A 72089-nucleotide genomic window follows, 5' to 3' on the forward strand; every position below is an offset into this window, starting at 1 on the left:
AGAATGAGTTTGGAAAGGAAGTCCTTTGAAGTCAACTTTGAAACTTAGCATTCTAAAGGCATGAGGCCTAGTTGCTCTTCAACAAGTTTAGCATTCTAAAGGCATGAGGCCTAGTTGCTCTTGAACTCCTTTAAGCATAGGTAAGTCCTAATTCTAAGTCCTTTCTCCTTTTTGCATTGGGTTCACACAAAACAAAAGCAAAACCAACACAAGACAATAATATATATATATATATATATATATATATATATATATATATATATATATATATATATATATATATATATATATATATATATATATATATATATATATATATATATATACAATAATGAGCTCAAATGAGCAAAAGGAAAATGGCATAAACATAAAATATGTGCTCAAGTGAGCAAAATGAAAAGTGCAATATGAAATAAATGAGAAAGAAGTAAATTGCATTAAAGTAAATTGCAAGAAATTAAATGCTCAAATTAAAGTTAGTGACTAGTGTAGTTATGTTAGTTTATCATAAGACAATTTAGCGCTATGTTAAACAATCGTAAGTGGACTAATGTAGTAGTCACACCTATCTGAGGCCGGTCAATAAAACTATAGGAAAATAAACACAAGTTAGAGACCATGACTAGTAAGCCAAGCTCCTAAAACTTGCCATGCCAAAATAAAAGAGAAAGGCCTTGTATGGACTTTAGGTGTTTTGCTTGACCAAGAAGCAACCTATCTTGGACACTAAGCAACTCACTTGATCTTAGATCAAGTTGAGTTTTGTTGATTCTAAGTGTTGGCAGCAATTTTGGTAAAACAAAGAGTGTTCACAAGATGTTATGTGTGATGTCTTAACATGAGATATCCTATGTACCTGCTGGAGTTCAAGAACATGTGCATGCAGGATTGTTTCAGAATGCCACATACAATGACAAGGCTTCTGATATTGGATGTACCTGCTGGAGCTTAAATGAAAGACATGTTCATGCAGGATTGTTTCAGATGACATACACAATGTCATGACATCTGATATGGTTGTACCTGCTGGAAGTTATAAAAGGAATTATTGGATTATGCAGGATTTTTCCAGGATGTCAGACCCGATGTCATGACATCCTGTACATAGAATATTCAGTATGAATGTCTGGTGTTTTGTGATTGCACAATTAATGGCAATCTTTGGATGATTGAAGATATGGCTAGCTGGCACATTCAATCATGGATTACAACCAGATTTACTTATTTTCCAAGGAGATCTATACAGCTGTTATAAAAAGATTTGATTGGAAAATAGATTTAGGGTTTTCAAGATGTCCAAGCCCAACTGAGAGCTTCTATAAAAAGGGACTTAGAAAACCTGTTTGAACATACAACCAAGACTGAGCGAAATACAGAGAGAGAGTTAGGGTTTGTGTCTGTTTAGTCGTAAGACTTATAGGTCATTCAAGTCATCCATTGATGATTGAATTGGACTGATTTGTGGTTGTAATTTTTCACTCTAAAGTTGTTAAGTAAGAGTGTGTGTCCTCTTGATCAAAGTTGTGAAGCAAGATCAAGAGTGTGTCTTCTTGATTGAAACTGTGAAGTAAAATCAAGAGTGTGTAATTGAAAAGTATTTTCTTTTCTCAAGGGATTGTTGTTTAAAATCACTGGTGTGTGATTGTAGGGAAGTGAGTGGGTTCTCATATCTAAGAGTGCTTAGGTAGAAATTGCACGGGTAGAGATTAGGTGATAAAGACTGTAACTTGTTGAAGTGTACGGAGAGTCTTTGAACTAATTCTATTTTAGTGAATTTCCTTCCTGGCTTGGTAGCCCCCAGACGTAGGTGAGTTGCACCGAACTGGGTTAACAATTGCTTGTGTTATTCGCTTTACCATTCTGTTTTGTTTATCCATTGTTTATTACCAGATATTAGTGTCGTGACATTACCTTCGACATCTTATATCTGATACCAGAATTTCAATTGGTATCAGAGCAGGCATCCTGCTCTAGTTCTGGGTGAGATCTAGGGGCAATACTTTCTGGTACAATGGAAAGAGATGGAGGATTTGTTCATAGGCCACCAATTTTGGATGGTTCTAACTATGATTATTGGAAACCTCGAATGGTAGCGTTTCTAAAATCCCTTGATAACAAGGCTTGGAAAGCTGTGTTAACAGGTTGGGTACATCCTGTCATTACTAAAGAAGGAGAAGCCACCACTAAGAAGCCTGAAGAACAATGGTCCAAGGAGGAGGATGATCTTGCTCTTGGAAACTCTAAAGCCTTGAATGCAATATTCAATGGGGTAGAGAAGAATATTTTCAGGCTGGTGAACAACTGTGAAGTGGCCAAAGAGGCTTGGGACATTCTCAAGACCACTCATGAAGGCACCTCTAGGGTAAAGATGTCTAGACTTCAGCTGCTCACCTCCAAGTTTGAAAACTTAAGGATGAAAGAAGATGAAAACATTCATGAATTTCACATGAGTATCCTTGAAATTGCTAATGCTTCAGGAGCTCTGGGAGAGAAGATGACAGATGAAAAACTAGTAAGGAAAATACTCAGGTCACTTCCTAAGAGATTTGCAATGAAGGTGACTACCATTGAAGAATCTCAAGACATTTCCAACATGAGGGTAGATGAGCTAATTGGTTCCCTCCAAACCTTTGAGTTGGGACTAAATGATGGTTTTGAAAGGAAAACAAAGAGCATGGCCTTTATGTCAAACACAGAAGAGGATAAGAGTCAGGAGGATGATGAAGATCTGGTCAATGAAGTAGCAATGTTGGGAAGGCAGTTCAATAAACTGTTGAAAAAGATGGATGTAAGATCAAGGGCAAATGTTAAGAACATCTCATCTGACATCAGTAAATCCAACAATGCTGGAAGAAGAGCAAGACCAGATGAGAAGTTCAAAGAAGGAAAAGAGGTTCAGTGCTATGAATGTGATGGTGTAAGACCCCAATTTTGTCCCTAAGATCCCTCATGGCATCATATCATAACATTGCATTGCCTCAAGGATCATTAGACACCTTGCTTCCTTCCCTGTGGGTGGGATCTTTCTTGAGAGTGGTTCTTGAACCCCAAGCATTGCTTGCATTTGTATACCATTGCTTTTCTTTTAATCACTAACCAAAAATGTACAAAAATATGTCATTAACCTTTGTTACTTGCAGCTTAAGCAGTCAACAGGTCAAGGCATCAGGTGAATTCATGGTACAAAAAGCAGATGGTATTTTCTTAAGATATGGATCATTTGACCACTTTATGGAACTTATGTGAGCTATAGGTTCATTTTGGACCAATTCCCCAAGTGGTTGAAGCTCCAGTTCATCAGAACAATTTCAGGTCATCTAAGGACCAATACAATCAACTAAAAAGTCAAATGTGGATTTTGAGTGTGGAAATTGAGTTTCTTCATCCCATTCATGTCCAAATCATGCTTATTCATCATGTCAAAGATCAAGGTTGAAGAATTTGAGGTCAAGTCAAAAGTTTCCAAAAATGGAAAGTGACCTATAATTTCAACTTTCCAAAAATGGCAAGTTTTTGATCCAACTTCAACTCAACTTTACAACATCAAAGAAGCTTCAAATGGAATTTTGTCCAACATGAAAGTTGAAGATCTCTCTCTCCCATTTCGAAAAAGTCCAAGATCATGAGCATCTGATGAATGGTTGAGGAGATATGATCCAATCATTGCCAAGTGTGCATGGAACTTCAAATTGCCATATCTTTTGATCCATAACTCCAAATTTGGTGGTTCTTTTTGCATTTTGCTTCTCATGACACGAGCTTTTCAAAAAATTCACCACATTGCATGAATTGTTATCACATGATCATTTGCTACTCCATGCCTTTTTTGGAGGGAAATTGCAAAATTCAAAAAAGGTGCATCATGGGAACTTTCTACCATTGCCATTGGGTTTAAAAAATGATTTTGAGTGTAATTAATCAAGGAAATGGTACTGTTCACGTGGGATTAGTCCATGCACCATGCATTTTTGAAATTTTGCAAAACACCTTATTTTAATTAACCAAGTTAAGTATGGATTAGCAAGGTGATTAAGAGAGCATATAAATACTCTAATCTAACAGAATTTGAAGGAGGTTAATCATTTTTCACCATTTCAAGATCCAAATTCTCTCTCCCTCCAAAATTTTCTTCCAATCATAATTCAAATTTTCTTCAAATAACATTGCAATTTTATTTCATATTCTGGTTCTCTGGTGTGAATTGAGTGCAGATCAAGTGTTAGATTGTTGAATTCGAGCAAGAGTTGTGCATAGCAAGCTCAAGAACATTGCCATGGCAGCTGAGATTTGAGCTAGATCTACACTGTTTCAAGCTTCAATTTCTTCATCAAACATCATTACAAGTGTTATAGAGTGGATTTGGATCATTCAAAGCTTTGGATCGTGCAGTTTCAAGAATCTGCTCTTCAAGAGGTCAAGTTTCGAATCTCATAATTTTGTAATTCATTGCCATATTCTTGTAGATCTCATGTTGCTGATGATTCTGGTGAAAATTTCATGAAAAATAGTGCATTATTGGATGAGATATGTGTGATTCAAGTTTTGTGCACCAAACTTCTTTTGTTCGATTCTCTTTGATCATGATGAATTAAGCTTAGTTATGAGTTGATCCGTGATGTACATTGCATGAACTTTGTTTTGATATAATTTTTGTTGATTTCTGGAAAAATTATGGAAACTGGTATGAAGTTCTTCACTGTTCATCTTCGTCTTCATGAGGAAGACGAAGTAGCGTCGGATTTGTGACGGTTTAGCGTCCATTTTGCTTGGCTAGGGTTTGCAGATGAAACGGCACCGTTTTGGTGTTGGTGCGCTTCCTTTTGAAAATCAACATGGTTCGATCCCTGGCGTGTGTAGGTGTTTAATTGGCTGCATTATATGGTAAAACACTAGCTGGACTCTAATGTCTTGACTGATGTCATGACATGGTGTGTATGTGTGACTGCATTATAGGTTAGGATATCTAACTGTACTCTGATGTCTTGACTGATGTCATGACACACTTGAGTAGTTACTGCAGGATTAGCTAATACAGGATTTATTGAATGTCAAACTGGAGACTGTGACATTCATCCCTGTCAGCAGCTACTGAGGAATAGAACAACTGGTGTTCTGTTAGAGCTCAGTATTCATTTGCAGTCTGGTTATCAAGGAAGAACCAGATCTGGCATAAGGCCTAATGTATGAATGTCAAACTGGATGTTATGACATTCATCTTGGACAGTATATACTGAACATTAGACAGAGTGGTGTTCTGCTATACTTCAGCATGTTACTTAGTCTGTTCTTCAAGAGAATAACAGAACTAACTTAAGGCCAACTGTGTAAATGTTAAATTGGACACTTTGACATTTATTAATGTAAGCTGTTACTGTAGTATGGTCATTTTGATCATGTACAGGTCAGCAAAATTGTACAGTCTGTTTTCTGGAAAAACAGACTCAGCATATGGACCTTGATGTCAAGCTGAATGTCGTGACATTCATTCCTGACAGCATATGCTATATTGTAGGTTGTTCAGTTTTCTGTTTCAGCTTTTCTTGGGCTATTCTTCAGGAAGTCAACAGCTTAGAGAAAAACCAGGAAATCAACAACCAAGTTACATTTAATGAACCTAACAAATAGCCTATTTGTTAGTAACCTAGATATTGAATTTATGGGAACTCGCGTGACCTTAAATTCAGGAGATTACAAGTGCAAAAGCCCAGGTACTGCAATATAAAAAGGAAGGCGTTCCTTCATTCAGTTTCGGGGATTTTGAGGCGTGAAGATTTTGTGTGTCCATCATACTTCACTGCTGTATTTTTGTGAGTCTTATATTAGACGTATCTTGTAAGCCAAGCCATTATCAAGTAGATGATTGTTGTGGCATAGGGTGTTCATTGAGTTGTAAGTGTTGTGTCGCTCAAAGCTTTTAAGCGTGAGTGCTGTGTATCTTGATTAAAGCTGTGAAGCACAATCAAGAGTTGTTTGAAGTGTGACTTCAACTTGTCTTTAATATTGATTAAAGGTAGTAATCACTGAGGTGATTGAGGGGGAGTGAGTAGGAACTCTGATCTTAGTGTAAGATTGAAATTGCATTGGGTAGGGATTAAGTGATAAGTTGTAAACGGGTGAGTTTAGCTTTGAATTGATACTACTAATAGTGGATTTCCTCCCTGGCTTGGTAGCCCCCAGATGTAGGTCATGTTGGACTGAACTGGGTAAACAATTACTTGTGTTATTTACTGCACTTATGTTTAAGTTCTGCATAATTCCTGTCTGTGCAGAATTAGATGTCATAATAACCCGTGTGACATCCAAAGTCTGATAACTAGAATTTCAGCGTGCAACATTTTTCAAATTGCTTCAGCATTTTATGTTTTCCCTCCATTTTCCATGCTATATGATTCACTTTGATTTTTATTTTTTATGTCAACTTTAAAAATTCATATAAAATTGAAAAATGCTCCAAAAAATGCCTGGTTTTTTTGCTACTTGATCCTCTTTTTGTCTAGTTTTTAATGATGATAATTGCTGAAGTTGTGCATGGCTGGATTTTGAATGGTGTTAGACTCTTTGATCATATGTGCTTGTGTGACCTTGCCTTGCTCTTTCTATTGTGAAATGCTTGGTTTTAATCCAATGGACATGAAATTTTGCATGATGATTCTTGACATGTTAATGGATGTTTGTGGCTTGGTTTGGTATTTTTCCCATTTGTCATTTCTGCTTTATGCACATGTTTGCATGGTGTGACAATTTGTGTCACACATTTGGTTGTTCAACTTGTGCAACTTAATTTCCATGCCAAATGATCTTTGATGCTTCTGATTTTTTGTATGATGATCATGTGGGATGTGCTGAATGCTCCTGAATTTTTCCAGAATTATTTGAATCATTTCTGTTTTGATTTGGAATTTTTATTCATGATGTCCAAATATGAGCTTTGAAATTGCCTTTGACTTCCTTTGATCATGAAATGCCTTTGCTTGATGATTTTAATGTGATCCTTTTTAGGACATGTTAATATGTGTTTGAAGTTGCATTGTGTTGAATTTCAGCTCCTGTTTTGGATTTTTTCTTCACCTTTGACCCTAGGCTTTGACCTAGTGGTTTGTACTTACATGTGAGCTTTGAATTTCAGGTTCAAGCATCCAAATTCCATGGTTAATGTTGCTTCATCATTTGAATGTTGATATTTGCTTTTGATTGCTAACATTTTCTGTTTTGTAGGTTGATGATAAGTCACTTGAGTTTGCCCTATGGCTTATGTGTTGTACATTGGGATTGTCTGTTTGTTATTGACTGTTGTCTGTTTGTCTGGGTATTGTACTGATTTGTTTAGTTGTTTCCACAGGTACTTAAGTTGCTTTAAGTTCATTTGAACTTTGCTTTGCTTTTGCTTGTGGTTGGCATACCACTTAGGTATAACCCCTAATCTTCATGTAGTCTGGAAGACCTGTCATGTTATTTTGGCAGGCACCTGTCTGAAGCCCTCCTTAAGAGGCCATGTTTTTGTCTGTTTAATTTTGTGCCAAGCAGGTTAAGTCCTCTAAAGAGGCAATTGGCAGATAGAAGGGATGTGCAATCCATCCCCTGCTATTCAGTTGTGTCGTTCACTTTGCTCACACCATGTGTTGATGCATTTTGAATAAAAACCCAAAATCTTGTCCATAGAGTCAGTCATTTGTGGAGAAGAGTTCCTACATTTTGAACTCCCACACTTTCTATTGTTTCAAGCTCTCCCAGGCCAGGGATAAGAGCTATGAGGCATAACCCTCATTTCCATTTCATCTGCTTCACCCTAACTCTCAATGTTAGGGTTAAGAGCTCAAAACACCCATTTCCAGTTGGCTTGTTTGTCGAGGTTGATGTGACCCCTTGACTAAAGCCTAACCTTGCTTGAGCCCATTGATTGTGTATAGTGTGTGATAATTGACTGCTTGTTTTCTTGTTTGTCTATATGTGCATAATTAATTGTTGGTGCCTCTGTGCATTGTTTTCATCTTTGAGCATTAATTGTACATCATTTCATGATCATCGTTCATACTTGGTGACATTTTGTTTTGTCCATTGAGGAGTCAATTGTAAGTCCATTTATTGGCAGTTGTTTCCTATGATCTGGTAGGAGTTGGGACTAAGACCATTGATTGGCATCCCATTTCCTTGGAGTCGAGTGTAAGACCATTTATTGGCAACTTGTTTCCTTTTGCTTATTGCATTTGTTTTCTTTGTTTTGTGAGATTGGTGTAAGTCCATTGATTGGCATCTGGTATCCATGTTCTCTTTGCCTTGTGAGATTGGTGTAAGTCCATTGATTGGCATCCGGTATCCATCTTTGTTTTGTGAGACTAATGTAAGTCCATTGATTGGCATATGGTATCCATTTATATTGGTTTTTTCTGTTACATTGTTTACCTGTTATTTGTTTGTTGCCTTTTCCAAAGGAATCACTTAGATCATCTACATATGATCTCGAGAGGTGAACACCTAAGAAGTTTGCATCCCTTAACACCCACCCTTTTGTTCCTTTATAACCTCTATTTGCATGTTAACTCAAACCAGAAAACTTTGTGCAAATATTTTCATTTCTTTTCAAATTAGAAACCTAGGCCTTAGGCCTTTGATTTTTCAAACTTCATTTTCATAATACTTCTTTTGAATTGAATTCTAATCATACTTTGACCATCTTTTGTGAATAATTCTAATTGATTAATTCCATTCATTCAATTGTTTTGTGGCGCAAGTCCACTTCTTGATAAGTTTTCATACATTAGCCATAAGTTTGATTTATTCTAGTGGTTGATGTGAATCTTACCTTTTGTCCTTAGTGATTGAATTGTAAGACTTCCTTGCTTATTATAGGGCATGGTCCCTCACTAGCAAGTTGAAGCTTTTCTCACATGGTGGACTTGTGGTTGTATAGGTTGAGTTTTCTCCCGTGGATAACGAAAGACCTTAGGGCTTTTGTTTTAAAATCAATTCACCCATGTTTTGGAAATCTTTTAGCCGAACTACGAGGTTTTGATCCTGTAAAGGTACGTAGGCAATGGATCTTTCCATCCAAACACAAAAATAATAAAAATTGTATATTCTTTCCTCATCCTCCCAATCAATGTTTGCACAATAAATATTTTCATAAACAATATCTTTTTCAACAAGTTGTGAAAAGGGTTCCCTAGGAGTACCTAGGATGCTTTGGGTGCCTAACACCTTCCCTTTGCATAATTACCCCCTTACTCAGATCTCTGACCTTTCATTAGTTTTCTATGCGTAAAACTTCTTAGGCTTTTGTTCGCTTTTTAGCCATTCCTTTGGATAAATAAAAGTGCGGTGGCGACTCTATCTTTGTATGCTTTGCTTTTGATTTAGTCAATAAATCATAAAATGACGAATACACCGCTACAAATGGGTATGGACACATCAGGACTGAATGTGGAACCTACCTCAAGAAACAAAAGATGAGTTTTGCTGCCACTTGGTCTGATGAGAGTGAAACAGAGGAGGCTGCAAATCTTGTGACAGCAATGACAGGACGATAGGGATCTGATGAAGACTCAAGTGATGATGAAGTAACCTTTGAAGAATTGGCCTCTACCTACAGAAAGTTGTGTCACAAAAGTGTAGAGCTGTGCAAACAGGTTGAAAGCCAGAAGAAGGAAATAACTCAACTTGAGAATGAGAAGACAAAATACTTGGAAACCATCTCCAAGTTACAAACAGAAGCAGTGGTTCTGAATGCCAAGCTAGACAAAAATCCACAAGCTGAAAATCAGAAGATAGCACAGCTGGAAAGTGAGAAGGCAGACCATGCAAAAACCATCTCTAAATTGAAGACTGAAGTCATGTTTCAAAATTCTAAATTAGAAGAGATGACCAAGTATGTAAGAATGTTAAGCAATGGGTCTGATTCCTTAGACAAGATCCTTCAAACTGGACAAATAACAGGACACAAATCTGGCATTGGGTATAATAAATCAAAACCTGGGAGCAGTGACACTGGTGTCAAACCTCAAGCCAAACTTAAGTGCATTCAAAAACCTGTGATGTCACAACATATGTCACATCACCAGAGGAGAAAATAGTTGAAAGGGAAACACCAAAGATGGAGATGCCATTACTGTGGGAAATTTGGTCATCTAAAGCTTTTCTGCTATAAACTGTATAGCTATCCTAGGCCTGCTCATCATCAGGATCACTATCAATTCAGACCCAAACAGCACATGCCTATCATCAAAAAGCAATGGGTCCCTAAGACTAATGTCACAAGTCTGATAACTCACATTCCCCTCAGAATCTCAGCCAAAGAAGAGTGGTACTTTGATAGTGGATGTTCCAGACACATGACTAGAAACCAAGACCTGCTAACTGATCTGCACCACCATACCATAAGTCATGTAACCTTTGGAGATGGAGCAAAAGGTGAAATCAAGGGAACAGGTAAGCTTGATTGCCTTGGAGTACCTAAACTTGACAAGGTTCTACTAGTTAAGGGCTTAACTGCAAACCTAATAAGCATCAGCCAACTATGTGATCAAGGTCTGAATGTTAACTTCACCAAAACTGAATGTCTAATCTCTGACATAAATAGTGAAGTAATTATGAAAGGAATCAGGACCAAAGACAATTGTTACATATGGAGCTCTCAATTCGATTATCCCTTGAAGTATTGGTTGAGTACAGATGCTGTCAAGAGTGATGAAAAACAAGGCAGGGGGAAATGTCATGCAAAGATGTCACACCAGAAGCTCAGAGGAGAAAAGGTTATGATGGCTCAAAAAACTGAGAGGTTAGATCAAACACGTGGACATATGACCAGTCACAGGGAGAATGGAACTATTGGGACTAAGCCACAAGGGACTCTATGCAAAAAGGCCAAGGACAATATGGAGAAGATTTGGATGACACCTGTGAAAGTTATAGAAGATGATAGCAGTTGGGCTCAACTGGGTTGGATGAAACAATTACTGATTGCATACAATGTCACACACGATGCCATAACATTGTATTATGACTTCCTGAATGTTGAAACTAGGTCCCAAAATCAGATTCAGCACAGATGGACAAAGTATTATTCTTGCTATTATCACTCCATTAGAAAATTTGTGGAAGACAAATTCAGAAGTCTAAAGCTTGGACTGGAACTAGCAGACAAGCTTGCAAGGAATTTGGGTAAAATTGAATATGAGGGGGGGAAATTAGGGATTTGGACTCTTGTGAAATTATGGCAGTTAAAGTGGAAAAATAAAGAAAATAAAAATAATGTCTGCCCTTTTAAAAGAAAGAGCCACATTAATGATAAATCATTCTTTGGCATTAAAAATAGTATCTATTCCCTTAGCACACGCTACCTAAACGCAGGAATCTCCCTCTCCATTCATCTTCTCAGAAAAGCTCAGCTAGGGCAAAGAAACTTTTCTCAAAAGTCCTACAACATGTCTCAACATTCATCATCATCTAGTTCACATTCATCATCTTCTCACCATGGAAAAACTCCCTCAATGGAGTTTGTAGATGAAGATGTGATGGACGTCACTCCACTCTGCATGATACCAGGCGACACCCCATGTCCCTCTTCCAAAGCTGGAGATAAGCAAGGTAATACCTCTGGTAACTCCTCTCTCCCAAAAGACATGCATTATGCTGATCGTGCAATAAGGAACCTAGTCACTAGGATTCTAAGAGAAGGGCATAAAGTCAAAGGGGTTTCTACCCCTCTGTCTAGAAGGGAACCCTCTCCTGAGGAGGAACCTCATGCTGATAAAGATGATGAATCATCTAAATCAGAAAAAGAAGGTGTTGCTGAAGGGCTATGCTCTCTAGGTAAAACCTTACCTAGCAAGAAACCAGCAAATATGTCTCAGGAGAATGTCATTGACCTAGAGGAAGAAAGATCTGAAAAGGAGGATGATCCTTTGGTTAATCTTGTAAAACCTAGTGTTACTGAGAAACTGAGAACTAGGCAAGGGAAAAGTGTGGCAAGAATGAGAACAGGAAGAGTGAAAAAGACTGCTGGTATAGGACCCTCAAAAGCTTGGAGCAAAGTTGAGGTTAGGAAAAGGAAAGAAAGAGATAGCTCTGACTCTGAGGAAGATGTCAAAGACGATGTCCCAGACATCTCCCCTGCAAAAAGGCAGGCAGTTCAGAAGTCTCCTGGAAAGGCTGATGCTGTGCACCTAGACAATATCTCCTTTCATTTGGAAGATGGGGCAGCAAAATGGAAATATGTCATTCAGAGGAGAGTAGCTATTGAAAGAGAGCTTGGACAAGAAGCTGTAGAGGTAAAGGAGGTAATTGAGTTGATCAAAAATGTTGGACTCATGAAGACTGTGGTAACTCTACCCTAATGCTACGAGGGGTTGGTAAAAGAGTTTATTGTTAATATCCCTGAGGATATTCATGAAAAGAGCAGCAGGGAGTTCTGTAAGGTGTTTGTAAGGGGAAAATGTGTGAAATTCTCACCAAGTGTCATCAACAAGTTCCTAGGAAGAGGAACAGATGGAGGAGTAGACCTAGAGACTACAGACAATGAGGTCTGTAGGGTTATCACAGCTGGCCAAGTTAAGGAATGGCCTAGTAGGAATCACTTATCAGCTGGAAAGCTCAGTGTTAAATATGCCATCTTGCACAAGATTGGCTCAGCTAATCGGATTCCTACTAATCATGTCTCTACTATCTCCATTAACCTTGGAAGAATCATTCATGCAATTGGAACAAGGGTTAATTATGATTTTGGCAAGTTCATATTTGATCAAACCATTAGACATGCTTCTACAAATGCTGTGAAGTTACCCATTGCCTTCCCCTCCCTTATTTGTGGCATTATCCTGAGCCAACAACCAGGCATTCTGAGTACAAGTAACATTCCAAGTAGGAGAAAATCCTTTATGTCCATTCATTATAAGCTGTTTGAGGGAAGTCATGTCAATGATGTCATGACATCTGCCAAAAGGGAGTCTACATCTCAAGGGGGCCTGGTTGATCAACTAAAAGAAACCTGCAGGGAATTGGAAAATGGTATAAGGGTGGCCAAGGCTAGAAAAGAAGCTTTAGAAGTTCTTATCTGTAGCTTGGAGAAGGAAGAAGTAGAGAAGGCTGGGAAGGACTCAAATACAAGACCAAAATCCCAATCCAATGGAAGTTCTAGAAGCTCAGAAGACTCTGAAGGTGTTGGTAAAGATATAAGTGAAGATGAAGATGATTCTTCTTCTTCTGATTAATGGTTCCTGCCTGAATTGAAGACTGGGAAGTGTGGTGGAAGTTGGGCTGCTGTTTGGAAGGCTGTTGTCTTGATTGCTTTTTTATGTATTTTGTGGCAGTCCTTATTGATGCCTGTTATGTAATATTTAGGGCTCTTAATGAGTTCCTTGAATTTGTTCATTATCTCAGCTTTCAGCTATGTATAATGATGATGTGTACTTCCTGAATATTTTGTTTTAACATGCTTAATGTTATAACATCTGGTCTAACAGTCTCTGCTAGGCTAATAGACATTTATTTTGTCTAATTGGTCACCTTTGGTCAATTTTGACTAAAAAGGGGGAGAAATGCTTGATATGGAAGTTGTTGTGGAAGTTGTATGTGGCTGGACAGAAGGACAGCTATTATTGAAAGAAGTGCACAGGTGCTACAACAGAATGTTGTTCTGTTTACAGATGTCAAACAGGATGTCTGATATGATGCACATGTGTTGATGTTGAAGCAGATGTCAGTATGACATTCTGGCTAGTACAGGTGTTGGAGTTACAGTAGCTGTTATTTGATGAATGCACAGATTTAGGGGGAGAAGAAGTACCCTGGTGCATTGTGCATTTGTGTGTCTTACTAGTTGCATCCATAACTAGTAATTCTGTTGTTTGTTGCACAGATTTAGGGGGAGGAGAAGTACCCTTGTGCATGAGTGTATTACTAGTAGCCATAGCTAGTAATTGTTTTACTTCTGCTGCTGATTAAACTACTGTTATGTTGTTTAACTGCTGATAGTTTACCTTGTGAACAAAAAGGACTGATATATGTTTTAGCCAAAATTTGCCAAAGGGGGAGTTTGTTGATTCTAAGTGTTGGCAGCAATTTTGGTAAAACAAAGAGTGTTCACAAGATGTTACGTGTGATGTCTTAACATGAGATATCCTATGTACCTGCTGGAGTTCAAGAACATGTGCATGCAGGATTGTTTCAGAATGCCACATACAATGACAAGGCTTCTGATATTGGATGTACCTGCTGGAGCTTAAATGAAAGACATGTTCATGCAGGATTGTTTCAGATGACATACACAATGTCATGACATCTGATATGGCTGTACCTACTGGAAGTTATAAAAGGAATTATTGGATTATGCAGGATTTTTCCAAGATGTCAGACCCGACGTCATGACATCCTGTACAAAGAATATTCAGTATGAATGTCTGGTGTTTTGTGATTGCACAATTAATGGCAATCTTTGGATGATTGAAGATATGGCTAGCTGGCGCATTCAATCATGGATTACAACCAGATTTACTTATTTTCCAAGGAGATCTATAAAGCTGTTATAAAAAGATTTGATTGGAAAATAGATTTAGGGTTTTCAAGATGTCCAAGCCCAGCTGAGAGCTTCTATAAAAAGGGACTTAGAAAACCTGTTTGAACACACAACCAAGACTGAGCGAAATACAGAGAGAGAGCTAGGGTTTGTGTCTGTTTAGTCGTAAGACTTGTAGGTCATTCAAGTCATCCATTGATGACTGAATTGGACTGATTTGTGGTTGTAATTTGTCACTCTAAAGTTGTTAAGCAAGAGTGTGTGTCCTCTTGTCACGAACTAGGTTAACAATTGCTTGTGTTATTCGCTTTACCATTCTGTTTTGTTTATCCATTGTTTATTACCAGATATTAGTGTCGTGACATTACCTTCGACATCTTATATCTGATACAAGAATTTCAAGTTTGATTTGGATCAAAGAAGGTTAAACCCCTCATTTGTCAAGATCAACCATAAGACATTAACTCATTGGCCAAAAATAAAAAGAAATGAGATGAAGATGAAATGAATGGAAAGAGAATTCAAATGTCAAACACAATTGGTCAAAATTGAATCAAATCATCATCAACCAATGCTAAACAGAAGAGAAATGAAGGTTACAAGTCAACAAGTCAAACATATTTTTTTGGTATTTTTAAATTAAAAAATAAATGCAAAAATAAAATGGACAAAATATGGTCAAACCTCAAATTTAATTCAAATCAACTTGAACAAGTCCAATTAAATTCTCATAGGTCTAGCATGGTCAAACAAGCTTTGACAATTTTTCTCAATAATTTTTGAAATCGGAAACTATTTTAAAACAATTAAAAATAATGAAGAATAACACAAATGAATTAAAATCTCAAATCAATTAAGAAATTGATGAGCCTATTTTTCATTGACTTATCATGATCTATATGTGTTAAGAAAATATTTTTGATTTTTTCAAATATCAAAAAGTAATTAAAATGAATTAAAAACTATTAAAAACCAAATAATTCACAAAAAATATTAAATTAAGTCACAAAAATAATTAAAAATCAAAATATGAAACTAGATTTTTCAAGAAATTTTTTGGCATTGGTCTCATATTTTTGTGACTTCAAATAAGATATTTATGAATTTTTGAAAATAAAAATGAATTAAATGGAATTAAAACAGAAATAATGAAAATAGAAAAAAACCAGCGCCCTTAGATAGTTCATTAATTGATGTGGCACTGATCTCATGGTTCAGAGGCGCGGTCACATGGTGATCCTTGGTCAAGCGCGCAACACATGGAATTAAAATAAGTCAAAACAATGAAAGGCCATGATTATAACATTTCAGTGAGATCCAAGGGTTCCAAGGCTTCCACGTGGCGATGGTGATGGAAACCACCATCTTCTCCGGCCAGACAACTAATTCCGGTCACCACGCGCAGGAAATCAAACCTTAATGAAAATGAAAAAACAAGGTATCAAAATGAAGCTGAGGTGATGTATATCACCCCTGTAACCATGGATTCTACTCAAAGTTCCTATTTAAAGAGAAACATGAGCTTGAAGATCATGGTGCTTGATCTGAAATGGCATGATTTGCAAAATTGAGACCACCACTGGCATGCCTCATGCTTGAGGACTTCAAAAAACAACAAAAACCAAAGCAATTCACATTGTATAGCAAGATCCAGATCAAGAAAGTTTGGTGATATACCTCTGAAATGGAGCTTCAAACAGCACGAATTATCCAAGCTCTTGATCCAATTTTGATCTGGAAATGTAATGATGATGCAAGGCTAAGGAATTGAGATGTGAAGATCAACTAATGATGTTGAAATTCAAGCTTGAAAATGAAATAGAAAAATGAAATTCCTTTAGGTGAGGATTTTGTTTTCAATCCAGCAGCGTTTCAGATCTCCTTGTGGTTGGTAATTGAAGCTCAAGGCACCTCTATTTATAGTTGTATGTGATGCAATGCAATGTTTGGCTCGTGTGCATGAAATTTGGATCTTCCATGCATGGGCCTGTACAGGCGCATGTGAGGCCCAAAAATGAATGGAAATCCATGCTGAGATCAAGTATAAGTGAACTGGACATGCACAAGGCTTGGCATTTACTTGCACATGAAGTTTCAAAGTGAAATGCACAAATGAACATAAACATTAAGCTCTTCGAAACTCACTCATGAAAAGTCAAAAAAAATTAATGTGAGTAATGGTTGGAAATCCCTTGAAATGAGAAACAAAAGTCATGTTGGGCAAAAATTCATTTGGAATTTGGAAATTTATGAAAACTGGCTGTGAAGTTTGGGGTACAAAACATGTCTAGGTCCCCTTTGAAATATTTTACCAAAAGCAAGCATCTTCAAGCCCTTATATTTCATTGATGCAAGCCTCAAATGGAAACCCCTCCAAGATAAAAGTTGTATATATTTTCAAGATAATAAATTTAGACTCAAATGTTGCATCATTTGGAGTTTTTATGAGAAAGTTATGGGCACTTGAAGTTGGGGATTTTTCAAATTCAATGGCGTTGCTCCAAAGTGACCTATAATGTTTTGTATTATCACATGTGTTTATTTTAGGATTATGAAATTTTGTCCAACATAACATTTGAATTAGACATCTTAACATTTCCAATGCATTTGGTCTCACCTCAAAATCATAAAAATTAAGGAAGTTAGGTCCTTAGGAAGTTGACCTAAAATTAGGGTTTTAGTCAAAATGACCTATAATGTTTTTAAATTAATGACGACCTTAAAAGTTTCAAATGCATTTTGTATGAACATGAACGTTGTTCATATGGGTCTTAAGAACATGATTTCTCTTGGGGTCATCTTCATTTGACCAACACATCACAATTGTGTCTCATTGATCTTCAGTTCAGTCAGATGACTTGACTGGTCAACTTCTCAAAGCCAAACTTCAAATCTTGATGAATGAATGATTGGGGATACTCAGATAGGCTCATATATGCATAAAATAATTAATAAAAGAACTTCCCTTGATTGAATTTGATCATAGGTTGAGGTTTCTTCATGAGCAAGGCACAGTCAATGCACAGTTGAATTAGGGTTTCCTTGGGAAACAATCCTCAAACCCTTTGGGTTATCTTGATCAAATTGAAAAATTGAGATACTTGGGAGACATATATGATGATTAGGAACTTTGTGGACCATTGCCATGCTTGTTCTCATCTTCATCTAGCCACTTCATTGAGCTTAGGAGCTTCCTAGGAGCATGGGAGTATATGATCACTTGAGCTTCAAAACAAAAAGAGTTAGTGACATATTTTTGTGATTTTGGTTAGTAAACAAATAAGAAAAGCAATAATATACAATATAAGCATGCTTGGTGGTTTCAAACCACTCACACAAGTCCCACCCTTAGGGTTAAGGAGCCACACATGCTATGATCCTTGAGGCAATGCATTAAGCAAATGATATGATGCCATGAGGGATCTTAGGGTCAAAATTAGGGTCTTACAGATGCCCTTATTTAAGGTCATTCTAGCCGGAGATATGAAGTTTAAAATCTTTGTCTCGACGAGGTAGAATGGGCTTAAATAATAACAAAGAGACGAATTTTGGTCCCTAAGAGACCTCGTGATGCAAATGTATGTATGCAAAAATAAAATCTTCATGGTGAATAATTACCACGAAGGAAAAGAAATCAGGAGAAACTGAAAAAAAATCCGTAGGTAACACGCTCACTAGGGAGACAGAGACTCTAGGGGGGAAATAAGATGAAAATGCGTGAGCAGGTCACGACTTGAAAACTTGTCGGGAGACACAAAGGGATTCCACGAAAATAAATCAATGGAAAGACTCGAGCTGACGCAAAGATGCATGTATTGGGGAATATGCCAATACAGCAAAACTATCCGCAAAGGATACTTCGGATAAAAATCCGGACTCAGACGGGGACGTCCATAAAGGACTCAGCTGAGAAAAAAAACAACGAGATATTACCGGTTTCTGGGTAATAAACTCAAAGAGAGGCATGTTATCAAAACACCGGTTATTGGGTGAGAGAACAACACGCTTAGGGAGAAAGAATATCTAAGACCGATATAAGGGTGAGAGATATCAATCATCCAAAACATCTGAGGAGGACCCAAAAGGCACATCTCAACTTAGGAAACTCTGACTCCACAGGGGACACAAAGTCATAATAGGGAGCAGAAGGATGGAACACCAGGGATACCAGTTACTAGGCATATAATAGGTGACCAACCAGGCGTGAATTGGGAACAACTCCAAGACACTCATCATCCGAAAGGAGGGCTAAAAAAGCAAACTCGACTTACAGGATGGGCATTCGATTCCACAGGGAAATACAAATCATACTCAACTGGGGAAGAAAAAAAAAGACTTCGACTGAAGAGCGCATGAGATATATTATCTATTACCGTCAAAACATAGATAACATACTCGCATGGAAGATTATCCACAACCGGTTACTGGGTTAATGAAGGATAAATCGACTAGGAAGAAAGGACATCGGGATACCGGTTACTGGGTATAAAATGATGACCAGTCAAAAGGAGAAACAATCATTACCAAACGAGGGTAAAATGAAAGATGACTCGCGGGGGATAAATTACTTGACAAAAGCAATCATCCAAGAGATATATCACCGGTTATTGGGTGGTATACTCAAAAACGAAGGAATATTAATACCGGTTACTGGGTAAAGATAACCAACAAATAGGGGATTACATCTACCGGTTACTAGGTAGAAAACCATAGAAAAAGGACTTACAACTACCGGTTACTGGGTAGAAGGCCACAACAATCCACTGGGGAAAAGGTGAACAATAGTTGGTTACTGAGCAATTGAACAACTAAACCACAGGGAACTGCAGGGAAATAACAATAAGGGAGTCAATCTATGAACAAACTAGAAAGACACAATCAAACAAGACTCAACCCGATGAGGATATAACTCAGGGGAGTAATTCCATCCCAATACACGACTGGGGAGGATACTGAAATAATAATCATCCACGAGGGCATAACTCAGTGGGGAAGGAAAGAAAGAAAGATAGACACTTTCTTCCTACGGGGATGACTCTATGTGGAGAGATCGGACTCAAACATCTGCTTAGGGAAGAATATTTCACCAATAGCAGGAGATAACAAGCAAAGATATATGGCAAAGTATGCAACATGAATATCTAAATGCTATGATTATGCATGTATATGCGTGATTTATGTATGATTAATGCTGACAGACAAACATATCTAGCACAAATAGGTTCGAGAGCCACGAACGGACATCCGGCATAACATCTCAAAAGAGAAAGGCCAGGCCCGCAGGAAAAATCAGTTCTGGTGGGGGATGCATCAAATACCAGGAGACACCAATCAATGTTGGGGATAGGCAAAGTCACAAATTCCAACTGTCGGGGATCTTCCAACAATTCTCGGGAACAGGCGACTGGATACCAATAAGATTTGTTTTAGAAAAAAAACTCTACTGGAGAATTTATCAAGGAATGATGTGAAACTCCATGGGGAACAACCACCAAACAGATACGCATCAATCAAAACACTCCCTTCTAATTGCTGGAGACATCTCCGCTAAAGGGAGAAAGAACAGTTGCTCCACTAAGGAAGGAAATAACACATCTTCCTCATCACCGTCCAATACTGGAAGAGATCTTCAACCACTGAGGGGATACAAATTATCAAGCTCGGATTAGGCAACTCCATTGGGGATGGACTATGAGCAAACCTACTGGGGATAAATTGCTAGTACTCCCAAAGGAACTGTCCTGGCTGAGGGAAACGAAAACGAATCCTTCATCAACAAGTGCCATGCTGGGGATGGAAAGGGACTCAAGCCCTTCACCAACTGCTCTAGACAAACTTCCTGCTGAGGAAACAACTTATCTGGAAAGGCAACTATGCAGGGAACACATGCTTACTCCGCATAGGACTTCTACTCATATTGGGGAAAGACAAACTTCCTCGTGAATAGATAACATATCAACTTTTATCAATCTACAAGGGATTTTAGGTCAGTCCACACAAGGGATGACAACCATATAACTGATAAAACACAAATGCTAGCGTCAAACTTTTTGGGAAGCTGATGATGCATCACTCTTTTCTGCGCTCGCTGGCGAGACAACTTGAAAGCTGATAAAGAGGATGTAAGAATGCCAGAAAATGAACAAATGTCCTACCCTTTTGGGAATCGTACTATCCTTGGGAGAGCACTGAAGACACTCCAACTATCCTTTTAGTCATTGTGAATGTTCACTTTGTTTAAAACAGTTTATAAAAACTTTATTCGTTTAAAACAATGATATTTATCAATTAAAACATGCAAACATTTTTTAAACAGAAACAAATAAGAGTGACAAGAATTGGATAAAGGCTCAAATTTATTTAATGGAATGGTATCCCGCAAATGGCAAGACTCCATGGACCTTTACAAATTTGAAATTGGTGATATATATTGGAAAAAGGGCTACATTGAACATAATGACCATTTCTCCACCAACTCTGATTCCAATGTATTTGAAACTTCAGTTGACGATGACTGAGCGAGAATCTTTTATAGATGACAGTTGAAGAACAAAGTCTTGTCAGGATGCAGTTACTTGCCAAATCCCTAATTTTTTGCCTAGATTTCCCCAGGGTGAGGTACTCAATCTAGCGGGATATTTTTTTTTCATGTCTCTAACTTTTGCCTGGACCGCCCTTTTGGGTTTTCAATCCACTGAGACGCTCATTTTTGCCTAAGTCGCCCTTTCGGGTTTTCAACTTAGCGAGCTATTCTGTTTTTATTTTTAGGCGAAGTATTTCTTGACTGCATTTGAATTCACAGGACGAGTGAAATCCTCCCCGTCCATAGTTGTAAGTATCAAAGCATCGCCTGAAAAGGCTCTCTTAACTACATATGGAACTTCATAGTTTGGAGTCCACTTGCCCCTGGAATCGGGCGCGAAAGACAAGACTTTCTTGAGCACGAGGTCACCTTCTCGTAACACACGAGGCTTGACCTTCTTATTAAAGGCTTTCTTCATCCTTTGCTGATATAACTGGCCATGGCACATGGCAGTTAATCTCTTCTCTTCAATTAAATTCAACTGGTCATAACGACTATGGACCCATTCAACCTCAGTCAACTTGGCTTCCATCAAGACTCTCATTGATGGGATCTCAACCTCCGCGGGGAGCACAGCCTCCATGCCATATACAAGAGAAAATGGGGTTGCCCTTGTTGAAGTGCGAACAGATGTACGATAACCATGAAAAACAAATGGCAACATCTCATGCCAATCTTTGTATGTAACAACCATCTTCTAAATAATTTTCTTGATGTTCTTGTTAGCAGCTTCAACAACCTCATTCATCTTGGGTCTATATGGAGAAGAATTGTGATGTGCAATCTTGAATTCGCTACACAACTCTTTCAGCATCTTATTATTCAAGTTAGATCCATTATCAGTAATGATCTTTTCTGGTACACCATACCGACATATGAGTTGATTCTTGATAAACTTCACAACCATCTGCCTGGTCACATTTGCATATGATGCCGCTTTAACCCACTTGGTGAAGTAATCAATAGCTACGAGAATAAAATGGTGTTCGTTTTACGCCTTTGGCTCAATCATGCCAATCATGTCAATTCCCTACATGGAGAAAGGCCATGGTGAGGAAATAACATTCAGAAGTGTCGGGGGAATATGAATCTTATCCGCATAAATCTGACACTTGTGGCATTTCTTTACATATTTGCAGCAGTCAGACTCCATTGTCAGCCAATAGTAGCCTGCTCTCAACATCTTCTTTGCCAGGGCATGTCCATTGGAATGAGTACCAAATGAACCTTCATGGACTTCAGTCATTAACAAGTTTGCTTCGTTACTATCCATGCATCTGAGCAGAACCATATCAAAGTTCCTCTTATAAAGCACATCACCATTAAGGTAGAAACTGCCAGATAATCTCCTCAAAGTCTTCTTATCTTTAACAGATGCCCCAGGTGGGTAACTCTGATTCTGAAGAAAACACTTGATATCATAGTACCATGGTTTATCATCTTTCACTTCTTCAACTGCAAATACGTGAGCTTGTCTATCCAAGCGCATCACAGTGATATTGGGGACTTCATTCCAATATTTCACCATAATCATTGAAGCAAGCGTAGCAAGAGCATCTGCCATCCGATTCTCATCTCGAGGAATATGATGGAAGTCAACCTCAGTAAAGAAAGTTGAAATCCTCCTCGCATAATCTCTGTATGGGATGAGGCCAGGCTGATTCGTCTCCCATTCACCCTTAATCTGATTAACAACAAGGGCCGAATCACCATAAACATCAAGATGTTTGATCCTAAGATCAATACACTCTTCCAATCCCATAATACAGGCCTCATACTCACCATATTATTCGTGCATTTGAAAGTTAGTCTTGCTGTAAAAGGAAAATATGTGCCTTGAGGAGTAATAATCACTGCCCCAATACCATTTCCATACTGATTAATAGCACCATCGAACACCATACCCCATCGGGAACCAGGCTTTGGCCCTTCATCGAGCGTAGGCTCATCGCAGTCTTTCATCTTCAAATACAGAATTTCCTCATCCGGGAAGTCATACTGAACAGACTGATAATCTTCAATTGGTTGATGTGCAAAGTGGTCAGCCAAGATACTACCTTTAATTGCTTTTTGAGCTTGATACTCTATATCATACTCAAATAACAACATCTGCCAACGGGCAACCCTCCTAGTTAAGGCAGACTTCTCAAAGATATACTTGATTGGATCCATTTTGGAGATCAACCAAGTCGTATGATTCAGCATATACTGGCGTAAGCGCTTAGCGGCCCAAGCCAAAGCACAACATGTCTTCTCAAGCATTGAGTATCGAGACTCACAATCAGTAAACTTCTTACTCAAGTAGTATATTGCATATTCTTTCTTCCCTGATTCATCTTACTGACCCAATACACAACCCATGGAATCATCAAGCATAGTCAAGTACATAATCAACGGTCTCCCTTCAACAGGCGGAGACAGAATCGGAGGCTCGGACAGATACTCTTTGATACTGTCAAAGGCCTTCTGGAAATTCTCGGTCCAATCATGACGCTGATCTTTCTGGAGGAGCTTGAATATAGGGGCACATGTGGTAGTCATGTGGGAGATAAATCTCGAAATGTAATTTAAGCGGCCAAGAAAACCTCGGACTTGCCTCTCAGTTTTGGGCGCAGGCATCTCTTGTATTGCTTTGACCTTGGCAGGATCAACTCAAATACCTCTTTCGCTGACAATAAAGCCCAATAACTTGCCGGAACGGACTCCAAATGTACACTTGTTCGGGTTCAGGCGGAGTTTGTACTTCCTCAAACGCTGGAAAAGCTTCAACAAGTGCTCCACATGTTCAACTTCCATTCTCGACTTTGCAATCATATCATCAACATATACCTCGATCTCTTTATGCATCATATCATGAAACAAGGTAGTCATAGCTCGTTGATACGTGGCTCCGGCGTTCTTCAAACCGAAGGGCATCACTCGATAACAGACTGTTCCCTAAGGTGTGATGAATGTTGTCTTTTCCATATCCTCAGGTGCCATTTTAATCTGGTTATAACCGGAAAATCCGTCCATAAATGAGAAGACATTGAATTTAGCTGTATTATCTATCAACATATCAATGTGTGGTAGAGAGAAATCATCTTTTGGACTAACTTTATTCAAGTCACGGTAATCCACACACATTCGGAGTTTTCCATATTTCTTAGGCACAGACACAATATTGGCCACCCATTGAGGATATGTAGAAGTCACCAGAAACCCCGCATCAATTTGCTTCTGAACTTCTTCTTTAATCTTCACCGCCATATCAAGATGAGTTCTTCGGAGCTTCTGCTTTATAGGCACACACTCAAGCTTCAACGGCAAGAAATGTTGCACGATATCAGTATCTAGACGAGGTATGTCTTCATACGACCAGGAAAAGACGTTGACATATTCTCGTAGCAACTCAATCAACCCCTTCTTAATAGACTCTTCCAGGAATGCCCCAATCTTCACTTCACGGACGCAGTCTTCAGACCCCAAGTTGACTGTTTCCAGATTCTCAAGATGCGGCTGAATGATCTTCTCCTCGTGCTCAAGCAGACGGGTAATCTCATCAGGAATCTCTTCAACATCATCTTCTTCTGCCTCAAATATAGGGAACTCAAAGTTGGGAGATGGTGTTGGATCATTATGTTCAATGGGTTTGATCAACCTGGATAATGATTTTGAGTATAAAAGAGATTTTAGAATTCAAGCAAGGCAAATCATTATGCAGATGAAAAGATGATTTTATTCTCTTTTTAGGGTTTTATGGTGATCACCAATTTCATGCAAAAAAGCAAAAAGGGAAAATAATTTGGAAAAACAAACATTTAACATGTGATTTTTGAATGAATATCATTGTATTAATCAAATATGCCAACAATGTCTTCACTTCTCCTTTTGGCATGGGAGAAGGATTTTTAATCAAAATGAACATATTACGTTGACTTGTGGATAACTGTTGGAACATTAACAGCGACCCAATTATTGCAGATTCCGCCAGGTATGACAAAGTTGCCAAGGTCTTCCTCTTCATCATCTTCAACAATGGCAGCAGCTTCCTGATCTTCAACTGTGTGGATAAAACCTCCACTCTGGAACAGCCCACGCTCATTGGAAACACCAGAAGAGTACCATATGCCAGCTCGGAATTTGTTATCCTCCAACTTGATCATTTTCCCCAAACCAGTAGTCGCACCATGCTCAATGGCCAACTTCGCGTCGTTGTAGGAGACAAATGAAGAAAGTCCTTTCCTTGAAGGCTCAACAATAGACAAGGCTTGGAACGGAGTCCCAACCTCATCCTCAACATCAATATAGGAAAAGGAAGATAAATGACTAACCAAGAGAGCCTTCTCTCCCCCTATCACCACCAACTTCTTGTTCTTTAAAAACTTCAATTTTTGGTGTAGGGTGGATGTCACGGCGCCTGCCTCGTGAATCCATGTTCTTCCAAGCAAACAACTATAAGACGGATGAATATCCATAACCTGGAAAGTAATCTGGAAATCACTAGGTCCAATCTTGATCGGGAGTTCTAATTCACCGATCACAGTTTTGCGCGATCCATCAAACGCCTTCACAACCACTCCACTCTGCCTCATAGGAGGCCCCTGGTATGAAAGTTTAGCCATAGTGGATTTTGGAAACACATTAAGTGATGATCCTGTGTCCACCAACACATTGGACAAGGCATCATCCTTACAGTTCATTGAAATGTGTAAAGCCAAATTGTGGTCTTTTCCCTCCTCGGGAAGATCAGCATCACAGAAGCTCAAATTGTTGCAAGCGGTTATGTTTGCAACAATGCTATCAAATTGTTCAATTGTGACATCATGGTCCACGTATGCCACGTCCAACACCCTCTGCAAAGCATCGCGGTGTGGCTCAGAATTCATCAACAAAGACAACATAGATATCTTTGGTGGAATTTGTAACAGTTGATCAATAACATTGTATTCACTCCTTTTGATGAGCCTCAACATCTCATCATTATCCTCTTTTAAAATGCTAGACTGGCCAACCAGGACAGGAGTGTTATTATTCTTAACAACAGCAAGGTCAACAACAGGAACAAGATTGTTTGAAGAAGAAGTCCCCACGGGAGAGGCAGGATTAACAACAGTTATTCTCACGACATCTTCGTGGGATTTTGGTTGCGCCGAGAAAACACGACCGCTACGGGTCACACCACTGATATCAGAAATGCTCACTACGGAAGTTGAGGGCAACGACATCTCCTTTCCATCTTCTAGCATAACCGCGTTGTATCATTAGGGAACAACTTTGACTGATGAATACGGGACAGGACCCGCTGGCTTGATCACAAGAGTTGGTGATACCTTCTTCTTGCTGCCATCATACTTGACGACAACAGGCTCAAGAAGTTTAAATACCGGGGTGATAACATTGACTTCGTCCTAACTACGATTCTGAAGTATTTCAATCATTCCTTAATCAATCATCTCTTGGATGTCCTTTCTTACTTGTCGGCATCCTCTCTCATTGATAGCGCACACCTGGCACCTATCATGGTCATGCTCGTAATGACTGTGTTCACACAACAACTTATGCATCTCGACCAAAGATTGCCTTATATCATTGACATACAGGACTTTATACTTGTCAGGGCATCCCTGGACCATGTTAACAGCTGCTTTCCCATGCTCGGGCAATGGGTTCTTCTTAACATTAGGACCTACGTCCTCAAAAAACAATATACCACTTCTCACAAGGTCTTGCACCTTGGTCTTCAATGGCTAGCAATTCTCCATGTCATGTCCGGGAGCACCGGAATGATACACACAGTGAAGCTCTGGCTTATACCACCACTGAGGGTTGGTCAGTACAGCAGGAGGATCTCGCGGAGTTATCAGCTTTCTATCGATCAAAGAAGGATAGAGCTCAGCGTATGTCATTGGAATCGGATCAAAAGTGACCATCTTCCTCTCGTAGTTGTCGGTGATGGTGTTGTTATTGTTTCGAGGTTGGTAGGCCTGTTGTTGTTGATGATGTTGTTGTTGTTGTTGATGGTGAACTTCTCGAAAAGTAGGTGCTATATGAGCCACTTGGTGTTGGTTGACGGCAGGGCGCACGTCCTTCCTCCTTACAGAGGGCCTTCTTTTAGTATGAGAGGACACAACATGTGTCTCTCCCTCCTCCTTCTTAGCAAAACCCCCATACCTCTTTGCTGAGGAACCATCATCCCTAGACAAACGTCCTTCATGGACCCCTTCTTCCAGTCTCATTCCCATATTCACCATTTCGGTGAAGTTTGAGGGAGCACTAGCAATCATTCTTTCATAATAGAAAGAGCTCAAAGTCTTCAAAAAGATCTTTGTCATCTCCTTCTCTTCCAGGAGTGGCACTATCTGAGCTACCAACTCTCGCCATCTCTGGGCGTACTCCTTGAAGGTCTCCTTGTCCTTCTGCGACATTGCCCTTAGTTGGTCCCTATCCGGAGCCATATCCACATTATATTTATATTGCTTGACGAAATCCTCGCCAAGATCATTGAAAGAGAGGATGCTAGAACTCTCCAACCCCATATACCACCGGAGCGCAGCACCAGACAGGCTATCCTGAAAGTAGTGGATAAGCAGTTGATCGTTGTTAGTCTGTGTTGACATCTTGCGAGCATACATCACAAGATGGCTAAGAGGGCAAGTGTTTCCCTTGTATTTCTCAAAGTCAGGTACTTTGAATTTAACAGGGATCTTCACGTTGGGCACTAGGCACAACTCAGCAGCACTTTTACCAAAGAGGTCCTTACCCCTCAGAGTCTTCAGTTCCTTGCGCAGCTCAAGGAATTGGTCTTTCATCTTGTCCATCTTTTCATAAACGTCTGAGCCCTCGGATGGCTCGGAATGATAGATAGTGTCTTCAACACGGGGTAAGGTGTGCACAACGGGAGGTGGCACAGATAGGACCGGGCTAGATGCCAGCAAAGAAGTGAGAGTAGGAGCGAAGCCCTCTGGCACAAAATTAGCAGGCATTCCCCAAGGGAACCCGGCTGGCATAGATGGCGCGAAGTGGGATGTTGTAGCAGGAACATTGGAGGTAGCTATCTCTTATATAACAGTCCTCATGGGAGGAGTTACAGGATTTGGTGAAGCTTGGCTCTGGGCGGCTAGCACTGACTCCATCATGGGAGTCAAACTAGCGATCTCTTCCTTCAATTCCCGGTTCTCTTGCTCTAAATGCTCCATTATCCTTGGATGATTGGCTCTGGTGTTATACCGGTGCGTCAACTTGTCTTCAAAATAAATGAAGAGCAAAGAGTTAGACCACTGATCAAGAGCTCAGAACAAAACCTGCTTATGCATCTGATGCATGCAATGTTTGTGCATATGGTTTGTTTTTAATCAGAGGAACTTTATAGAGATCTATTTGCAAATATTTGAAAATATTAATCTTTTAAGACATATAGGGAATACTTATAGCAATAATATTTGGAAACATTTTACACCAAAGAAGTAATACAGTTTTGGTAACCAAATACAATACAAGAGAAAAGGAGAATGAACATCCTATGGAGCCCTAGAAATGATCATCCAAAGCTCTTGAGACCGGAAGATAAGTTGCACGGAGCCTCTTCACTTCTCTCTCATAAGCTGCCTCCATGTCGGCCTTCTCCTTGGCGAGTCGATCATACTTCCTCTTCCAAAACCTGGATGACTGAGGAAGAAGAGAAGTAACCACGTCATCAGGCTCATCAATAACCTGATGCTCTAGAAATTCTATCACTGCATCCTTATCTTTGAGCTGCTGAAGTAATTCCTCTCGCTCACGAACCCAAGCACGCGACCGGTCTTTATCTCTCAACTCCTTTACTCCTTGGTTAGGGAGGGTTGAAGGCCCAACCATAACCATAGGGGTAAGTCTTGGATAATCATAAGGCATGCGGTACTCAAGAGCTCTCTTCCTCGCCCAAGCGGTGTAGGGTTCCAAAGCAATGCAATTCTTCAGACCAAGCTCCTTCCTTCCCTTCTTATGAACTTTGCGCCAGGCGCGAACCATTCTGCCCTTCAAGTTCTGGGGATCTTTACCCTCTTGAAAGAATATATTTTCCAACAAAATGTTATTATCTTTATCCTTAAAGGGGAACCCAAGATGTCGGCGAGCTAAAACGGGGTTGTAGTTAATTCCACCACATGTACCAAGAAGAGGCACATTGGAGAACTCACCACAAGAGTCAATAATCTGAACACCATCATACACACGATTATACCAAAAGATATCATCATTAGTGAGAGACATAAGTCTCGTGGACCACCGTAGACATCCCTTGTTTTCCTTGAAGGCGAGCGTCTGAGGCAAGTGCGAAATAAACCACTTGTACAACAGAGGCAGACAGCACACAATGGAACCACCACCCTTTGCATTCCTCATATGCAAAGAGAAATAAGTGTCACCCAATAGAGGCGGAACGGGATTAAGAGAAGAGAAAATCCTAATAGCGTTCACATCCACAAAATTGTCGATATTGGGAAATAACACTAGCCCATAGATGAGAAGTACAAATATTGCTTCAAAGGCGTCCTCACTCATGGCCTTCTCAAACATAGTAGCTTAAGCAATAAGAAAATCAAATGGGAGACCTTGAATTCCAACTTTGGTAGTCATATGAGCAACAATGTCAGATACATCTATGTGAAGCATGTCAGCAATCTCTTGAGAAGACGGAATCTTCTCTAAGCCACTGAATGGCAACTGATCCAAAATAGGTATACCCACATGATAGGCATACTCCTCAAGTGTAGGCAAGAGCTGGAAATCCGGAAAAGTGAAGCACCAATACAAAGGATCGTAGAACTGCACCAACACATTCATCAAACCTTCATCCACCTTGGTAGAAAGAATAGACAGGAGCTTCCCATGGCGAGCTTTGAACTCCAAAGGCTCTAATACATAAGATGTCAAACTCCTTACCTCTTTCAAATCGGGTTGTCTGAAACTGTACTTCTTCGTATTCCTTCTTTGCTTATCCATGTCTGAAAATTTGCAAATAGACCTCTTAAGTTCCTTGAAAATTCTTTATTGTTAATGATATGGATGCATATGAATGCATGGATGCAACAATCACACTCAAGGATCAAGCAAGTCACACCATACAAAGGTCACGAGATGGCTCACGTTATCATCAATATCAATCATCCATTTTGGTGGATTATGGTTTACACCTTATCAAAACCCAAGTTCCATTGATATTGAGAATATACGAGAACGGATCAACCACGAATCAAGGGTTTGTTGTAAGTCACGAGCATGGAGTCTCGGTTAAGAACCACCCAAAGGGAGTGTACTATGGTTAAACCTGACAATCATGTTCTAAAAAGGGTCCCCATAGTCTTCATCTCATCTTTCGGATATTATCGGATAAAACGACTACTCGTATTCTAAAAATATTCTCAAAAGAGACTCTTATGAGTGTAGTATTGCGTAACAATCGTATCAAATCTTACACTTGAACGACCTTCGCACTACATCCTAAACTAGGCCGAGATGGGTTAGGTATCTAAGGTCCTTGGCTTCTAAGGTTTATATTGGAAAGAGTAATGCCTAACCACGACTACTCGTGTGACATTATTGATCCTAACAAGACCTCTACCAAGTGAATGGGCTTGCAAGTCAACTTGCTAAGGAATAACTCCACACAGGTCAACAAGATTATGCCATTCTCCTATCATAAGTGCACTCGAGTTCGGGTATAGAACTCATCTCACAAGAAACCACCAAGCATACAAGAAATGAATATATCAAGCAACTCATACATTACAAGCAATACAGTCATCCCAAATTTGCACAGAAATATGTCACCAATAAATATAAACATACAACACATACAAACAAAAAGTAGGTTAAACCCACTAGGAAGTTAAATATCCCCATTAGAGTCGCCACTTTCCTGTAGCGGGGTATTCGTTACCTTATGGTTTACTGACTAAACCAAAAGTAAACATACAATCTGAGTCGCCACTGCACTTTTATTTGTCCAAAGGAAAGGCTAAAAAACGAACAAAAGCCAAGTAAGAAGTTTTATCAAATCAAAAACTAATAAAAATGTCAGAGATCTAGGTAAAGGGGTTGGTTATGAAATGGGAAGGTTTTACGCACTCAAAACATCCGTAGTACTCTAAGGGAACCTCTTTTTGCAAATATGTGTTGTAGTTTGGTATTTGTGAAAATATGTGCAAAAGATTGGAGGTATGAAAAAAGAATAGATTATATTTATGATTTTGTTGTTTGAATGGATGAACCCATTGCCTACGTACCATCACAAAGGTAGGATCAAAACCTCGTAGTTCGGGGTAAAAATCACAAAGATTGGTGAATTGATTTGATCAAAAGCCTTAAGGTCTTTTGTTATCAAAGGGAGAAAACTCAACCTAAACCAACAATCCACCATGTGAGGAGAGCTTCAACATTCTAGTGAGGGGTTAACCCTATAATAAGTATGGAAGACTTATAGTCCAATCACTAAGGATGAGGTGAGATTTACATCAACCACTATGATAACTCAAACCTATGACTAAGATTTATGAAAAAGGTTTAACCAAGGTGGCCATTGGAACCACACAAAAAACAACTTGAAGTGAATTGTATTTACAAGTCAGATTTATTTACAAAATGAGGTTAAAGTTGGATTAAGGTTTATTCACAATGAGTATTAATGAAAAGATTTTGAAAAGTCAAAGGCATAAGGCCTAGGTTTCTAGTTTGAAATAAAGTCAAAGTTTGTACAAAAAGAGTTTGGCTTGGGTTAGAGTGAGGAGAAGAAGAGAAGGGTTAGTCCTAAGGCATACAAAGATAAGAAAAAGAGATAAAACCCTTGGAATTCTTTTTCTTGAAATCATAAAGATGATTCAAGAATCTCCTTTCCTTAGGACTTAGCAAACAACAAGCAATCACACAAATTAGATTCAAGCTCCTAGGATCTCCATTTGGCTTTTCTCTCTTAACTTGGCTACTCATGACAATGGTCCTCCTAACTATCTCAAGATGGAATCCCTATCACACAAGAGCAAACATCAAAAAGTTCACAATACAATAAGAGGAATGGACAAAGAATGAGTTTGGAAAGGAAGTCCTTTGAAGTCAACTTTGAAACTTAGCATTCTAAAGGCATGAGGCCTAGTTGCTCTTCAACAAGTTTAGCATTCTAAAGGCATGAGGCCTAGTTGCTCTTGAACTCCTTTAAGCATAGATAAGTCCTAATTCTAAGTTCTTTCTCCTTTTTGCATTGGGTTCACACAAAACAAAAGCAAAACTAACACAAGACAATAATATATTTATATACAATAATGAGCTCAAATGAGCAAAAGGAAAATGGCATAAAAATAAAATATGTGCTCAAGTGAGCAAAATGAAAAGGGCAATATTAAATAAATGAGAAAGAAGTAAATTGCATTAAAGTAAATTGCAAGAAAGTAAATGCTCAAATTAAAGTTAGTGACTAGTGTAGTTATGTTAGTTTGTCATAAGACAATTTAGCGCTATGTTAAGCAATCGTAAGTGGACTAATGTAGTAGTCACACCTATCTGAGGCTGGTCAATAAAACTATAGGCAAATAAACACAAGTTAGAGACCATGACTAGTAAGCCAAGGTCCTAAAACTTGCCATGCCAAAAGAAAAGAGAAAGGCCTTGTATGGACTTTAGGTGTTTTGCTTGACCAAGAAGCAACCTATCTTGGACACAAAGCAACTCACTTGATCTTGGATCAAGTTGAGTTTGATTTGGATCAAAGAAGGTTAAACCCCTCATTTGTCAAGACCAACCATAAGACATTAACTCATTGGCCAAAAATAAAAAGAAATGAGATGAAGATGAAATGAATGGAAAGAGAATTCAAATGTCAAACACAATTGGTCAAAAATGAATCAAATCATCATCAACCAATGATAAACAGAAGAGAAATGAAGGTTACAAGTCAACAAGTCAAACATATTTTTTTGGTATTTTTGAATTAAAAAATAAATTCAAAAATAAAATGGACAAAATATGGTCAAACCTCAAATTTAATTCAAATCAACTTGAACAAGTCCAATTAAATTCTCATAGGTCTGACATGGTCAAACAAGGTTTGACAATTTTTCTCAATAATTTTTGAAATCAAAAACTATTTTAAGACAATTAAATAAATGAAAAATAACACAAATGAATTAAAATCTCAAATAAAACTCAAATCAATTAAGAAATTGATGAGACTATTTTTCATTGACTTATCATGATCCATATGTGTTAAGAAAATATTTTTGATTTTTTCAAATATCAAAAAGTAATTAAAATGAATTAAAAACTATTAAAAACCAAATAATTCACAAAAAAAAATATTAAATGAAGTCACAAAAATAATTAAAAATCAAAATATGAAACTAGATTTTTCAAGAAAAAATTGTTGGCATTGGTCTCATATTTTTGTGACTTCAAATAAGATATTTATGAATTTTTGAAAATAAAAATGAATTAAATGGAATTAAAACAGAAATAATGAAAATAGAAAAAACCAGCGCCCTTAGATAGTTCATTAATTGATGTGGCGTTGATCTCATGGTTCAGAGGCGCGGTCACATGGGGATCCTAGGTCAAGCGCGCAACACATGGAATTAAAATAAGTCAAAACAATGAAAGGCAAGGATTATAACATTTCAGTGAGATCCAAGGGTTCCAAGGCTTCCACATGGGGATGGTGATGGAAACCACCATCTTCTCCGGCCAGACAACTAATTCTGGTCACCACGTGCAGGAACTCAAACCTTAATGAAAATGAAAAAGCAAGGTATCAAAATGAAGCTGAGGTGATGTACATCACCCCTGTAACCATGGATTCTACTCAAAGTTCCTATTTAAAGAGAAACCTGAGCTTGAAGATCATGGTGCTTGATCTGAAATGGCACGATTTGCAAAATTGAGACCACCACTGGCCGGCCTCATGCTTGAGGACTTCAGAAAACAACAAAAACCAAATCAATTCACATTGTATAGCAAGATCCAGATCAAGAAAGTTTGGTGATATACCTCAAAAATGGAGCTTCAAACAGCACGAATTGTCCAAGCTCTTGATCCAATTTTGATCTGGAAATGTAATGATGATGCAAGGCTAAGGAATTGAGTTGTGAAGATCAACTAATGATGTTGAAATTCAAGCTTGAAAATGAAATAGAAAACTGAAATTCCTTTAGGTGAGGGTTTGGTTTTCAATCCAGCAGCATTTCAAATCTCCTCGTGGTTGGTAATTGAAGCTCAAGGCACCTCTATTTATAGTTGTATGTGATGCAATGCAATGTTTGGCTCGTGTGCATGAAATTTGGATCTTCCATGCATGGGCCTGTACAGGCGCATGTGAGGCCCAAAAATGAATGGAAATCCATGCTGAGATCAAGTATAAGTGAACTGGACGTGCACAAGGCTTGGCATTTGCTTGCACGTGAAGTTTCAAAGTGAAATGCACAAATGAACATAAACATTAAGCTCTTCGAAACTCACTCATGAAAAGTAAAAAAAAAAATAATGTGAGTAATGGTTAGAAAGCCCTTGAAATGAGGAATAAAAGTCATGTTGGGAAAAAATTCATTTGGAGTTTGGAAATTTATGAAAACTGGCTGAGAAGTTTGGGGTACAAAACATGTCTAGGTCCCCTTTGAAATATTTTACCAAAAACAAGCATCTTCAAGCCCTTCTGTTTCATTGATGAAAGCCTCAAATGGAAACCCCTCTAACATCAAAGTTGTATATATTTTCAAGATAATAAATTTAGACTCAAATTGTACATCATTTGGATTTTTTATGAGAAAGTTATGGGCACTTAAAGTTGGGCATTTTTCAAATTCAATGGCTTTGGTCCAAAGTGACCTATAATGTTTTGTATTATCACATGTGTTTATTTTAGGATTATAAAATTTTGTCCAACATAAAATTTGAATTAGACATCTTAAAGTTTCCAATTCATTTTGTCTCACCTAAAAATCATAAAAATTAAGGAAGTTAGGTCCTTGGGAAGTTGACCCAAATTTAGGGTTTCAATCAAAATGACCTATAATATTTTGAAATGAATGACGACCTTCCAAGTTTCAAATGGATTGTGTATGAACATGAAAGTTGTTCATATGGTTCTTAAGAACATTTTTCCTCTTGGGTTTATCTTCATTTGACAAACACATCACAAGTTGTGTCTCAGTGATCTTCAGTTCAGTCAGATGACTTGACTGGTCAACTTCTCAAAGCCAAACTTCAAATCTTGATGAATGAATGATTGAGGATACTCACATAGGCTCATATATGCATAAAATAATTAATGAAATAACTTCCCTTGATTGAATTTGATCATAGGTTGAGGTTGCTTCATGAGCAAGGCACAGTCAATGCACATTTGAGTTAGGGTTTCCTTGGGAAACAATCCTCAAGCCCTTTGGGTTATCTTGATCAAATTGGCAAATTGAAATACTCGGGAGACATATATGATGATTAGGAACTCTGTGGACCATTGTCATGCTTGTTCTCATCTTCATCTAGCCACTTTATTGAGCTTAGGAGCTTCCTAGGAGCATGGGAGAATATGATCACTTGAGCTTCAAAACAAAAAGAGTTAGTGACATATTTTTGTGCTTTTGGTTAGTAAACAGATAAGAAAAGCAATAATATACAATACAAGCATGCTTGGTGGTTTCAAACCACTCATACAAGTCCCACCCCTAGGGTTAATGAGCCACACATGCGATGATCCTTAAGGCAATGCATTGAGCAAATGATATGATGCCATGAGGGATCTTAGGGTCAAAATTAGGGTCTTACAGGAACTTGTGGAGGGTTTCTTGGTTGGAGTAGGTTGTTGAGAACCAAATATGGTTATAGTTCAGCATACGTCATAGGAATCGGGTCAAAAGAGACCTTCTTCCTCTCAAAGTTTTGTTGATGGTGATTGTTGGTATTGTTGTTGTTGTAGGTGTTTGTTCGTTGTTGTGGTTGTTGTTGTTGACGTTGTTGTTGTTGAATTGGTATTGATTGATTGTTCGAAAATATTGGAATTACTGAGGATACTTGATGATGGTGTTGACGGGATGGTCGATTCTTTCTGATCTAAGGCATCCTCTGCCTCCCATTAGAAATTGCATTAGCTTCACTATCTTTCTTCTTCCCAAAACTGCTGCCATATCTCTTACTTTATGATGCTTCCTCCTTTGACAAACGTCCTTCTCGGACACCTTCCTCAAGCCTCATCCCCATATTTACCATTTCGGTAAAGTCACTAGGGGAACTGGCAATCATACGTTCATAATAAAATGAACTCAGGGTCTTCAAAAAGATTTTTGTCATTTCCTTCTCCTCTAAAGGAGGAGTGATCTGAGCAGTAAATTCTCTCCACCTCTGCGCATACTCTTTCAATTTATCTTTATCCTTCTGAGACGTGGATCTCAGTTGGTCTCTATCAGGCGCCATATCCATGTTATACTTATATTGTTATACAAAAGCTTCTCCCAAGTCATTGAAAGTGTGAATGTTTGCACTGTCCAACCCCATATAACAATTGAGCGCAACACCGATCAAACTGTCTTGGAAGTAGTGTATCAATAGTTGATCGTTGTCAGTTTGGGTAGACATCTTGCGGACATACATCACCAAATGACTAAGCGGACATGTGTTACCTTTGTATTTTTCAATGTCATGCACTTTGAACTTCACTGGAATCTTCACATTCGGCACCAGACATAACTCGGCAGCACTCTTCCCAAACAAGTCCTTACCTCTCAACGTCTTCAATTCCTTGCGCAGCTCAAGAAACTGATCCTTCATTTCGTCCATTTTCTCATAAAGATCCGGACCCTCAAACGGCTCAGAATGATAAATGGTGTCCTCTACACAAGGTAAGGTGTGCACAACGGGAGGTGGCACAGACATGATCGGGCTAGATGTCGGTTTATACGCAAAAGTAGGCGCAAAGCCTTCAGGCATGAAGTTCGGCGGCACTCCCCACAGGAATCCGGCAGGCATAGCAGGCGCAAATTGGGCAGTAGCAGCGGGCATGGTAGAGGTAGCCACCTATGAAATGACAGTCCTCTAGGGAGGAGGAGTTGCGAGCGTTGGAGAAGATTGACTCTGAGCAGTTAACATTGACTCCATCATGGCAGTCAGTCGATCGATCTCGTCCTTCAACTCTCTGTTCTCTTGCTCAAGATGTTCCATGATTCTCAGATGATTGGCACAAGTGTTATACAGATGAGTCAGCTTGGCTGAAGCACAGAAGAAACACCAATGAGACATCTGGAGAAAGAGAAACCTGCTTATGTAAATGATACATGAAATGCAATGCTTGTTTGTTTATTTTTATTTTCAAGGAACTTACTGTATCATTTACAAATATATATACTTAATAACAATTACAACAATTTGATATGACCATAAAAATCTCTTTTCATTTATATAATTGGAAGGATTACACTGAATACAACTTCAGAAACCAAAAATAAAAAAATATAAGAGAAAAGGAGACTAATCATCCTAGGGATCCCTGTAGCACCTCAAATTTTCCCCCCTCATTCATGCATTCATTTTTAGGTCATTTAACATTTCATATCGCATTTCATCATGTCAATCAGAATTAGCTCCAAGAAGCTTGAATATCATCCAAGACACTTTGTGGGTTCTATCTGGGTGATCAGTCAACACAAGGGAATGACTTGAGTTACTTCCAACATGTTCAAATGGGATCTATTCATCATTCAAAATGCTAATCTTGAAGGAGCAAAAGTCTATTCCTGAGCTGTCATGCTCGCTAGGCGAGCAGCGTTGTTCGCCTAGCGAGTCTGAACTGTCATGCTCGCTAGGCGAGCAAATTCTTCGCTAGGCGAAGCCCACGCGTTTTAAGAATATAACAGAAAAATCTTGGACTTGGACCTCTCTCATTTTGATCCCACAAAGCCACGAAAATCAGTATAAATTCTAAAGATTCAGGGGAACAAAACCTAGAAGAGCTAATTCAGAGCAGCCTCCAGAGACTGAAGGGAACTCATCTGTAAAGAACCAATTCCATCTCATATAAACCCTAAGATCAATTTGCAAACCCAACCGGGCAATTCAATTTCATTCGATCTCTCCAATCAGGTTTGCCCTATTTCCATTACTTTATGCTTTCAATTTGAAATTTCTGAATGTATGAGGCATCATGGGTGAATTTGGAAGAGTGGGTATCGTTAGGTTTCACATGTGGGTTTAGATATGCATGAATGTGTAGAACAATGCCTTGAATGTTTGATCACTTAATTTCTGAAATGGGTACCACGGGGTTTGGGGTTACTGAAATCAGACTGTTATCGAGGAAGAACCCAGAATCCGCAGGCATTCGCTAGTAATTCGCTAGGCGAATCTGCAGCGAAGCTTCGTTAAGCCTACGCTAAGCGAAGCAGTAGCGATCGTGACAGTAGTTGTTTTTTCTGTTCACTCTCTAATCCGTCTTGTGTTTGTTGGTTTTTCTGTTTCTATTGCATCCGTGCACTGTTTACCTGACGCTGTTGTGGTTATGGTCCTTCTGTTTGGTGCAACTCTTGATTGCACCCCATCTTGTTATTCTAACTTGTTTGTTGAGTTTTTGTGAGGGCTCACATGACTCTTGAAGAGATAGCTTGCTTCGTATTCCACTTTATTTGTGGGATACCATTTGGAGATTTATTCCGATTACTTTGCTGACTTGTTTTCTTTGATGGTGCTAGCTTGAGAGATCACCGGGTTTCTTGCTTCTTTAGCTGTTATTACTTCGGATTTTTATCTGTGTGGTAGATCTCTTGATCCCTTTATTTTTCCCGTATTTTACTGCTTTCTTAGCTGGAAGACCTCGATAGGAGGCGATGTTTTTTGCGTGTTTACTTTTGTGCCCAAAGACCTCCAGAAAAGAGGCACCAGTGCTAAAGACCTCCATGAAGAGGCAGTTGACGGATAAAAGGGATTAGTAGTCAATCCCCCGTTATTCAGTGTGTCGTTCTTTATGCTCGCACTACGTGTCGATGCTTCAGAACAAAAGTCCAAGATCTTTTGTCCGGTCACTCAGTGGAGAGGGTTCCACCTTTCTGAATCCCCACTTTTGTCATGAGCTCACCCTGTCCAGGGTTAAGAGCTATGAGGTCTTATCCTCATTACCCTTTTGATCTGCTCACCCTGACGTTCAATGTCAGTGGTTAAGAGCCCATTTGATTACCTTTCCATGGCTTATTTGTCGAGGTTGACTAAACCCTACCCATGTATGTTTGAGCCCCCTTGTTGGCATGTTTACTTTATGCATGTTTGTTTTGTATGGTGTGATCGTCTCCCCCATAGGATTGCTAGGCTTCGTATAGTCTCTCGTCTGCATGTCAATTAAGGTAGCACGGGTCCTTCGTCTAGGACTTCCTTTTTCCATGAGCATTCCTAAAACACAAACAAACTCATTGATTTTTCTTCTCCTAAGAACACGTTAACTCCTTCTACTACAGGCGAGTAAGTCTCCAAAGGTCGAGCATCTGGTAGATTGCATAGTAACGTCAAACAAATAGGTTAGCCGAACTACGGTTTGCTCTGATTCTCATTCCAGATGAGATACGTAGGCATAAGACGTGGTGTCTTAGCGAGCACACTCCTCTTTAACCCATAGGTAGCAGAGCTACGAAGACTCTGATTCTCATATTCAGATGAGATACGTATGCAGTGGATGCGACATCCGTGCGAGTCATTTTCTTTTGACCCCTCTTTTAGTAAATAGTACATGAGATAAGCCCACACCCTTTAGACAAGAACAACAAGAGTGGATCCCGTAGAGTACTACGGATGCGTATGGGTGCTAATACCTTCCCTTCGCATAATCAACTCCCGAACCCAAGATTTGGTTGCGAGACCTTGTCTTTTCCTTTCCTTTTTCCAGGTTTACTTCGAGCGTTTCCTTTCCCTCCTTTGGGATAAATAACGCACGGTGGCGACTCTTCTGTCATTTCTTTTCTCGCCGGTTGTTTTTTTTCGCATTCCTTTTTTTGGGTTGCGACAGCTGGCGACTCTGCTGGGGATCCGGTTTCCCTAAGCGAGTCCCTCCTAGCTTTTGTAGTTTCTTGTTTGTTGGGTGTTTATTCTTTTGTACAGTTATTTATTTACCTACTTTACCTTATTGCATTCATATACATATGTCTGTTGTATCTGTTGGCTCTGTGGGGATTGTTTATTTGTTGGGAGGGGATGTTTTATGAGAGATAAGCCCACTACCCAGGTGTAACACTTCAAAATTTTCCCTCCTCTCTTGGGACTAGCTTGGCATATTGCATTTCATTATGTAGGGCATTATTCATTGCATCTTTGCATATCATGTGGAAATAATGAGCAAGTCATCCTCCTAGGTCTTTCTCAGAAGATAGAGAGGTTAAGAGATTCAAGCCTGAGGGTTTCATGAATTGATCACCAGTCCTCTGAGGGCTTGTGCTTCAATTAGGGTTTCTTGGTTCCTCAAGGAGGTGGAGAATTATCTTGGTTGAAATGGTACATTATCATCATCATGGTTCATTATTCATGCTCAGATTCCTTGGGATTAGGGTTTTGACCTCTGGTCAACCCTAATCAGTTGCATTATGCCAATCAGGGATTTTTAAGAAGATGAGGTCTTCATTGAGATGGAGATCATCATGTGATTTTATTGAGCTTGTATAAGCTAGGGTTTCATTTTGGTGTCATTTCATCAAGAGATTGAGGCTCAAAATCATCTGTGCATGGCCAAGTCATCTATCAACCACAAAAGTCAACTGCAAGTCAACTGTTGGATTTGGAGGTGGGAAGTGGTTAGAAATACTTCATTCATGTTCAAACAAGTCTCATTTGACATCTCAAACATCAACATTGAAGAAAATAAAGTCAAGTCAAAACTTGCCAAAAATAGAAAGTGACTTATAATTTGAAATTGCCAAAAATGGAAAGGTTTTCAACTCAAGATTACATCATCAAGAAAGCTTCAAATTAAATTTTGTTGAACATGAAAGTTGTAGATCTTTCTCTCCCATTTCCAAAATGTCCAAGATCATCAATTTCTCATGTTTTGTTAAGGAGATATGATCAAAACTTGACCAAGTGTACATGGAACTTCAAATGGGCATAACTTCTCAACCAAAACTCCAAATTGGATGGCTCTTTTGGCATTGCTCTTATTTTGATCTCTAGTTTCCAAATCTTGCATTACATGACATGCATTATCATCACATAATCATTTGCATTTCACTTGATTTTTGGAGGGAAAAATTGAAGTTTAAATTTGGTGCATTGTTTGAACATTCCATCATTGCCATTGGCTCCAAAACAGATTTTTAAGTGAAATTCAATCCAAATTCGTGCACTATTCACCATGCATTTCATGCATAGGGTGAAAAACTCATTTTTGCCAAAACACCTCATATTTGTTAATTCCATTTGCATTGGCTTAAAACATGATTAAAGCTTGATTAGTAGAACATATATAAGCCTAATCTCTAACTGTTTTTCAGAGAGCTTCTCATTATTTTCAGATCTAGATCCAATTCCTCAAACTTTTTCTCTCAATTTTTCTTCAAGTTTTCTCAAACAACATCCATTTCTTTGGCTTGATTCATCATTCTGGAAGCATCATGGAGCAAGATTGAAGGAAGAACCAAAGGAAATCGTGCAGCATTGCGGCATACTCGAAGCTTTGAACAACAATGGTGAATTCAGAATTTGGTGAGATCGTGCACAATTGAGCTTCAATCTTCTTCCCAAACACTTGTACAAGCGTCATAGAAGAGATTGGAAGCATTACCAATACCTACAGCTCAAGAATTCCAAAGCTGCTCTTCAAGAGGTCATGAATTGATTCTCTCCTTTCTCAAAATTATTATGCTATTGTTGTAGATCTCTTAATGCTGAGTAGTTTGAGCTTTGAATCGTGCAAATCCATGTTGTTTTGAGTAAGATTCGATTGATTAAAGTTTTGATGGTGAATCTTCTTTCATTCGATCCATGCATGTTTTGTTGTTTCTTGTTGATTTGTTTGTGGATTCTTGTTGTGTGTTGGAAGATCTACACAATGATATGCGCCATGTTGATTTCTGGACACTTTGGATTTTTCTGGAAATTGATGGATGAAGATCTTCATGTGTTCTTCATATCTGCACATTACCTGCGAATTTTGCCATGAAACGCATAGGCTTTGCTGCGAAATTTGTTGCGTGTTCATGTGATGACCTGCGGATTCTAATTGCCATGCATGCACGTGTGTTTTAGGGTTTAGGTGAAACGCATCGTTTCAGGCCAAGGCGCGCTTATTTGAATTTGGCTTGTGTTCGATTCCCAGCCACAGCATATATTTCCATTGCTTCATTCATTTTTTCCATTATTCCATGCATTGTTCTACTTCTTTTTTTATTTTTCTTCACACTTCCAAAATTCATAACAAATTAAATATTGATCCAAAAATGATGAGGTTTTTTGCATTATATTCCTTATTTTGTCTAGTATTTTTTTATGATTAATTCCAAAATTGTGCTTGGCTGGAAAATAATTGGTGCTAGGGGTTGTGAACATGTATCATGTCTTGACCTTGCCTTGCTTCTTCATTTGTGAAATGCTCATTTTTAATCCAATGCTTCTGAAATTTTACATGTTGAAACTAGACTCATGGCTTGAAATTATGGTGTTGATTTGGTATTTTTATCATGTGTCATTTCTGTTTTATGATCATGATAAGGTAGGTGTGACAATTTGTGTCACACCTTGTGATGTTCAACTTGATTGATGTGTTTACCATGCCAAATGAATTCCAATTGTCCTGATTTTTTGTATGATGCTTGATATGAATGTGGTAAATGAGAATGATTTTTGTTAGAATTTTTGGGATCATTTCTGATTTAATTGGGATTTTTCATTCTGGATGGTCACATGTGCGCTTTTGGATTGCCTTGAACTTCATTTCATTCATGAAATGCTTGTGGATTATCCAATGAATGTGAAATTTTTCACACTATTTATAGACATGTTTAGTGTTGTTTTGGCTTTAGTTTGAGGTCTTTACCATAATCCATCTCTGTTTTATGCCTATGCTAAGTTGGTGTGACAATTGGTGTCACACATATGCTTGTTATGCTTGCCTTGACTTATGCAATGTGATTGCCATGCTTAATGTTGTCCAATGCCTCTAATTTTTTGTATGATGATCATGTTGTATGTCCTATTTACTCATGAATTTTTCCAAGATTATTTGGATCATTTTTTATTTAATGTGCATTTGTTCATTCTGGTGTCACAATGTGGTCACAATTTGCATACCTTGCCATGTTTGGTTCATGAAATGGATTTGGTAAATGATATTGATGTGAGACCTTTTGGATTGTGTTCTTGATTGAATGAAGTTGATTCATGTTAAATTTCATGTTCTGTTTGGGATTTTTTCTCCATATTTGACCCTAGGCCTTGACCTAGTGGTTGATTGCTAATGTTTGAGCTTTGATTTCAGGTGGAGCATTCAAGTTCCATAGTTGTTGGTGCTCTATCACTTGAGCCTTTGATGTTTACTTGTGACTACTAACCTTGTGTGTTTTGTAGGGTTGTTAACTCATTTGAGTTTGACTTGTTGGCTTATGCCTTTGCTCATTGGGTTTGACTGTTTGATATTCATGATTGTCTGTTTGTCTGTATAGTTGTACTGATTTGTTTGATGTTTCCACAGGTACATAAGTTGCTTAAGTTCATTTTGAACTTTGCTTTTGCTTGGTTGCTTAACGATTGAGGTATAATCTCTCTGACTTCATGTAGCCTGGAAGACCTGTCCTGTTATGTGGGCAGGCACCTGTCTGAAGCCCTCCTTAAGAGGCAAGGCTTGTGAATGTTTATTTTTGTGCCAAGCAGGAAAAGTCCTCTTATGAGGCAATTGGCAGATAAAAGAGATGTGTAGTCCATCTCCTGCTATTCAGTGTGTCATCCACTTTGCTCACACCTTGTGTTGATGCATTGTGGATATTAACCCAAGATCTTTGTTGTGTCAGTCATATGTGGAGAAGAGTTCCAACTTTCTGAACTCCCACACTTTCATTTGTCTGAAGCTCTCCCAGGCCAGGGATAAGAGCTGTGAGGTCTTACCCTCACTTCCCATTTCACCTGCTTCACCCTAACTCTCAATGTTAGGGTTAAGAGCTAACTACACCCGATTCTAGTTGGCTTGTGTTTAACAGCCTAACCTTGTATGAGCCCATCTGTTTGTATATAGTGTGTGTGCTTGCTTTGTATGCTTGTATGACTTTGCCTGAGTTGTTTAGGATAGCTTACTGCCTGTGCAAGTTAGATAGAAACCTCAACCTAGGACCATTGTGGATTGCATGATAACTATTAGGCTCGAGTCAGTCTCCCTTCTAGTTTGTCATTTCCCAGTCTCTGGTTAGGAGAAAGTTTCTCCCCTGTTAAGGGGAACTACGTCGCCCTGATCCTCATACCAGATGAGGTACGTAGGCAGGAGGTCGTACGAGATCTCTCCGGGCACCCTTTTTTCTTTTGTGTGTCTTTGCTTGACTGTTATTAGGCTCGAGTTCCAGACTCCCTATTAACTTGTTTGTTTGTTAACCTTCTTGTGTGTGTTAGGAGATGGATGTAAGTCCAGCGATTGGCATTCCGTATCCTATTGGTGTTTGTTTGTGTGAAGTCTGACGTAAGTCCAGCGATTGGCAGTTGGTTTCCAGGGTGTGTTTGTTGGTTCGGAGTCTGATGTAAGTCCAGCGATTGGCATTCGGTTTCCATGTTTGCCTGTTTGTGCGGAGTCTGACGTAAGCCCAGCGATTGGCAGTCGGTTTCTTGTGTGTGTGTTTTGTTTCGGCGTGCGTGAGCCGAACTACGGTAGCTCTGATTCTCATTCCAGATGAGATACGTAGGCATAGGATGCGATATCCTAGCAAGCCCGTTCCCCTCTTCTCCCACCTGTGTTGTTTCCAGTGTGTGTGTGCATTCTTTTGAGCAATGTTTAGCAACCTTATCCTGTCTTTCTGAGCGTGGATCCCGTCGAGTACGACGGATGTGTAGGGGTGCTAATACCTTCCCTTCGCATAACCGACTCCCAATCCCATCTCTCTTTGGTCGCGAGACCATGTCTTTTCCAGGTTTACTTCGAGCGTTTCCTTTCCCTCTTTTGGGATAAATAATGCGCGGTGGCGGCTCTGTTTGTTTTGTTTTTCGCGCCTGTTGTTTTTCGCGGATGCGACAGCTGGCGACTCTGCTGGGGACTTGAGAAGTTGACCTCTTGCTGGTCCATCTTCCCTAAGCGAGTCTCTCCTAGCGCTCGTTAGGATAGTTTAGGTTGCTTGTGCTGTTCTATTTATTGCATTTATGATTATTATACTGTGATTATTTGCATATATGTTTGCATGCATCATACTATCATTGTGCTGGCTCTGTACAAGTGGTTTCTCTGATTTGGGATGGGTGTTCTGAGTGGGGCTAAAACCCAGGCCCGAGTATACACCTAGGATTAGTGTGGTCTCACGTTTCCTCACTTGCTTTATCAGCATGTTGTTGCGACGTGACATACCACAAGCCGGACGAGGTTCTTCTGAGTGAGCTCTTCCGGGTGGAGTATTCCACTTTGGTTGAGTTATCTCTTTAGAGCTGTTGACTTCGGTGACCGTTCTTTCCTGGATCTTTGGTTTAGACGATCTTAAGAGAGCTGCAACGGCACACCCGAAAGGGCAAACCCGTTGAGTATCTTTGCCCGATTGTCGAGACCATTATCTGCCTTAGGATGACCTGATTAGAATTCACCTGTGAGGGGAGGGTTGATTCTTACAGATGCATGTCCTGATGGTGACTTTGATGGTGACTAATGGTTCAGTTATTGATCAGAGTCCTGTTTATAAGTCGGATTTACGGATATTTATTTCTGAGACGCCGAAGTTCTGTCCGTGGTATTTATCAGTGAGGATCCGTTTATTTCAGGATTCCCTGGGCTGGTTTAGAGGATCTCTGGTGATGATGGTGATGTATCCTTCAGTTCCGTTTATTTAGGAACCCCAAGTCGGATTTGTGGGTTGCTCAGTACCTTAGATGGTTGTGATCAGTTCAGAGGCTGTAACTCAGTGCAGTGGATGTTCAGATGACTGGGAGGATGGCATAGTGCATTGCATTCATACATCAGCATCATTCACATTTTGCATTTATCTGCATCTAACTCATGTTTATCCATATGCAGGGGACATTTTTGATTGAGATCCTGGTTGAGAGACTTCTTCGTTTCAGACATGAGGACCGGCTTGAAAGATGACGTCGTCTACAGTTTTTTCGATCCAGAGATTGGTGTGCTGAGAGATATGATAGCATTGATTACGCCTGACCATGTGGGGTTGTTCCGTGAGGCATACGGTGGTATTCTGAAGTTGGGTTTCAGGCTCACAGACAGTGATAGGAGCGCCATTCATACTCTTCTCCAGTTCTATGACTCGGGCTTGAGATGTTTCGTCTTCCTAGATTACTTGTTGGGACCCTTGATGGAGGATTATGCCAGCATCCTGGGTGTTCAGATCCGAGATCAGATTCCTTTCTATGCCACTAAGGGGGAACCTGATGTTGCCGAGATTTCTCGTGCTCTTTATTTGAGCCCAGAGGTGACCAAGGGGGGTTTGAAGGAGAAGGGGAAGTTTCCCGGTTTTCATCTGATTTTCTTGGAGGCTAAAGCCAAGGAGCATGCTGTTGTGGGTAATTGGAGGACCGTCTGTGCCTTGATTACTGTCAGCATCTATGGGACCATCCTGTTTCCTAATTAGAAGAACTTTGTGGATATTAATGCTATCAGGTTGTTTATTGTTAGTTGTAATTTTAAGTATCGGGTTTTTGTTATCGTATCCACAGGGATTGTAAGATATCACCGCCGTTCGATGGTTGTATTAATCTTAGCTTAAGTAACACAGGGGGTTTTGGTTTTAATCACGTTATCTTGCATAAAAAGGTAATACAATGCGGTAAAAGTTTGATTTGAATATTTGAGAAATATTGCCAAAGTTAGGGTTCAACGATCACTTTGCATGTATTTGTTCGGTCAACAATCTTATAAACTCCTTTAGATGATAAATTATTTCACAAAGTCCTCCCAATGTGTTTCTCTCGAATACACATTGTGAGTTTTCCCATTTTGATCGATTGTTTGTCTCTAACACAACCTATCAAAATGACAACTTTTTGGTTCAACCTTATGGTGAACAAAATCATTCATTACTATCTCTAGCTAACAAACAAGATTGGATGAAAACCTAGGTTAAGAGTTGGTAAACATCTCTCGATCATAAACCAACACAAAGAGTTTTGAATAAGAACAAAGTTTTCATCATATATTCACCATTAAAGAGTTTACACATGAAGATCCTTACATTTACACACAAAGCTAATGATCATCTACATCTAACCTTGACAAATGGAGGACTTAGCTACTCATTTTCATGGTAGCTTGGTCGGCAAGTTTCGGAAGAAGGTTGATCAACATCCGAGTCGAATAATCGAGATTGGATGGGAATCCACCTTCTTTTTGTAAAAGATGGTTAAGAGATGAAGAGAAATGAAATTTAGGGCACAAAAGCTTCTAAGAACAATGCTGTAAAAATATCTAGAAAAAGTGGCACTTGCTACTTATAGAGCTGTACTGGGCTGTCATGCTCGCTAGGCGAGCAGAATGGCTCGCCTAGCGAGGGTCTAATTGAGGCACATGAGGCACCTGCGCCCAGAGAAACAGCCTATCTCAGACTATCATGTTCGCCTAGCGAACAAAACCTTCGCCTAGCGAAGGGCACGCTTCAACCCTCGCTCCAGCGAGGTTGAGAGGTTTGGCTACTGGAATCCTCGTTGGGATCTCGCTGATGGCTCGCCTAGCGAGTGAGTGCTGGCTGCGCTTTTCACCAAGTCTGGACGCGTTCGCTGCAACGTTCGCTGGAAGCTCGCCTAGCGAGTCCTTCGCTACAGCTCTCGCCTAGCGAGCAAGCTGATGAATGCATCTTCTCTTTGGTTCCTTTGCCAACTTTCTTGTGTCTTCATTTTCAATTATTTCATGCCTTCTTCCTGCACAATAACACACAAATCAAAGGTACCAAGATCGTTTATCAATGTATTGCATTTCATCTAAAACAAAGGTGGTTTTGACAATTTAGCAAGGAAATGGAGTGAAAGATACCCATATTTGATAGCTCAAATAAGAACTTTTGGGTATCTAACATTTATGCAGAGGAATCCAGTTCCTACTCTGGTTGGGGATGTATATTACTCGGTCCATAATCGGAACGAGAAGAGGCGAGGGGGATTGATCAGATGTTGTGCTCAGTTGTTATACAAGTGGTTCATGGGGTATTTGCCGTCCAGAGGTGCCTTTGCTTTTGTTCTTCAGGACTACACAGTTAATTGGGCGACCAGGTTGATGGGTTTGCGGGCCAAGGACATAGCTTGGACTCACAATGGTATGGCTGGACGAAACTTCATTTATAGTTGTGGGAGCTTTCCCAATGTGCCTCTTATAGGAGTTCAGGGTTGCATTAATTACAACCCGACGCTTCTTAGGAGACAGATGGGGTTCGCTATGGAGGTTCCTCCTCTCGAGCGCGAGATTCAGGAGTCATTTTATTTCCCGGCTGAGGGTAATCTGACACGGTTGAGGCAAGTGTCTGGGGCATGGCGAAATATTCAGAGGAAGGGCAAGGTTCCTTTTGGCAAGATTAATAGTAGGTCTCTTCCTCTGTTTGATGATTGGCTTAGGAAGAGGATTGAGCTCACGTATCTACCATTCCCTGGGGGTGATCCTTGGTGTCCTTTGATTGAGGGGCCACGTTCTTCTGTCAGCATGGAGGAGTTCCTTGAGATGAAGAAAGCCAGAAATCAGTTGCAAGCAGAGAAGACTGAGTTGGAGATGAGTGTTGCTAGGATTCAGATGGCTAATCAGGAAATCAAAGGGAGAATAGAAGACCAGGATAGGAGACATGCCATGGAAGTGAAGCGCTTTGAGATAGACACTGCCTATTACCGCAAGATTAGCCAAGCATTGGAGTCGTCTACAAAGGAGCACGACATCACCAAGGAGAAGTTGGCTAGAGCTTCGAAGGTCATTGAAGATGAGAAGAGGAGACAAATTCTTGTGAAGAATCAGAGAGATGTCATAGCCAAAGTCCTTACTACAGAATGGGAAGCGGAGAAAGCGAAGATCATTGCCGAGAGAGATCACTACCTTGCTGAGAGGGATCATTACTTCAGACAGATGAAGATTCACCAGAAGGAGATAGGGAGATTGCAGCAGGAGAACACTGAGCACAGGTTTGCCGTGGAGTTTACCAAGATGGTAGATGATGCGGAGCCTTCTGTGGGGCCTTCATCAGATTAGACCTTTCCTATTTGTGTTGGATTACCGTCAGGCCTGTTGACGGAATTCACTTGCTTGTATTTTCTTTCTGATTCCGGAGAATTGTATTTGACTTGTATCAGCCTGATGTATGACTTTCGCTCTTATTGTGCACTTTTGGTATGCAGTGGTTATTGTCATTCAGTGATTGATCTTCAAGCTTTATTTGCTTTCCTGTATGCACTCACATAGCACACACATGGTTGGGTGGTATCTTTGCTAAATCATAATTCTCTGCATTGTATGTCAAAATCAAATGATGAATGTCAGAATATTGCTGCCAAATTATTATCTGTCTCGATGAAGCCAGGATCGAAAGACCGAGTGTTCCTCATATGGATAGACATTGCATTCATGCATGAATCATAATAACTTGTCTTCTATTTTGCAGGTGTCGGTCTCTAACATGCTTGATTGTTTCAGGAATCATTGCTCGTGCGCGTAGAGTCATTCCTCTGCACACAACCCGTCCGCACAGATACTTCACCAGACGCAACACACCTAGGCTGATGGATCTACCTAACGCAGATTTTCTTGAGTTAAAGGAGAAAATGAATGAGTTGATTAACGTTATGCAAGGGTTTGCCGTCGGGCAAAAAGCACTTGCTGATAAAGTGGAGAAGCTCGAGCGGGCTTCGGCTGCCAACAATGGTGTTAATTTGGAGGGTGTCTCCAACCATGGCCTTGGTGGTTCCAGGGATGGAGGAGATCTCGGGAAGAAGACAACTGCTGGCATGGTGATCCATAATGCTGGGGGTTTTGGTGCTGCCACAAGCGGTAGACCAGGTCCGATGGGCAATAATTTGAAGGACAGTCTGTTTCCTCCTTTCTTTGGGGCTGAAGAGGATAGAGAGGAAGACAGAGAAGAAGATCAATTCTCCATGTTGAACGAACAGTTTGGTCAGTATGGTGTCCAACCACCAAATAAAGAGATTCAGGTGCTGGCGGAAAAGATAAGGGCCTTGGAAAGCCATGCTACTCCGGGGTTTGTCAATATGTCAAATATGGGGCTAGTTGAGGGGATTGTGATCCCACAAAAGTTCAAGGCGCCTGCGTTTGACAAGTACAATGGGAGTTCCTGCCCGGAAACTCATCTTCAGGCCTTCGTCCGTAAGATCTCTGCTTATACAATGGATCAGAAGCTGTGGATGTACTTCTTCCAGGACAGTCTGTCTGGAGGATCCTTGGAAGGGTACACTAAGTTGAAATCTTCTGACATCAAGAGCTGGCAGGATCTTGGAGATGCGTTCTTTAAACAGTACCAGTTCAACGCTGACATGGCTCCTAGTCGTACCCAGCTGCAGGGTATGTCTCAGAAGCCTAATGAGGGGTTTAAGGAATATGCCTAGAGGTGGAGGGAGTTGGCTGCCCGAGTCCAACCACCGTTGGTAGACCGAGAAATGACGGATCTGTTTATGGGTACCCTTCAGGGGACATTTGTAGAAAGGATGGTTGGATGCCCGGTTACTAACTTTGCTGATATTGTGGTGGCCGGAGAGAGAATTGAAAGTTGGTTGAAGATGGGGAAAATCCAGGGTAGTGCTTCGTCATCTGGATCGAAGAAGCCCTTTGGAAATGGTCAGAGGAAGAAGGAGGGTGATACTAGTGCCGTATATACTCAAAGAGGACAGAGTAGGGATCGTTACTACCAGCACACTGCTGCGGTAACCATTCCTGCTGATAATCAGCCTGCACAACAACAACAGCAACAACCGCAACAGCAACGGCAGCCGTTCCAACAGAGACCGCAGAGGGCCGGGTATCAGGTGCGAGGGCGAATGAATGATCGTCAATTTGATAGGCCACCTGTGACCTATTCATTCCTGTTGAAAAAGCTGAAAGACTTGGGGTTGGTCCAGTTGAGAACGTTGGCTCCGTTGAGACCTGATCAGAGGCCAGCCAGTTTTGATGAGAACGCCAAATGTGAGTTTCACTCAGGTGCCCCTGGACACAATGTAGAAAATTGCAAAGCTTTTAAGCATGTGGTCCAGGACTTGGTGGATTCTAAGGCCATCAACTTTGCACCTTCTCCAAATGTGAATGTTAATCCCATGCCTGCGCATGGTCAAATGGGGGTGAATGCAATTTCTGGAGAGGACAGAATTGGGTTGTTGAATGTGGATCAGTTGAAGACTCCGTTGGCTGAGGTCAAGAGGCAGTTGTTGAAGAATGAGGTCTTCACGGGTTGTGATGATTGTTGTGTTGCATGCACCGTTGTTCCCAATGGGTGTGTACTCTTGAGGGAGGCTGTCCAAAGGCTGATGGATGAGGGAAGCCTCAGATTTGAGAAGACTGATTTGGGGAAGGAAGTTGTCTTCACCATAACTATTTATTTCGACCCGGTCGATTTGTCAACGCTGACAGATGCGGCTCCAGTTACTATCACGGTACCTGGGCCAATTCCTTATGACAAAGATCACGCCGTGCCGTGGCATTATGGTGGGGAGGTGTACTGTAATGGGGAGAGATTGGAGGATCCGACTGCGGATGAAACCACCGTTTCAAAGGTGGATAATGCCGGACCCAGTGGTTTCACTCGCAGTGGAAGGTTGTTTGCACCTGACGCTTTAAGGAGTGGAGAGGGAGAGAGAGAAAAGAAAGAAAAGGCCGAGGCTTTAGCCAGGGCGAGAGGGAAGCAGGTGGTGAATGAAGGTACTCCTGTAATGACACCGGCGCCTGGTGGGTCGGAGAAAGAACTTGACGATGAAGCTGAAGAATTCCTGAGAATCATCAAGAAGTCAGAGTACAAGCTTGTTGACCATTTGCAGCAGACTCTATCCAAGATCTCAATCTTGTCCTTGTTGCTAAGCTCTGAGGGGCATAGGGAGGCTTTGTTGAAAATCCTAAAGAGAGCCTATGTTCCCCAGGAGATAACAATCAATTAGTTAGAGACGGTGGTGTCAAATGTCAATGCCAGTCATGGGCTGGGTTTCACTAATCTTGATTTAACTGTGGATGGGAGGAATCATAATAGGGCTTTACACATTGCTATGGAATGTAAAGGAGCCGTGCTTTCGCATGTGTTGGTTGATACCGGCTCATCTTTAAATGTGTTGCCAAAGAAAGCCCTGGCAAAGCTGGACTGCGAAGGTTTGATTTTGACGCCCACTGATCTGATAGTAAGAGCTTTCGACGGTTCGAAGCGGGCTGTGTTTGGAGAAGTAGAGCTCCCGGTGAAGATCGGGCCCGAGGTGTTCAAGTCGGTATTTTATGTCATGGATATTCAGCCGGCATACAGTCGCCTGTTGGGTCGCCCATGGATCCATGCTGCTGGGGCAGTGACTTCGACTTTGCACCAGAAGCTGAAGTATATCTGGGACGGGCAGGTCGTCACAGTCTGCGGAGAGGAGGATATCTTTGTCAGCCACTTATCATCGTTCAAATACGTGGAAATGGACGGTGAGATATGGGAAACGCCAAGTCAAGCATTCGAAACCGTTAAGGTGGAGAATGCTCTTTTTGCCAAAGAAGAGGAGAAGCCGTCCATTTCTTCGTATAAGCAGGCTGCTGAGGTGGTGAAGAGTGGGGAAGCTCCTGTTTGGGGGAAGATGATGGACATCGCCGCCAAGAAGGACAGATTCGGAGTGGGTTATCAGCCGGGCCGAGGCTCGTCTGGACAAGGTAGAGGGCGTCGTTCGTCGTTCACATTCACCAGTGCTGGAATGTTGGATCCAGATCACATTTGTATGGTGAGTGAAGAAGTTGACAGTGACTGCGAGATGGATCAATGGATAAAGCTGTGCGTACCAGGGATGGAAGTCCAGAACTGGAAGGCCGAAAAGATCATCACTGTCACTCTACTTGAAGAGTAATATGTTCTGTTTTCAATTTTATTTGCATGGAAGCCATACGTTTTGCCCGAAACGTAATGGTTCATTGTAAGGGCCACCTCATGTTTTGTTTTGCGATTTCTTGCATCATAAATAAAAGGATGTTTTTCGTTAAAAGCGGTGTTCCCTGTTTTTCAGTTATTTTTGCAGTTTAAAAACAAAAATAAAAATGGCAATGTGTGTTTTCATTTTCCTTTTCAATTTGTCTCGCTCCGGTTCTAAAGCAATGCATGAATCAACATTCATACAGATGCGATTTCTCGCCGGATCTCATTGATAACAATCCTGTTACACCCTCATATGACTTCGATAATCCGATCTATCATGCCGAAGAAGAAGGCGAAGAAGATTGTGAACTGCCGGAGGAACTAGCCAGGTTGTTGAAACAAGAGGAGAAGGTGATTCAGCCGCACGAAGAGCAAGTTGAGATAGTGAATCTGGGTACCGACGAGGTCAGAAAAGAAGTGAAAGTCGGGGCTGCTTTGGAGGCGAGTGTTAAGAGCAGAATGGTAGCATTGTTGAAAGAGTATGTCGACATCTTTGCCTGGTCTTATCAAGATATGCCAGGGTTGGATACCGATATCGTTGTGCACAAGTTACCGTTGCGAGCAGATTGTCCTCCAGTGAAGCAGAAGTTGCGCAGAACTCGACCTGAGATGGCCATGAAAATTAAAGAGGAAGTGCAGAAACAGTGGGATGCTAGTTTCCTAGGTGTCACTAATTATCCATCTTGGGTTGCTAACATTGTGCCGGTCCCGAAGAAGGATGGGAAGATGAGAATGTGCGTGGACTACCGGGATTTGAATAGAGCTAGCCCGAAGGATGATTTCCCACTACCTCACATTGATGTGTTGGTAGATAATACAGCTTAATTCTCGGTGTTTTCCTTCATGGATGGCTTTTCTGGCTATAATCAAATCAAAATGTCGCCAGATGATATGGAGAAAACAATGTTCATCACACCGTGGGGCACTTTTTGTTATAAGGTGATGCCGTTTGGTCTCAAGAACGCCGGTGCTACTTATCAGAGAGCCATGGTGACTTTGTTTCATGATATGATTCATCATGAAATCGAATGCTATGTTGATGACATGATAGCAAAGTCCCAGACAGAAGAGGGGCACTTGGTAGATCTGGCCAAGTTATTTGACCGGCTGAGACAGTTCAGACTGAGGTTGAATCCGAATAAGTGCACTTTAGGAGTGTGGTCCGGTAAATTGTTGGGGTTCATTGTAAGTGAAAAAGGAATCGAGGTTGATCCTGCTAAAGTAAAAGCAATAAGAGAAATGCCTGAACCGAGAACGGAGAAAGAGGTTCGTGGTTTCTTAGGTAGATTGAACTACATTTCACGATTCATATCTCATCTAACAGCCACGTGTGAGCCAATATTCAAGTTGTTGAGAAAAGATCAAATGGTCAGGTGGAATAATGATTGCCAAGCGGCATTTGAAAAAATAAAAGAGTATTTGCAGGAGCCTCCGATTCTGATGCCTCCTGTGGAGGGACGACCGTTAATTTTGTACTTGACAGTCCTCGAGGGGTCTATGGGGTGTGTATTGGGGCAGCATGACGAGTCTGGTCGAAAAGAGCATGCCATATACTACCTTAGCAAAAAGTTTACCGACTGTGAAACAAGATATTCACTGCTCGAGAAAACTTGTTGTGCTTTGGTCTGGGCTGCTCGCCGACTGAGGCAGTATATGTTGGGTCATACCACTTTATTGATTTCCAAGATGGATCCGATCAAATATATTTTTGAAAAGCCAGCATTGACCGGACGGGTTGCGAGATGGCAAATGATTTTGACTGAATATGATATCCAGTATACCTCTCAGAAAGCAATCAAGGGGAGTGTATTGTCTGATTTCCTCGCCCAGCAACCTATTGAGGATTATCAACCGATGAAGTTTGAGTTCCCTGATGAAGACATCATGTTTCTCAAATAGAAAGATTGTGAGGAACCAATCCCGGAGGAGGGGCCTGACCCTGAATCCGAATGGATTCTGATGTTTGATGGGGCCGCTAACGTGAATGGTAGCGGTGTTGGTGCTGTTTTGGTTACGCCGAAAGGATCCCACATTCCTTTTGCTGCCCGGCTAACATTTGAGTGTACCAACAACGTGGCTGAATATGAAGCTTGTATTTTGGGGATTGAAGAGGTGATTGATTTGCAGATCAAGAACCTTGTTATATATGGAGATTCAGCTTTGGTTGTGAATCAGGTTAACGGGAAATGGTATACGCATCAATCTCATTTAATTCCATACCGGGATTATACGAGGAGATTGTTGACGTTTTTCACCAAGGTGGTTTTGCATCATGTGCCTAGAGAAGAGAATCCTTTGGCAGATGCTTTGGCTACTCTGGCTGCCTTGATTAAGGTGCAGTGGTGGAATCAGTTCCCCAGTGTTGAGGTGGGACGTCTGGATAGACCGGCTTATGTGTTTGCTGTTGACACAACGCCTGATGATGAGAAGCTGTGGTACTACGATATCAAGCGCTATCTGGAGACCCAAGAATATCCTGAGGGAGCATCCAAGAAGGACCGAAAGACTCTGCGGAGGTTGGCCATGGTGTTTTACTTGAATAAGGATGGGGTTTTGTACAAGCGTAATTTTGATTGGGTCTTGCTCAGATGTGTTGATGACAAAGAAGCAAGCCAATTGATGAAAGAGGTTCACGAGGGGTCGTTTGGTACCCATGCCAGTGGGAATGCAATGGTGAAGAAGATGCTGAGGGCAGGTTATTATTGGATGACAATGGAGGCCCAATGTTTCAATTTCGTGCGGAAGTGTCATAAATACCAGATTTATGCTGACAAGGTGCACGTACCTCCAAATCCGTTGAGTTTGATGTCATCTCCGTGGCTGTTTTCTATGTGGGGCATTGATATGATTGGGAAGATTGAGCCTACGGCTTCGAATGGGCATCGGTTCATATTAGTGGCTATTGATTACTTCACCAAGTGGGTGGAAGCAGCCTCTTATGCAAACGTGACGAAGTAGGTCGTCGCCAGATTCCTGAAGAGAGACATCATTTGCAGATATGGGGTTCCCGAGAGAACCATTACTGATAATGGTTCTAATTTGAACAATAAGATGATGGCAGAACTGTGCTGGGAATTCAAGATCGAACATCACAATTCTTCTCCTTATCGTCCAAAGATGAATGGGGCGGTTGAGGCGGCCAATAAGAATATAAAGAAGATTGTGCAGAAGATGGTTGTGACCTATAAGGATTGGCATGAGATGTTGCCATTTGCATTGCATGGGTATCGAACCTCGGTGCGTACATCTACTGGGGCAACGCCTTTCTCGCTTGTGTATGGAATGGAAGCCGTGCTACCGGTTGAGGTTCAAATTCCCTCTCTGAGAGTCCTGATGGACGTGAAATTGCAAGAGGCTGAATGGGTAAGAACTCGGTATGAAGAGTTGAGCCTGATCGAGGAAAAGAGGTTGGCGGCCATTTGTCATGGGCAGTTGTACCAGCAGCGGATGAAGCGTGCTTTTGACCGAAAGGTACGACCTCGTGTGTATCACGTGGGTGATATGGTGCTGAAAAGGATCCTTCCTCCTCAAAACGATCGTCGGGGCAAATGGGCACCCAATTATGAAGGTCCATTCGTGGTCAAGAAGGTTTTCTCTGGCGGAGCCTTGTTGTTAACGACCATGGATGGCGAGGATTTTCCATCCCCTGTGAATGCGGACGCAGTTAAAAAATACTTCGTATAAAGAGACCCGCTGGACGAAAAGAATAAAATAGTCCAGGCAAAAATGGGCATCCCGGCGAACCAAAAAAAATGATGAAAAAGGTTCGGGCAAAAATTAGGGATAAAAAGGAAAAACTGTACACCCGGCAAGTCGAAAACCCCACAAGGGTGGCTTGGGTAAAAAAGGGTATCCCGGTGGACTGAAAACCCGAAAGGGCGGTCCAGGCAAAAGAGGGATTGAAACGAACAACTGCGTTTGGCATGATCGTTTGCGCTTTGGATATGACATGGATAATCCCCGGTAGGGAGCAGTTGGAAATGTCTTGTTCAGAAGGCGGAAAAGCACGGAGAGTCTGAGGACATATGGGGTATAACCGAGTTGGAACTTGATGAGATCACGGTTTCACATTGCCATTAGGATATATTTTTCCTTTTGTGCGCAATTACCTCTTTTCAGGGATTGCTTCCTTTGTATTGCTCAGTTTGAGCCACACTTTTTTCAATCAATAAAATGCATATTCAGTCAAATAATTTTGTTTTTTGTTTTCATAACCGCTTTGATTGCAAAAACATCCGTTTATTTTGATAAAGAATATTTGCATTTTGAGGCATGGAGGTCCCTTCCAATGCATGTTTATAAGATTGAAAGCCTGAAATCTTATTCGGAAGGTTGAGTGACCCAGGTGTTGAGGCTTTGGCATACCTGGGACACGTTTTTGTCTAATGATCTCTTTTGCAAGAGTTGTTAGATATTTTCACTCACTTACAGGTTGTGATGTGAAGCTTTTGACAAAAGATCCCCGTGGAGTCCAATCAGGGACGAATGAATGGAGGAATGGTGAAAAGACGACGAAAGACGTGCGACGATCCTGGATATTAATCAAGAAGACTCTTCAAAGTCTAAGGATTGGAAAGTCTATATGAATCCCAGGAGTTCGATCGCCGTAGAGTACGGAGAAGTCAAGAATACAAGGTGATGAATCAGAAAAGTCCAGACGAGTCTGGGAGCTCTCAAAAGTGGAAAGCTGACACTGGATTTGGATGTTGAATACTAGGGATCGACGAGTCGACGGGTGTTCTGTGCCAGATTTTCTTTGTTTCCCCAAGCAGAGTTGGGATTGTTACCTCCCCGGCAGATTCAAGGTCTGAGTCTTCCCTAGTAGGGTCGGGATGGTTATCTCCTTAGCAGGTTTGAGATCGGTGTTTTCCCCAGCAACCAGGCCTGAAGGTTTCTATTTCCCAGCATAAGTGTCTGTGGGTAGCTATTTCCCCCGGCATGGTGGAGCTTGTAAATTCCCCAGCGAGTCGGAGATTGTTGTTTTCCCCACAGAATGCGTTGGTAGTTTATTCCCCAGCGAAGTCCCCAAGTGGATCGGGTTCAGTGGAGGTTATCCCTGGTAAGGGTGGCCTATTTCCCAGCAGCATTGCTATTCCCCAGCAGGGTGGAGGTTGGAGTGTTGTCGAGTTCCTCAGCAGAGTGCCTCGAGCTCCCCAGGAGAGTCCCTTGAGGGGGATACTTTTTATGCATTCATCATATAGATAAGCATAGCATATTGCATAATTAATTGCGTAGCATTTCCATGATTGTGGATCATTACGCTAAAAAATATCATGCATCAGCATTGCAAGCATAAGCTAGTCTCAAGCCGTGGTTATTGTTTGAGAGGTGGTTTCGCCAGAAGGTGAAGATGTTGCTCCGAAGAGTTTGGCATCATGATTTTAATCAACAGTATTCCCCAGTAGTGCGATATTGGAGGAAGGATTTATGTCGGGCGGAGATGGAATGATAATCCAAAAAGTTTCGGGGTCCAAAAAGTAAAGAAAAGAGAAAGAGATAATCCCCAGTTGAGCGCAATTTGTTCAGTTGCTAGGGTTAATTAGAGGATAGCATGCTCATGGCTTGTTATCCCTAGCATGGGTCGTTGGCACGCGTGCCGCCTCGTTTATCACTATTCATTATTTCCGCCGATGCTGACAGGCATGACGAGTTTCTCGGGTATTCAGGCCGTTACGACGTTCAGGTCGAAGTACTTATGGCACTCAGGCCAGTTTCCGATTTTCAGATTGAAGAAGCTTCCGAAGTTCAGATCGATGCAGCTTGCGGCACTCAGGCCAGCTTTCCGGTATTCAGACCGAAGTGGCGTTCAGGCCAGTTGTTGGGCATTCAGGCCAATCTCTCGGTGTTCAGACCGATATTAATACTCTCGTGTTCCGATGCTCAGTATTCAGACTGATGAGCGGCGTTCAGGCCATGGTTATCCCTGTGTTGCCATTTATTTTGGTATACAGGTCAAATTTATGTTCGGTATTCAGGCCGACTTTTCTCCGTACCAGACGGATTCTTCTTTTAAGATTGCTTCTTTGCCGATTCTGACAGGCCTTGTTAATTATTTCCCATCAGAGTCCAAATTGTTCGTCTGTTCTTGGTATTCAATCACTCTTCACCCTGGTCATCTGAAAGCCGAGGTTGTTCATATCGACAGGTTCACAGTGGATTGAATAGGGGCAGCTGTAACACCTCAAAATTTGCCCTCCTCTCTTTGGACTAGCTTAGCATATTGCATTTCATTATGTAGGGCATTAGTCATTGTATCTTTGCATATCATGTGGAAACAATGAGGAAGTCATCCTCCTAGGTCTTTCTCAGAAGATAGAGAGGTTAAGAGATTCAAGCCTGAGGGTTTCATGAATTTATCACCAGTCATCTGAGGGCTTGTGCTTCAATTAGGGTTTCTTGGTTCCTCAAGGAGGTGGAGCATTATCTTGGTTGAAATGGTACATCATCATCATCATGGTTCATTATTCATGCTCATATTCCTTGGGGTTAGGGTTTTGACCTCTAGTCAACCCTAATCAGTTGCATTATGCCAATCAGGGATTTTTAAGAAGATGAGGTCTTCATTGAGATGGAGATCATCATGTGATTTTATTGAGCTTGTATAAGCTAGGGTTTCATTTTGGTGCCATTTCATCAAGAGATTGAGGCTCAAAATCATCTGTGCATGGCCAAGTCATCTATCAACCACAAAAGTCAACTGCAAGTCAACTGTTGGATTTGGAGGTGGGAAGTGGTTAGAAATACTTCATTCATGTTCAAACAAGTCTCATTTGACATCTCAAACATCAACATTGAAGAAAATAAAGTCAAGTCAAAACTTGCCAAAAATAGAAAGTGACCTATAATTTGAAATTGCCAAAAATGGAAAGTTTTTCAACTCAAGATTACATCATTAGTAAAGTTTCAAATGAAATTTTGTTGAACATGAAAGTTGTAGGTCTTTCTCTCCCATTTCCAAAAAGTCCAAGATCATCAATTTCTCATGTGTGGTTAAGGAGATATAATCAAAACTTGACCAAGTGTACATGGAACTTCAAATGGGCATAACTTCTCAACCAAAACTCCAAATTGGATGGCTCTTTTGGCATTGCTCTTATTTTGATCCCTAGTTTCCAAATCTTTCATTACATGACATGCATTATCATCACATAATCATTTGCATTTCACTTGATTTTTGGAGGGAAAAATTGAAGTTTAAATTTGGTGCATTGTTTGAACATTCCATCATTGCCATTGGCTCCAAAACAGGTTTTTAAGTGAAATTCAATCCAAATTCGTGCACTATTCACCATGCATTTCATGCATAGGGTGAAAAACTCATTTTTGCCAAAACACCTCATATTTGTTAATTCCGTTTGCATTGGCTTAAAACATGATTAAAGCTTGATTAGTAGAACATATATAAGCCTAATCTCTAACTGTTTTTCAGAGAGCTTCTCATTATTTTCAGATCTAGATCCAATTCCTCAAACTTTTTCTCTCAATTTTTCTTCAAGTTTTCTCAAACAACATCCATTTCTTTGGCTTGATTCATCATTCTGGAAGCATCATGGAGCAAGATTGAAGGAAGAACCAAAGGAAATCGTGCAGCATTGCGGCATACTCGAAGCTTTGAACAACAATGCTAAATTCAGAATTTGGTGAGATCGTGCACAATTGAGCTTCAATCTTCTTCCCAAACACTTGTACAAGCGTCATAGAAGAGATTGGAAGCATTACCAAGACCTACAGCTCAAGAATTCCAAAGCTGCTCTTCAAGAGGTCATGAATTGATTCTCTCCTTTCTCAAAATTATTATGCTATTGTTGTAGATCTCTTAATGTTGAGTAGTTTGAGCTTTGAATCGTGTAAATCCATGCTGTTTTGAGTAAGATTCGATTGATTAAAGTTTTGATGGTGAATCTTCTTTCATTCGATCCATGCATGTTTTGTTGTTTCTTGTTGATTTGTTTGTGGATTCTTGTTGTGTGTTGGAAGATCCACACAATGATATGCGCCATGTTGATTTCTGGACACTTTGGATTTTTCTGGAAATTGATGGATGAAGATCTTCATGTGTTCTTCATATTTGCACATTACCTGCGAATTTTGCCATGAAACGCATAGGCTTTGCTGCGAAATTTGTTGCGTGTTCATGTGATTACCTGCGGATTCTAATTGCCATGCATGCACGTGTGTTTTAGGGTTTAGGTGAAACGCATCGTTTCAGGCCAAGGCGCGCTTATTTGAATTTGGCTTGTGTTCGATTCCCAGCCACAGCATATATTTCCATTGCTTCATTCATTTTTTCCATTATTCCATGCATTGTTCTACTTCTTTTTTTATTTTTCTTCACACTTCCAAAATTCATAAAAAATTAAATATTGATCCAAAAATGATGAGGTTTTTTGCATTATATTCCTTATTTTGTCTAGTATTTTTTTATGATTAATTCCAAAATTGTGCTTGGCTGGAAAATAATTGGTGCTAGGGGTTGTGAAAATGTATCATGTCTTGACCTTGCCTTGGTTCTTCATTTGTGAAATGCTCATTTTTAATCCAATGCTTCTGAAATTTTACATGTTGAAACTAGACTCATGGATTGAAATTATGGTGTTGATTTGGTATTTTTATCATGTGTCATTTCTGTTTTATGATCATGATAAGGTAGGTGTGACAATTTGTGTCACACCTTGTGATGTTCAACTTGATTGATGTGTTTACCATGCCAAATGAATTCCAATTGTCCTGATTTTTTGTATGATGCTTGATATGAATGTGGTAAATGAGCATGATTTTTTTTAGAATTTTTGGGATCATTTCTGATTTAATTGGGATTTTTCATTCTGGATGGTCACATGTGAGCTTTTGGATTGCCTTGAACTTCATTTCATTCATGAAATGCTTGTGGATTATCCAATGAATGTGAAATTTTGCACACTATTTCTAGACATGTTTAGTGTTGTTTTTGCTTTGGTTTGAGGTCTTTACCATAATTCATCTCTGTTTTATGCCTATGCTAAGTTGGTGTGACAATTGGTGTCACACATATGCTTGTTATGCTTGCCTTGACTTATGCAATGTGATTGCCATGCTTAATGTTGTCCAATGCCCCTAATTTTTTGTGTGATGATCATGTTGTATGTCCTATTTACTCATGAATTTTGCCAAGATTATTTGGATCATTTTTGATTTAATGTGCATTTGTTCATTCTGGTGTCACAATGTGGTCACAATTTGCATACCTTGCCATGTTTGTTTCATGAAATGGATTTGGTAATTGATATTGATGTGAGACCTTTTGGATTGTGTTCTTGATTGAATGAAGTTGATTCATGTTAAATTTCATGTTCTGTTTGGGATTTTTTCTCCATATTTGACCCTAGGCCTTGACCTAGTGGTTGGTTGCTTATGTTTGAGCTTTGATTTCAGGTGGAGCATTCAAGTTCCATAGTTGTTGGTGCTCTATCACTTGAGCCTTTGATGTTTACTTGTGACTACTAACCTTGTGTGTTTTGTAGGGTTGTTAACTCATTTGAGTTTGACTTGTTGGCTTATGCCTTTGCTCATTGGGTTTGACTGTTTGATATTCATGATTGTCTGTTTGTCTGTATAGTTGTACTGATTTGTTTGATGTTTCCACAGGTACATAAGTTGCTTAAGTTCATTTTGAACTTTGCTTTTGCTTGGTTGCTTAACCATTGAGGTATAATCTCTCTGACTTCATGTAGTTTGGAAGACTTGTCCTGTTATGTGGGCAGACACCTGTCTGAAGCCCTCCTTAAGAGGCAATGCTTGTGAATGTTTATTTTTGTGCCAAGCAGGAAAAGTCCTCTTATGAGGCAATTGGCAGATAAAAGAGATGTGTAGTCCATCTCCTGCTATTCAATGTGTCATCCACTTTGCTCACACCTTGTGTTGATGCATTGTGGATATTAACCCAAGATCTTTGTTGTGTCAGTCATATGTGGAGAAGAGTTCCAACTTTCTGAACTCCCTCACTTTCATTTGTCTGAAGCTCTCCCAGGCCAGGGATAAGGGTTGTGAGGTCTTACCCTCACTTCCCATTTCATCTGCTTCACTCTAACTCTCAATGTTAGGGTTAAGAGCTAACTACACCCGATTCCAGTTGGCTTGTGTTTAACAGCCTAACCTTGTATGAGCCCATCTGTTTGTATATAGTGTGTGTGCTTGCTTTGTATGCTTGTATGACTTTGCCTGAGTTGTTTAGGATAGCTTACTGCCTGTGCAAGTTAGATAGAAACCTCAACCTAGGACCATTATGGATTGCATGATAACTATTAGGCTCGAGTCAGTCTCCCTTCTAGTTTGTCATTTCCCAGTCTCTGGCTAGGAGAAAGTTTCTCCCCTGTTAAGGGGAACTACGTCGCCCTGATCCTCATACCAGATGAGGCACGTAGGCAGGAGGTCGTACGAGATCTCTCCGGGCACCCTTTTTTCTTTTGTGTGTGTTTGCTTGATAGTTATTAGGCTCGAGTTCCAGACTCCCTATTAACTTGTTTGTTTGTTAACCTTCTTGTATGTGTTAGGAGATGGATGTAAGTCCAGCGATTGGCATTCCGTATCCTATTGGTGTTTGTTTGTGTGGAGTCTGACGTAAGTCCAGCGATTGGCAGTTGGTTTCCAGGGTGTGTTTGTTGGTTCGGAGTCTGATGTAAGTCCAGCGATTGGCATTCGGTTTCCATGTTTGCCTGTTTGTGCGGAGTCTGACGTAAGCCCAGCGATTGGCAGTCGGTTTCTTGTGTGTGTGTGTTTTGTTTCGGCGTGCGTGAGCCGAACTACGGTAGCTCTGATTCTCATTCCAGATGAGATACGTAGGCATAGGATGCGATATCCTAGCGAGCCCGTTCCCCTCTTCTCCCACCTGTGTTGTTTCCAGTGTGTGTGTGCATTCTTTTGAGCAGTGTTTAGCAACCTTATCCTGTCTTTCTGAGCGTGGATCCCGTCGAGTACGACGGATGCGTAGGGGTGCTAATACCTTCCCTTCGCATAACCGACTCCCGATCCCATCTCTCTTTGGTCGCGAGACCATGTCTTTTCCAGGTTTACTTCGAGCGTTTCCTTTCCCTCTTTTGGGATAAATAACGCGCGGTGGCGGCTCTGTTTGTTTTGTTTTTCGCGCCGGTTGTTTTTCGCGGATGCGACACCAGGCTTGAGTGTACATACAGGTTTTAGAGTGGATAGTCATGAGGCTTGCGTGGCATGTTGCTACGTTAAGTCGTTCATGAGACCCACATTCCAGATGAGGTTTCTGTTGGATATATTTTGTCCTATGGGTGTTCCGTAACGACAGATATTCCTTTAGAAATCGTCGACTTTGGTGACCATTTCCCGAGAACTCAGTCAAAGCCTCTCCTCTGAGACGCGTTTATGTTAGCTCTGGTGGGCGCATTCTTGCTGATCAATCCAAGGACCCCGAGACTGGGAACTTGCTTTAGGATGTCCTGTTGAGGGGAGTCAGTGGAGGTCTTTTATCCCGTAATAATGCCAAACCTTCAGTGGTAAACGTATTATTCTCGACTGAAGGGCTGAAGCTGACAAACTTCTGTTCTTAGAACCTACCAGTGAGGGGCGGACTAAATTCAGGAAACCTTAACCTTCAACCGACCTGGTTTTCTGGAGCAGAGCTTTGACCTCGTATTATGTTCCTCAGTGGGTTTCTCTTCAGACAATGCAACCTGACAGATGTTCAAGCAGATACATCAGTCCTGATTTCCATGTCACTGCATTGCATCACATTATTTTACATTCATATTGTCGCAACCTGAAAAATACAGTGCACGAAAAAACAACCGGCGAAAGAAAATGACAGAAGAGTCGCCACTGTGCGTTATTCATCCCAAAGGAGGGAAAGAAAACGCTCAAAGTAAACCTGAAAAAGGAAAGGACAAGACGGGGTCTTGCAACCAAATCTTGGGTTCGGGAGTCGGTTATGCGAAGGGAAGGTATTAGCACCCCTACGCATCTGTAGTACTCTACGGGATCCACTTTTGTAGTTCTTGTCTAAAGGGTGTGAGTTTATCTTGTGCTGTTTACCAAAAAAAAAAGAAGGTTAAATGAAAATGACTCGCACGGATGTCGCATCCACTGCATACGTATCTCATCTGAATATGAGAATCAGAGTCTTCGCAGCTCGGCTGACCTATGGGTTGGGGGGATGTGTGCTCGCTAAGACATCGCGTCTTATGCCTACGTATCTCATCTGGCCTGAGAATCAGAGTAAAACGTAGTTCGACTAACTATGGGGTTATGGATTGGGTTTTGGACGAACGACGTCACTACGCAATCTACCGGATGCTCGACCTTTGGAGACTTACTCGCCTGTAGTAGAAGGAGTTAACGTGTTGCTTTGGGTTTTAGGGTTTGGGATGCTCAAGGGCAAAAAGGCAGTCCTTGACAAAGGAACCGCGCTACCTGCAGGGATACGAACACATACAAAACAAACATGTATAAAGTAAATGTGCCAACAAGGGGCTCAGAAGTAAATAAACAAAAGAAAACAAATGCCTCCTATCGAGGTCTTCCAGCTAAGAAAGCGATAAAATGCGGAGAAGAGGTAAAAGTACCACACGGTTAAAGATCCGAAGTAACAACAATTAAAGGAGTAAGAAACCCAGGGATCTCCCAAGCTGATGCCATCAAAGAAAGGTGAGTCAGTACAGGTAATCGGAATGAACCTCCAGGGGGTATCCCACAAATAAAGTGGGAAACCACACAAGTTATCCCTGCAAAAGTCATGTGCCTTCACAAAAACTCAACAAAAGGGTTAGTGAAACAAGATAGGGTAACCAAGAGTTGCCCCCAAATCAAAATGTAACCACATGAATCATGCCCTTTCAATTCACAAAAAGCTCACAAAAAGCAACCAAGGGTAGGAGGCCTAAACCTCTTGTTAAACATATGCATCAAAAGGGTATCAAATTCACCCATAATACCTCATACATTCAGAAAATTCAAATTGAAAGCATAGAGATGATGGATATAGGGCAAACCTGACTGGAGAGCTTGATTGAAATTGAGTTGCACCCGTGAGGTTTACAAAATAATCTTTAGGGTTTATGTGAGGCAGAGGTGATTCTGTGCAGTTGAGTTCCCTTCAGGGTTTGGAGGCTGCTCTGAGTTCTCTGTCAGGTTTCACTCCAGGTTTTGTCCAGGGTTTTGTTTCAAGGATACCCCAGAGTATTTTGCTTCTCTTCCTTTTTCTGTCTGATCTCCCTCTTTTATAACCTGATTTTCATGGCTTTGTGGGCTCAAATGAGAGGTCCAAGTCCAAGTTTTTCTATTATATTTTATTTATTTTTTATTATTATTTTTATTTATTTATTTATTGTAAAAAATTATTTATTTATTTTTTTTCGTTTTTTTTTTCGTTTTTTTTTTTTAAGTTTCTTGGATCTAATTCTGATTGACATGATGAAATGCAATATGAAATGCTAAATGAATGAGGAGGGCAAATTTTGGGGTGTTACAGCTGCCCCTATTCAATCATCAGCTAACCCGAGTAGGATGAAAGCGAACAGCTTATCAGACAAACGGGGTGAGCTGTGATTGAATATCAAAGACAGACCGAAAATTTTCGCTACGAGAACACCACAAAAACACGGAAATACACCGCACTGTTTATTTTTCTTCCGATCCTCTGGCTGGATCTGAATCAGTCTTCTAGCTTAATCTGGAGTTTCGATCCTCTGGCTGAACCTATACTCAATTTAGTCCTCTGGTTGGATATTAATTTTGATCCTCGAGCTGGATACGATTTTGATCTTCTAGCTAGATCTTCTTCGATCTTCTGGCTAGATCTCCTTCGTTTCGATTCTCTGGCTGAATCTATTTCCTTTGATTCTCTGGCTGAATCTACTTCGATCTTCTGGCTAGATTTGAATTGTTTCGATTCTCTGGCTGAAACTATTTCCGGTCTTCGGGCTAGACCTGACTTCGATCTTCTTGCTAGATCTGGATTGTTTTGATGATAAATTCCCATCATTAGGATCCCGCATCTGAGGCATGCGCTGGTTGACCCTCTTTTGAAATCTACACCCAACCTTCATATTAGATATGCAGCTTCGAGAATATTCCACTTTTGGGCTTCGTACATATTCTTCGGGCTAGAACATGTTGTAACGACTCCTCAATTAGACTTGGGCTTGTTGGGGAAATAAAGCTTGTAGGAGACTTCATTGGGGAATCTTCAAATTGAGCCTTAGGCTGGCTTACTGGAACACGATTCTCAGGCTGAATCTTCGAAATGACCCTCAGGCTGGATCACTGGAACACGATTCTCAGGCTGAATCTTCGAAATGACCCTCAGGCTGGATCACTAGAACACGATTCTCAGGCTGAATCTTCAAAATGAACCTCAGGCCGGATCACTGGAAAACGATTCTCAGGCTGAATCTTCGAAATGACCCTCAGGTTGGATCACTGGAAAACGATTCTCAGGATGAATCTTCAAAACGACCCTCAGGCTGGATCACTCACGCTTGATCCTCTGGCTGGATCTCATGACCTTGGTTGTAAAGTAATTCTTCAGTCTGCTTGGAAGAACCTGTTTATCAGCTTATGTGTATGCTTGATATGATATGCATGCAAATGCAAATGTTATGCATGGTGTAAAAAGAAATCTGCTTGGGGAAGAAAACTCCGGTAGGGAACAGATCGCTGTATCAATCCTTGAATGCTCTGTGGGGAATGATCCGTCTGCCGGGACCAATGAGCCACCAAAAATAAATTGGCTGCTTGAAAAGTTGACCTTGCGGGGGGAGTATCAACTATGGAAACTTTGTTTGGCGAGGCTCTGTGAGGAGAGTCTGTGGGGAAAACACTTCCTGGGGAAATGCTGTAGGAAACGACCTTTGCTGGGGATATGAACTTGCTAATCGCCCTCAAGCTGGGGATTAACAAATCTGTTAAAAATAATCTGCTGGGGAATGAGATGAACACTGGGAACACCACCCTCTCATCTGTTGGTTATGCAACCACTCCGCTGTTGCTAGGAAGATACAGTCTGACACTGTCAACTCCGCTGGGGATATATAGTCTGGATACTGTCAACTCTGCTGGGGAACATGCTCTGCTGAGGAGAGACTTTGTCAACCGCTTGGGGATGAGGATTCATGACTTGGCATCCGGTTCCTGTGACCTGCAACCAAAAATACACGTATGCCTCGGGGGAATTACTCGGTTTGAATTCACCGTCCAGGATTAAGCACATTCAAAGCAATTTTAAATGTTTTCCTGTGCAAATCATCTGCAAAATCCACCATTATGTTCATATGCAATATGTTTTATCAAAAATTCGGACATTTTTGCAAACAAACTGATAAATGAAAAATAAAGAGGCTCTTTAACTGAATTATTCGACTCTTACTGGGGAGAAATTTTGTGCCAGGAATAGGCGAGGGTATCAGGAAGCTGATCCCTAAAAAGAGGTGATCTCTATAAAAAGAGAACTATCCTAATGGCAATGGGGATACGGGGTCCCACCGAGTTTCAACTCTGCCATGGCTCGTATGTCCTCAAGACGATCTGCTCATCTTGCTTTCTGAAGTGGATGATTAGTCGATCTTTAACCTTCGAAGATTGCCGGATTGAATGAAATGGTGATATAACACTGATGAACTCATATCACAGTCATTCGCTTATTCCCTAACTTTTGCCTGGATCGCCCCCTTTTCGGGTTTTCAATCCACCGGGATACCCATTTTTGCCTGAGCCGCCCTTTTGGGTTTTCGACTCACCGGGTGTACTCTTTTTTTATATCCCTAATTTTTGCCCGAACCTCTTTATTCTTTTTTTTTGGTTCGTCGGGATGCCCTTTTTTTGCCTGGACTATTCTTTTTATCGTCCAGCGGGTCTATTTTATGCGAAGTATTTTTTTTTAACTGCGTCTGAGTTAATAGGGGACGGGAATCCTTCACCATCCATGGTTGTTAGCATCAAAGCTCCGCCATAGAAAATCCTTTTAACCACGTACGGACCCTCATAGTTCGGTGTCCATTTGCCCCTGTGATCTGTGTTGGGAGGAAGAAATATTTTGAGTACCAATTCACCGACTTGATACCCCCGAGGGCGCACTTTCTGACCAAATGCTTTCTTCATTCGTCTCTGACCGAGATACGTCAATTTTGGGTACGTAGTTCCAGCATAGCACCTTAATCATCGAAGACAAGGTAAACAAAGCATCAGCAAATTGGTTTTCTTCAAAAGAAAGTCAACAATCTTCTCGTGTAGTCTCTGTAAGGAGCCAGATGAGGCTGAGGTGTATACCATTTCCCGTTGGTTTGATTGATGACCAAAGCTGAATCCCCGTATACATCCAGGGTTTTAATTTGTATATTGACGGCTTCCTCAAGTCTTAGGATACAAGCTTCGTATTCGGCTTCATTGTTGGTGCAGGGAAAAGTTATTCTGGCACCAAATGGCATATGAACCCCCTTCCGGTGTGATCAACACTATACCAACTCCGCGACCATTGACGTGGACCGCCCCATCAAACATCATAACCCATTTGGATTCAGGGTCAGGCCCCTCCCCCGGGAGTGATTCCTCTCAATCTTTCGATTTGAGAAACACGATGTCCTCATCAGGAAAGTCAAACCTCATAGGTTGGTAATCATCAATTGGTTGCTCTGCAAGATAGTCTGACAAGACACTTCCCTTGATGGCTTTTTGTGAAGTGTATTGGACGTCATACTCTGTCAGTATCATTTGTCACCTAGTAACCTTTCCGGTAAGTGCTGGCTTTTCAAAAATATACTTGACTGGATCCATTTTTGATATCAATAGAGTCGTGTGAGTCAACATATACTGTCTTAGTCGGCGAGCAGCCCATGCCAAAGCGCGGCAAGTTTTCTCGAGCAATAAGTATCTTTGTTCACAGTCGGTAAACTTTTGCTAAGGTAGTATATTGCATGCTCTTTTCGACCTGACTCGTCATGCTGACCGAGCACACAACCCATTGACCTTTCTAACACAGTCAAGTACATGATCAACGGTCTTTCCTCTCGGCCTGTAGACTTGCCCCGATCTTGATCTCTTTCTTGTCGTTTGCGGTACCGATGTTGACGGTCTCAATCACCTCCTGATAAGGTGTAATAGCTCGGTCCTCCTGTTTCAACAATCTGGCTAACCCTTCAGGCAATTCACAATCTTCCTCAACCCCTTCTTCGACTTAATAGATAGGATTGTCGAAGTCATACTTGGCCATAGCAGTGTCGTTAGTAGTGAGATCCGGGTGGTTAGCTCTGCATGATGGAGGATCATGCTTTACCTTAGAATGAGAGATTTTTTTTTGGAAAGAAAGAAAAAACGAAAAAAAGAAACATTGCCATTTTTTTTTGTAAAAGTAGAAAAAACTGAAAGAAAGAGAACACAAAATTGTTTGCAAAAGTCGTCCTTTATTGATGATAAAAATAATTGCGAAATGTAACTAAATGGATGGCCCTACAAATGAGTCGTTACACCTTGGGCAAAGTGTAAGACTTTATTATGCATGTAATAATGGAAAACAATAAAAATCACTCTTTCAGTAGAGTAACCCGGACGGTTTTTTCAGACGACCAATTGTCGAGCTTTTCTCCCGGGACACACGGGCGAATCCAGCTATCTAAGTCACAGTCGCTGTCAGCCTTGTCTTCATCTGCAGCATTGACAATGTGGGGAGAAACCAAACCCCCGCTGGAGAGAGTACCGGTTTCATTCTTCTGAGATCCCGGAGCATACCCCAATCCAAACTTGTCTTCTTTGATGACTGGCTCCACAAATTTGCCCCAGCCTTGGGCATTACCAGCTTTAACCACTTCGACAGCTTGCTTGTATGAAGAGATAGAAGTCCCGACCTTCTCAAACTCAGGTGAAAAGACAGCTTCGGGCGCGACCTCATTGATGTTTATGGCTTCGAAGCCCTGACACAGCATCTCGTGCATCTCGCCGTCCATCTCTACATACTTAAATGTAGACAGGTGGCTAACAAAAATATCCTCTTCACCACAGACAGTGACGACCTGACCTTCTAGTTCATATTTGAGCTTCTGGTGGAGGGTAGAAGTAACAACACCGGCAGCGTGAATCCAGGGCCGACCTAGCAGACAGCTATAGGCAGGCTGGATATCCATCATATAAAAGGTACTCTTGAATACCTGCGGTCCAATCTTAACTGGCAACTCAACTTCACCAAAGACAACTCTCTTAGAGCCATCAAAAGCCCTCACAACTAAGTTACTTGGCCTCAGGATGGTGTCATCGCAATCCAACTTCGTTAAGGCTTTCTTTGGAAGAACATTCAGAGAAGAGCCTGTATCAACCAAAACATGGGAGAGCACCACCCCTTTGCACTCCATTATGATATGCAAGGCTTTGTTGTGATTCCTGCCCTCAGATGTCAGGTCATTATCGGTGAAACCTAGCCCCCGGCTAGCATTTACATTGGAAACTACCGACTCCAGCTGGTTAACAGTTATCTCCGGTGGAACATAAGTCATATTCAGTACTTTCAACAAGGCTGCTCTGTACGCCTCAGAGCACAACAATAGTGAGAGAATGGAGATCTTTGAGGGTGTCTGATTTAGCTGGTCGACTACCTTGTAGTCACTTTTCTTGATAATCCTCATAAACTCATCCACTTCCTTCTCGAATGCGGTCTTAGGAGGATCTTCCCCAGTAGTAACCTCTTCGGCGGCCATCTATTTCCCTTTAGCCTTGGCAGCTGCCTCGGCTTCAGTATTCGCGCGTAATGTTGATGGTGCAAATAGGCGTCCACTGCGAGTGAAGCCATCAACCCCTCCAACATTGTCTACAGCGG

This window comes from Lathyrus oleraceus, chromosome 4 (genome assembly GCF_024323335.1).
Source record: "Lathyrus oleraceus cultivar Zhongwan6 chromosome 4, CAAS_Psat_ZW6_1.0, whole genome shotgun sequence".
In the NCBI taxonomy this organism is placed as follows: Eukaryota; Viridiplantae; Streptophyta; class Magnoliopsida; order Fabales; family Fabaceae; genus Lathyrus; species Lathyrus oleraceus.